Source organism: Amphibalanus amphitrite, unplaced genomic scaffold (assembly GCF_019059575.1).
Source record: "Amphibalanus amphitrite isolate SeventyFive unplaced genomic scaffold, NRLGWU_Aamphi_draft 001195F_arrow, whole genome shotgun sequence".
Taxonomy (NCBI): domain Eukaryota; kingdom Metazoa; phylum Arthropoda; class Thecostraca; order Balanomorpha; family Balanidae; genus Amphibalanus; species Amphibalanus amphitrite.
In genome coordinates, this window is record NW_024882689.1 from 48,678 (window position 1) to 118,850 (window position 70,173).

At 48.9% G+C, this 70,173-nt stretch overlaps 5 protein-coding genes and 1 long non-coding RNA gene across 10 annotated transcripts in view; 1 reads left to right on the forward strand and 5 right to left on the reverse strand.

The window, feature by feature from the left end:
- Positions 1–4,952: 4,952 nt before the first annotated feature.
- Positions 4,953–7,679, reverse strand: LOC122371023. Of its 3 annotated transcripts, none has more exons than XR_006254655.1 (3): positions 6,991–7,679; positions 6,229–6,461; positions 4,953–5,368 (listed from the first exon to the last, which is right to left on the reverse strand). It is a non-coding gene; the product is annotated as an uncharacterized LOC122371023 (long non-coding RNA). The 3 variants fall into 3 exon arrangements; XR_006254656.1 differs by having other exon boundaries at positions 6,973–7,679; XR_006254657.1 differs by having other exon boundaries at positions 7,593–7,633.
- A 540-nt stretch (positions 7,680–8,219) lies between these two features.
- On the forward strand, positions 8,220–44,601 carry LOC122371014 (flap endonuclease 1-like). The gene is made up of 9 exons (XM_043347052.1): positions 8,220–8,413; positions 8,761–8,853; positions 32,092–32,194; positions 39,718–39,884; positions 40,353–40,462; positions 40,974–41,177; positions 41,564–41,782; positions 43,065–43,247; positions 43,989–44,601. The coding sequence occupies exons 2-9, from the start codon at positions 8,772–8,774 to the stop codon at positions 44,058–44,060; spliced, it is 1,140 nt and encodes a 379-aa protein (XP_043202987.1). The 5' UTR covers positions 8,220–8,413; positions 8,761–8,771; the 3' UTR covers positions 44,061–44,601.
- LOC122371015 lies at positions 11,082–12,827 on the reverse strand. Of its 2 annotated transcripts, none has more exons than XM_043347054.1 (2): positions 12,726–12,827; positions 11,082–12,269 (listed from the first exon to the last, which is right to left on the reverse strand). In XM_043347054.1, the coding sequence occupies exon 2, from the start codon at positions 12,257–12,259 to the stop codon at positions 11,687–11,689; it is 573 nt and encodes a 190-aa protein (XP_043202989.1). In that variant the 5' UTR covers positions 12,260–12,269; positions 12,726–12,827; the 3' UTR covers positions 11,082–11,686. The 2 variants fall into 2 exon arrangements, with proteins under 2 accessions (XP_043202989.1, XP_043202988.1); XM_043347053.1 differs by having other exon boundaries at positions 11,082–12,272.
- Positions 44,602–44,814: 213 nt separating the features above from the next.
- Positions 44,815–51,558, reverse strand: LOC122371022. Its single transcript, XM_043347063.1, has 5 exons — positions 51,094–51,558; positions 49,408–49,548; positions 48,196–48,977; positions 45,159–45,393; positions 44,815–44,832 (listed from the first exon to the last, which is right to left on the reverse strand). The coding sequence occupies exons 1-5, from the start codon at positions 51,229–51,231 to the stop codon at positions 44,815–44,817; spliced, it is 1,314 nt and encodes a 437-aa protein (XP_043202998.1). The 5' UTR covers positions 51,232–51,558.
- A 3,764-nt stretch (positions 51,559–55,322) lies between these two features.
- On the reverse strand, positions 55,323–60,124 carry LOC122371016 (skin secretory protein xP2-like). The gene is made up of 3 exons (XM_043347055.1): positions 59,378–60,124; positions 57,756–58,112; positions 55,323–56,636 (listed from the first exon to the last, which is right to left on the reverse strand). Exons 1-3 carry the CDS (start codon positions 59,381–59,383, stop codon positions 55,917–55,919), a joined length of 1,083 nt encoding a protein of 360 aa, XP_043202990.1. The 5' UTR covers positions 59,384–60,124; the 3' UTR covers positions 55,323–55,916.
- A 7,989-nt stretch (positions 60,125–68,113) lies between these two features.
- Positions 68,114–70,173, reverse strand: part of LOC122371017 (pre-mRNA-splicing ATP-dependent RNA helicase prp28-like) — an 8,772-nt gene continuing 6,712 nt past the window's right edge. For both annotated transcript variants that reach the window (XM_043347056.1, XM_043347057.1), the window contains exons 4-5: positions 70,094–70,173; positions 68,114–69,380 (exon numbers count right to left, since the gene is read on the reverse strand). The exon at positions 70,094–70,173 is cut by the window's right edge and continues 98 nt beyond it. In XM_043347056.1, coding sequence (XP_043202991.1) covers positions 69,303–69,380; positions 70,094–70,173 — 158 coding nt within the window. In that variant the 3' untranslated portion in view covers positions 68,114–69,302. The remainder of the gene's footprint in view (positions 69,381–70,093) is intronic.

Below are 70,173 nucleotides of genomic sequence, written 5' to 3' on the forward strand. Positions count from 1 at the left end.
CGCAAGTGCCGTACCGACTCGGGCGTCCCAGGTGGGCGTAACGGTTACCACACCAGTTCGCGACCCCCAGGCTCTGTCAGCCGTCGTACGGCTCTCGGACGGACACTCTAATAGATCAGCCACAGATCAATAGGTTGTCACAGACCGTCCGTCCAGCCAAGCGCTACCCACAGCGCAGTACGACAATTGGTGACCCCGACGTGATCTCCGTTGTTCGACCTTAGCCTCTCGTCATGCCTGCGGACAGCGCACAGTCCGGCGCCGCAGCTCAAGACCCAGCCAGCGTTCCAGCTTCAGCCTCCGAGTCAACTCATCGGCCCATGGCTAGCTTCCGGCTACCACCATACTCTCCGGAAGAGCCCGACCTGTGGCTACTGCAGGTGCAGTGCGCTTTCGACGTCAGCGGGGTCGACTCCGACGAGCTGAGGTTTAAGCTCCTCGTCGCAAACCTCCCCGCCAACATCGCCGTCCAGGTCAAGGACGTCATCCGGTCATCCCGGTCTTTTGACGTGCTGTGTGCGGCGCTCCAAGCCCGCCTGGCACAGTCACGCGCCGACCGACTACAAGCCCTGCTCGGCCGCCAGCAGCTCGGCGATCAGAAGCCGACGGCGCTGTTGCGCTCAATGCGCAACGAGCTAGCCGCAGCCGGGGACGCCCCGGTTGATACGGAGCTCTTCCGTACCCTATTTCAACAACGGCTACCGCAGCCCGTCCGTGCTGCCCTCGCCCTCCTGCCAGCCGACAGCACGCTTGACGCACTGGCAGAAGCGGCCGACCGGTACCTGGAAGCTAGCGGACCGGACCCACGGCTATCAGCGATCGCGGCACAGCCGTACACACAGCCGGCACCGCCCATCGCTGCTGCAGTGACAGCCCCAGCGCCAGCTGCAGCCCCTGCGCTGTACACCGTCATCGCCTCCCTGGTCGCTAAGATGGAGCGCCTGGAGGCCAGCAACCGACGACTCGAGGACGCCGTGCGACGCGACCGCAGCCGTTCCCGGCCGCGCCAGGCGTCTCGCCAGTCACGCCGCCCGTCACCGGCTCGTCCTTCAACGCAGCCGCACGACGACACGCTGTGTTGGTACCACCAGCGATTCGGCGCCCAAGCGCGCCGATGCAAGTTGCCGTGCTCCTGGATCGCCTCGGAAAACTGAGGTGCCCCGTGCTGATGGCGCAAAGCACGGGCGCCCCTCCTGCCGCGCCACTCCTCTTCGTGAGGGACACGGAGACGAACCGGCAATTTCTAGTCGACACCGGGGCGCAGGTCAGCGTGCTGCCTCGCCGCTGCCTGCCCAACGGGTCTACGCTGACCCCTGCTCCTGTCGGCCAGCAGCTCGTCGCGGCAAACGGCTCACCGATCGCGGTGCACGGCACCTGCCTGCTGGACGTCACCTTGAGTCAGCAGCACCGCCTGAAACATCGATTCTTCGTCACTGACGTCACCACACCCATCTTGGGCACCGACTTCCTGGCCGCACATCACCTCGTCGTGGACGTTGCCAACCAGCGTCTCCTGCGGGACGGCACCGTCTGCGCCAGCGCCGAGCGGTCAAGGCTGTGCTCCATCGGAGTGCGTCTCGTCCGGGAGCAGGCTGCTGCTCGCTTCGCAGCTGTCCTCGCCCGGTACCCGGATGTGACCTCACCAAAACCTGGACCAACACCGGTGAAGCACAACGTGACGCACCACATCGTCACCAAGGGTCCACCGGTGTACCAGCGGCCACGACGCCTCCCGCTGGAGCGCCTTCAAATCGCACGTGCCGAGTTCAACAAGATGCTCCAGCAAGGCACCATTCGACCGTCCAGCAGCAACAACAGCAGCAGCAGCAGCAGCAGCAGCAGCAGCAGCAGCAGCAACAACAGCAGCAGCAGCAGCAGCAGAGGCAACAGCAGCAATACCGGCAACACCACACTGCGGCTTCCTGGTGAGTTCTTCACCAGCAGCCAAGCCTCAGCAGCATCACCGGCCGGTTTCGTACAGGACCTGAAGCGCGCCATGTCTCAGGTGCGGCCGACACTCCCACGTCCGGTCCAGCGCGCCACGTACGTCCCGACGGCACTCCAGACGGCGACACACGTCTTCGTGCGCAGGGACTGTCACCGCTACCCGCTGGACGCTCCATACGACGGACCGTTCCCGGTTACCGAAAGGACCACCAAAACCATCACCATCGACCGTCGACAGAAAAAGGAGGTCATCAGCATCGACCGGTGTAAGGCCGCCTTCCTGGAGACGCCAGACGAATCCGGTCATCGACAGTCTGACCTGCCGACTGTGCAGCCGCACGGTACTCAGTCCAGCGGCCCGCCGGCCGCGCCACCGCTCAGCAATGAGCCCAGCGGCCCGGAGCTTCTGATCTACGGTGACGCACCAAATCGCCCTGCAGCCGTCGCTCGGGCTGACGCTGCACCATTGCAGCCTCGGCCGATACTACGGACGACCCGCTCCGGCCGCGTCATACGACCTCCGGTAAGATATCGCCATGTCACTTTTGTCCGCGACATGTCTGGCGAGGGGGTACTGTAGGGATTATCTATGCGATTTGTCATCTATGCGATTTGTCATTTCATGTTGTCATTTTCATTTATATTGTCACCGCTTTATTAATCAATCTGTTACCTGTTGCCAATTGCGCGTCAAGTTTGTTTGTTATTTGTAAACCGGCCTGCCGCTGGCCTCAACCTTCCATATAACCGCTGTGCCATACGCTATAGAACGTGTCGTGCAAAGGTCACGGCGGCACCCCTGAGGCGGCCGCTGCCCGTACGTTTAGGAGCCCATTGTCGTGACGTCATGACTGTGAGCAAAGGTCGCGGTAGGGGCTCTCCCGGCAGCCGGACGGTGACTCATACGTTAAGCTTGTCTCTCGCCGCGCCTGCGGGCATATTGGTAGTACTAGGGACGGCCAGCATGTGACCGCGGTTTTCGGCGACATTGTCAATTCGTTTCTCGACTCTGCTGTTCGCTACAAGACAAATACACATAGAAAACGGCTCGGGCATTTGGAGAAGAGCGGCTACTCTGAGGCGAGGGAAGAACACGGAGATTCACACAAACGACCTGACTAGGTTGCACCGGCCACAGTCGACCGAGGTGGGCTTCCGCGCCCTTAAAGACGCCTCTGACTGGCCATTGCGCTGACACCCTGGTCGGACCACGGTCATTGATCGGACCCTGCCACTGGTTCGTGCTCAGGCTGCCTTAGCGGGTAGACCTGCTCGACCAGACGCCCCACTGGTGGGCGAGTGCTCGGTTCCGACTTTCACCGCCGGTCCAACAGCGTTCTGCTGGTTCCCGCCGATCCGGTTACGACACCGCAAGTGCCGTACCGACTCGGGCGTCCCAGGTGGGCGTAACGGTTACCACACCAGTTCGCGACCCCCAGGCTCTGTCAGCCGTCGTACGGCTCTCGGACGGACACTCTAATAGATCAGCCACAGATCAATAGGTTGTCACAGACCGTCCGTCCAGCCAAGCGCTACCCACAGCGCAGTACGACAGTGTACACTGCCATGTGCACCTTAAGGGGAAAAAGTGACTGGTGGTACATGACAAAGGGTTGTGCAACTGTGAAGTTCATGCCCTTGGTCTTGCTGGATTCAAATGCATATAGCTATAGCAGGATCAGTGAGGGTTGTAGACATGCTTCATACACTGTGAATTGAAGATATTGGCACAAAGTTCATCCATAATTACTATGCTTAACACTCATGTAAGAAGCAACATAAATGCCCAGATGATACAGCTCTCTGGTCAACATCACACAAATTTATTGACATACGTTGCTGGTACATATTTACATTCATAGCAAATACTTTCGATTTGATTCAATAACTAGGTGCTAGTAAGCTTGCATTTTGGTGGGTACAACAATGAACATATATTTAATCATAAAACTTTCTCGTGGCATTCATCACATACCTTTTTACCGAACAAGTACCTACCTATCTACATGCAATTATTCTAAATTTTGTCCGCAATCCACCTGGTATCTCAACTGACACATTGAAATTGAAATCAGTTGGGCAAACTACGGGGAGGTAATCAAGAACTTGATTAATCAAGTTCATGATTATTTTATGCCCATATTTGGTCATGTTTGCAGCCCGTCACGAAAACGGCCGAATCTCGATTCAGGGTCTACGGAGATGCACGAAAATTTTAAGACCGATAGAGAAGAAGTCACTCTACAAGTGTAATCTTTGAATGATTCAAGTTGAAAATCGTGAGGCGGTAGATTGCAACCAAAACGTAATCAACAACTTGATTACGAGGCGTCGTCCCGGGAGTCCGATGATCAACTTCTTGATTACGCAGCCAGCTGGCTAATCATGATCTTGATTTCGCATTCAGCTGGCTAATCACGATTTTGATCGCGCTGATCGTGCTACTGGCGAGCGTTGAACAATGCAGCTAATTAAAAGATACAATGATAATGGTGTATATAAGAGACAAAATCAATCAGTTTTGGTGGGATGGAATTTATGTTGCAGTTAATGTTTCTCATGAATGACTTGACCGAGCCTGTTCAAATTTTGTGTGTGGCTGGAACTTGGAAGCGGATTAGCTATAAGCTTTGGACGAATCGGGGATAAGATATATTTGCACACGCGCACCTTATTTCTGTATCTCCAGAACGGCGTCACCGATTGTTTTTCAATTTTGGTGGGTGGCTAGAGACTCAATAGCTGTAAGCTTTAGACGAGTTAGGGATGTGGCACACACATGTGAACTTGTGCACGAGCACACGTCTTCTCGCGCTTGCTCGCTCACATTGCCGAACACGGAGCTGAAAAAAGACCACCCCGAGCAAGAACACCGCTGTCCGCGATAAGCGGCCTGACCATAAGTCAGCTCAAATGATAAGCTGCATACGACCGTCGACCACATATATTGGACGAATAGCGTCACAACCCAGAGCCCGTGTAACCAAGCACAGATCAAAGATATATTTCAAGAAATGTGTATTTATAGTCCTGCCGGTGGAAGGCTCATAGAATTGGCAAACGCTTCCGACACCCCGCAGCGGCATGCTCTACGGGGATCTCACTCTACTTGCTTCACGGTCGCAATGGCCGCCGCTGATGGCGGCACATCGGCCTTCACCCCACCAAACACTTTGGTTCTCAGAAACCAATTCAGATTGACCATATTTTTAGGAGTTTTGATGTTAAAAATCCAAAATGCGGCCTGCCACAGCAGGAATGCTTGGTCTGGTGGCGCCGATACCACCTCCTGGGCCTCGACGAATACCGCGTCTTCCCCGCCCAGCTCTCCATTCACGATTATGGGATGGAAAGTTTTGCGGGCCTCCGTTGGCTTCCGTCGTCTCTTGGAGAATGCGCTGCAGGTTCTCCAGCTCATCCCCTGCAAAATGTTCATAACCAAATTATAGGTACACTTAACATTGCGTGGGAGAAAATGGAGGAGAAAGAATAGGAGAGAAGGAGGGAAAGAGTAAAGGAGAGAGAGAGAGAGAGAGAGAGAGAGAGAGAGAGAGAGAGAGAGAGAGAGAGAGAGAGAGAGAGAGAGAGAGAGAGAGAGAGAGAGAGAGAGAGGGAGGGAGGGAGGGAGGGAGGGAGGGAGGGAGGGGAGGGGAGGGGAGGGGAGGGGAGGGGAGGGGAGGGGAGGGGAGAGAGGAGAGGAGAGGAGAGGAGACGAGGAGACGAGAGGAGAGGGAGTGAGGAAGGAAGCAAGGAAAGATGGAAGGAAGAAATGATGGAGGAGAGGTAGGCGGATGTAACAAGGCGAACAAGACAAGACATGGAGGACCTGATGAGTTGGCGCAGGGCACTGATAGGTACTACATTTCGGCACATGATGTGAAAATAATGTACAATGCCTCAGACTCAGCAGTCTGGAAAATGTAGGTACAAATTACACATGCATTAGTGAAGAAGTTTCTGCATTTAGATTAGAATGAATTGTTTTGAAAACATTAGACAATGCCTGTATCTTGAAAAAGGATTAGATTGGGCTGTGTCAGGACAAAACTGGGGATGAGTCATGTGAGCTCGCAAAGTTCCAAAGTTGTGCCAGGCAACTTCATGAGATCACACTGAAGGAGCTCCAGCGAATTATTTTCAGCATGCCCAGCTTGAGTGTGCAAAATGTACACTGGACTGGACCACTGTAGTGTCTGAACGTGATGCATTAAACTGAACGTGACACACCAGCGACAAAACAAAACACTACAACCATCTATTGCAAAAACAATTCATACATACCTGCAGCTGTATGAATTCAGCAGCATCCTGGCCTGCTGTCTTGCATGAGCGATGCACATAATACAAATGTAGCTGTACTTAGTCCGCTTAATTCCAAAGAAGTTCATCATATCATTTTTTGATTGAGCGTTCCTCAACGTAGGACCATAGGTACCATTATCACGAGCTTCCTGAGCAATACTGAGGTGACGGTGATGCCCACTGCTACAGCGAGGAGGTGGTACTTTGATGAGCTGTGGAAAAACACACATTTACAGTCACCACTTCTATTATTGTTCTATGAATCCATGACAAAGCCACTTAGAATGCAAGTATGAATAACCTAGCATAAGCCCAAATTTAACTTTTCATTAAAAACTAAAAGATATATCCTATCGGTCCCTGCTTGCACAGACAATTGACTGAATAAATGATATGGCCACACTGCAAACTTTTGCACAACCTGCCAGGCCATAACATTTCTAGCTACTGTGGGCAGTTAAATGTGTCTCTCTAATCAACAATTGCCCCAAACAACAAAATAGGCCTATTATTTACTTTAAGATAAACTATAACCCTGTAAATAGCATTACATTTCGTAAATAATTAAAATATTATACCGCGGAAAGCATGCGCCATGATAGCCTACAAAATCATCATAAATTCTATCGCGATATTTCAACATTTATACCGACGCACATGAACGTTGAGGCTATTCAAATTTACAAACATGATCTAAATTATTTAAAAAATGCTAATTTTTACCTATAAGAACCAAATTACCAATAATTCGGCGTTAATTTCCGGCCTCACCAACACACCGACAACACACAAATGGCGGCGTGCTAACAGGCGACGGTGCCTTTTGGAAGAAATGTTTATTACGACCAATTTAAGACGTGTGTAAAATGAATGTTCAATTATTTATTTTTAAATTAGAAACGTAAAAATGTGGATAAAAGAATAATATCCGCCTAAAAAGGGCTTTAAGAAATATCACTTTTCTGAAAAAGTTAGGCTAGCAGTTTATCTTTCGCCATATGAGCTAAAGTACATATCCCACTGCTACCGGTCCATATCATTTCGGGAGAATAGAATATTGCGTTTCACCTGGTAAAAAATCGTGTCGATATGGACATTATAACAATCGAAACGAAACACTTGAATAGTTCGGTGCACGAAAAGTAATCAAAATCTTGATTACAACTCCTTATATGGTCATGCCACGCCCCATTTTCATGACGTCATAATCATGAACTTGATTAATCAAGTTCGTGATTACCTCCCCGTAGTTTGCCCAACTGAAATACCCTAACAAAACCTAGAACTGTACAAGAGAGAAATGCAGTACTACAAGAACTATGAAGTTCTGAAGTTATTCTCACATGCTGGAATGTTGAAACTCTACTTTTGTCGTCCATTTCCACGTTTGATTGAGCCATCATATAGAACTGTTTTCGCTCTTCAGTCATAAGCTTTTGCACAAATCTTGAATTTTTACACATCATCTCGAACCATGCTCCAGTCTTTCCAACAAAGTACTATGGAACATCAAAGCAATTTTGATTTGTTACAACAGCTTCAGATCATGATTGATGATAGGCTTGAAGTTTGTTACACCATTTGCCAGACAAACCTCTACAAAATGTGTATCAATTCCCAAACTAAGCAATTGATTAAATCAGTCTTTGCAGTTTCCACACAACGTTTCTTAATATTATTCGATTTTTATATCAAGAAACCCAAATAATCCACAAATTGTTATTGAAACACTCCCACTTCAAGAGTTCACAGCAATAACAATACAAGTTCAGAAGCAAATAAACATTGCGCCAGATTTCGTATGAAACGCGCCATCATCCTGAAGTTTCTACCACAGGCGGTAGTTCAACCGCAGCCGTAGTGCGAAAATCCCTGCCCACCTTACCCCACGGCGGAGCTCGGTTGCAATTTGTAAATACGCGGGAAATCTCTACAATAGCTTTGCTACCAAATCCTAGAAGAGCTACCATATTACCAGCAAAGCGCGCCAAAACTTACGCGTGGCGCGCATTTGTTGTCAGCGTTGTCACTCGTCGATGTGTTTGTTGTTTGTGTTGGCTGTGGTGTTATTACCTTTTTTGCTGTGCGATTAGTATCGTGTGATAACTTCAGTTTGGCGAGGAAGACTGAACTGCAATCTTTCAAGATCACTTATATCGACAAGGTAAGAGATGAGTCAGAGTCATGAATTTCCTGATAAAGGTCAAGGTCCAGGTTGGATTCCAATTAAAATTCGAATTAGGTCGATTTTGATATGACGATTGGCATTGTTTTATCCTGTTGTGCGATTTTATCTATGATATATGCGATTTTACCTGTGTTTTGAAATAGCTCCCGTCACCCTTAATTAAAAGAAAATTACCAACATCAAATGACTGAGCAATGGCATGGAAAAACGCCCTTTGCAGCCTCACGTTTCGGTTTGTCCAAATCTGCTACTAATTGCAAAGCCTCTTCTCAACCTCTGTACTTATTAAGCTTACATCTTGACATTGTGACTATCTCGGACAGGTGTTGGCAACATGGGAATCCTTGGACTTTCAAAGTTGATTGCGGACATTGCTCCATCTGCCATCAAGGAAAATGAAATGAAGAACTTCTTTGGTGAGTGAGAAGAGGATGACTATCTGTCACAGTCTTCTTAACATGCTGCCAGGCTTTTGACCTTGCAACGGATTGGCGATGTTGACGTGCAAAATGTGGAGCTTGTACGGCCCTCCAGGTATTAAGCGGCTGGTTGCCAAGATCACAATAATTGATCTACATTTATGAACACGTCTAATGGCTGTTGAAAACCGCTGCCAAGATGTGTGCACGAACCCTCTTCTCATTTGTATTGAGTCATTTTACAGGAGTGTCTCTGTCATTTGAACTTTGAAGTTATTACACCAAGAGCACATAGGCTATAAACCAACCACTCTTTTGCTGGAGGGCTGTACAAAGTCAAGAGTAATGTTATTTGTGTTACATATTTCATAAGGTAGGCACTGTATAATTACAACTCTAAATGGCAACCATCATTTCATGTTTATGCTTGCAGGATTGGCTTGGCATTCATCTCATCTAGTCCAATGGATATTTTCTACATGTCATGTCATGCAAACACTTTGTATGGCAAGGAAAGTCGCATTTATCCATGAAAAGCATACTCCTTTGAATTGTTGGCATGCAGTAGAGCTTAAAACTAATGATGGCACATACCCCTGCCGTAAGTGCCATGGCTCGTGCTTTTCCAAAGTTTCAGCACTTCTGCGCCCACCCAAGCCCTCATGGAGTGAAGCATGACTGACTGCCCGACTCTCTCATAGGTGGCGTTGGAGAGGATCGCTCACGCTGTAGGTGGCGCCACTATACCGTTGCTTCCATCGTGATAGTCTGGATCAGGCGATGGGTGGAGAGGGAGACTTCCATTTTGCGTCTAGCTAGACGCGTCTAAGTCTTAGGTGCGTCTAGCTGGACGGCGGCTGCGTCTATCTGGCGACAGCTAACTTTAGACGCGTCTAGCTTGGAAGTCTCCGTCCAACAGTTAGACGCCAAGTTAGACGCCACTAGGACGTCTGCTCAATTAGACACCAGTGACTTGGACGCCAGTGGAAGTCTCCAGACTCCACCCGATGTGTATTTTAAGTGCATCCTTCACTTGAATATTTGTGTATTTTCAACACAAAAACAATCAGCATTTTTAACCGCTTTGGATATGAATTAACATTGGCATGCGATGCTGCTTAGCTAGATTGGATGCTGAGGATAACAGCGATATTCACTGAATCGGTAACATTTCAACGATACTGCGAGCGGGAAGTGGTGAAGGGGAAGTGGTTTTGGGATCAGCCATTATTTCTTGTCATCTACTTTCTATCTCTGTTTTCCTGTATGCGATGGTGTCGACACAAGGTTAACTTGAATACCGCCGATGCTCTGCTCCATTAAATGTTAATCACATATTTAAATGTCTCGTTTGTAAAATTTACTGTGATTTAGTACTCAAATACGCATTCCTTTTGCCAGGCTGCGGCAATACTCTTTAGATCGAGGGAAAATGAAGATTGTATTTGTCTGATTTTGTTTTTTACTTTAAGCTTTTCATCAAAGGTTAAAGCCGATCTTTTTGGCACCGTGACTGAACCAACGGTTGACAGAATGGTAACAATGGTGCCCCCACGAAGGCCTAAAGTCGGGGTAGTCAGTAGTTTCATCAATTATCCTTCACTTGTCAGATAAGCCCCAACGAATTTAGTTGCTCCAACCCAATTCGAGGCGGCACCGCGCTGACCAAAGGAACCTGTTTGTATTCTTCACCGAGAACGGAATCCCAGCACGGGAGTTTTTAATCGACGTAGGGTCACCCAAGATGCCATGAAATCGAATCCATGGGAGCCCAATAACCAGGATCGTCGACTAGTTTCTGGTATCGGGCTGCCGTGATCACACATTGTTGATAAGGACTAACCCTCTCAGGTCCGTTAAGCGACCCCTTTCATTTTTTAACTACAATATTTCATTCCTTGGAATGTTTACTAGTAGACAACTTTTTTTTTGTACGCTCTTATATCCATACCTATGTCCACTGGAATATTTGCCTAAAATGTTCAAGAATAATGCTTTATTAAGATAGCGACGCTTATGCGCATTGCCAAGATTCATCTAGGTTTTACTGTGCTTCACATATTTTGCATTACATTGCTGATCTATACTAATGTGTAAGTCCTTGAAAAGTGATGAATTTAGTTATTGAGCTCTCAGACATGTTTTGCTAGGGGTTCGTCTTCGTGCTAGCAGTTATGTTCTGTTGCTGGATATTTTTTTTTTTTATAACACCAAAAAGATGCATATCAAGGTATGTACATTCATTTATTTACAATGATTGCACTGGTTATTTACAAAAAGAAAAACACGTATCACAGCATTCGCATGCATGACTACCCCACACTACACATTATTTGTATCACTGAGCGACTCGACGTGGCAGTATAAACATTTGCAGCTAACGCTAGCGCGATGGCCGACACTTACACACACATCATCATCATTGTCATCAATCACTCGTCAAGCTGGAGTGTTTAAAGAGCGTGGTGTGCTGTTTGTCTCGCGTCCGGCGCGGTCCCTGTCGAAAAAAAAAACGCTTCCGCGTAACTTTCTGTCTGAGCTATCTGATGTGAGACCAGAGAACGGGGCCGAAACCGACCGCTGGATCCGGGGGCTCAGGAATTCGTGGATGTACTCAAATGTCTACGAACAATGACCAATGAGCTATAAGAGATTTTTTATGGTGGGAAATTGACTATAATGGGTCATGCGAGAGGTTTTCTGTCGCGAGCGCTGTCTCTGCGATGCAGCGAACGGTACTGAGATTCGTTGTGTTGCGGCGACCGGGGTGCCTGACCGCACCCGCTCCTGACTGGCGCCCCTCACTGGTGGGTGCTCACGGGCGCACCGCTCACGCCTCACGAATCACCCTGTACGCCCCCATCTTGCCCTCGGGCGCGGCACGCAGCGCGCGGCAGTGTGAGAGTACCGCGGCGTACGCGTACCACACGAACACAATCACGATAATTCCGACCGGCACCAGCGGCACCAGCACTGCCCAGCTGAACTCGACCGTGTCGGCCGGGTGGACGGCCGGCGCCACCACGCGCACCAGGTGGATCACACCGCCCAGCCAGGAGAGCGACAGACACACCAGGAAGATGCCGTACCAGGTCAGCCAGGCGGCTTCCAGCTCCCATCGGCGCCGGCGCACGCCCACCATCAGCAGGCAGCAGGCGAGCGCGTTCAGCGCGCACACGAAGCACGCGCAGAGCACGGCCGTGCGCACGCCGACCGTCAGCTCCGGGTCCAGGTGGTAGTGGCCGCCATGCGTGACTCCCAGGTAGACGAAGCCGGCCAGGATTGCGGCGATGTTGACGGCGAAGTAGACGGCGCCGATGATGAAGGAGAAGGTGCTGGCCGGCACGCACAGACACCAGTGGTGTGTCGGCGGCTCCAGCACGGTCACAGTCTGGCCGGTCATGGTGACGAGTCTGCTGGAGGGAGGACGACAGTCAGCGACGGCCCGGGCGCAGCGGTGGACACGTGTTCAGATAATGAGACATGATACGTGCTACCAAATAGCCGGACATGACACCGTGCTGCTGCATGGATGGACATGTAATGGGCTAACGCTTCCAGCCGGCTTCCGAAGCGCTACAGCTACAAACACGTTTTCTTTTAATCACACCATCTGCAAGCACAGCCGTAAGTTGAGTGGATGAAATGTAAATTTAAATTCGTTAAATGAAAAGTAAATGATATACGCTAAAGTGAGTTATACAATTCAGCTAACTTGCTCTCACGCTGGCAGCTTTGTCGTCTTCAAGGTAGTGTGTGATCTAATATCGTGCTACTGTAATAAAATGTAAACGGCTGCCGCACATATCGCACAATTAACCACAATCTAATCCACCCCAAATCGCCAGCTAGCCATCCCTGTTGCTCACCTTCACTCAGTTTCCGATCTGCGCAGCTCTCCGGTCCTCCTTTGTTGCTCTGTCGGCGCGGAGCGGACGTGCGATCGTCGCGAGCGGCGGGGGTCGATTCTGGCGGCCGGATGCGGCCGACGCGTTATATAGAGGGGCGCGCCGCCGCCGCCGCCGCCGCCGTGGCTGACGAAACAGGCAGCGCCTGAGTCACTGCGGCGCCGCGCAAACCGCGGGCAGCGCGAACTCTGAACAGCTGCTGAGGCTCGAGCTGCGTGAAGCTGTTTCAGGCTTTCACGTACAGATGAAGATGCAAATGCGTATGAGTTTGCGTGTGGAGATCTCGAGCTGTCGGGGATGGTCGTCTTGAAGGGAACACAGAATGTATTGCGAGCAAAAGCGGCGGTAACCTTGTATGAACACTGGTGGATCCAAACTAGACCTTTCGGGTCATTGTCCCGCCTTAGCTCCCCCGCAGCTGCCGAACATGAGTGATATCCGAGTGGCCTTTGGAAATTGGAGAAACTTCTTGGGGAGTATGTCAGAGGCTTAGCGTGCAATACCATCTTTTTGGATCCGTCAGCAGTTGAAGTTGGATTTCTGCTACTGTTTTTGCGGGGACTTCAATGAGCTTGTTGATTTGGCCTGCGCCAATCACAACACCACTGCACAAAAAATTAAAACCATATCGATTCCCCGCATCGACAAATCATTGGAAACAATGTTGCAATGTATCATTGGCGCTCTGATTGGTTGATTGTGGTCGCAGAGCTCCAAATCACCCGGAATGATTGATATGTAATTGAATACTGAACAAAGTCGTAAATTATGTGCTGACTATCGACTGTCTGTTCTGTTCGATCCCACCGATACCAACCGTCCCTCCAAGTAGGAACCAAGGTCTCAATTACCACTGCCAATTGCCTGTATGTAATCGCTGTGCGCTAGTCGTTATATTGGGGCTGAATGGCTTTGTGCCCCATGCCCATAGCAGTTCAGTTGTTATTGGATTGTCTTACTGAATTCTGCTTTATTTTGCAGGACTACATTTTTATTGTTGATACCTTTTAACATCTGCATTTTAACTATGATCCTTCGAAAGTATCGAAAGATTGCTGAATTGCTGAATTGTTGTAATATCGGACTTCTTTTCGCTAACCAAAAAGGCTGCAACAGCCTTTAGCAAGTAAAAAGCTGCCGTTACAGGCATTAAAAAATTGTTTAGCACTATCCATTTAATTTGGCTATTTTAACAGCTTTTTCACCTTTCGTTAACCTTAGAAATCGCTTCCAAATCTGCTCACGTATTGTTCTATTTCCATCCATTTCCGATCGTTGTGATGGACTCCAGGCTCTATTCGGAGGCGTTGCTCGGTCTATTCCTGGACGCTGGAACTCTGACCGCGTAAACTGCGAGATATTCCAACGGACGCGGGGGCATCACGAGCCTTTGTGGGGGCGTTCCCAGAGAGCCTGCTTAGAGGAAACGTGACTTGACTGACCTGGCTGTGATGGGAGAGCCGCTGGCGCTAACTCACCTAGTCTTATGGTGTTTGGGTTACTGACTTCTTATGCTGTTCTTGCAATTCCAGCTAGGATGTCGGATGACATGTCTTTGCTTCACCTTTGACGTAGATCTCTGGCAACTACAAGAATGCAAGACACCCAGGTGACAGGAGTCAGGAATGCCACATTTCCACGATTAGTTTAATAGTTAATGCGCCATTCCAGTGTTGAATATTTGGTTTTGCTTCCATCCTTATATCCGAGCGATGCGACTGTTGCCACCACGGTGACTGTTGCCACGTTGTCGAAGCGTTGTTCGATTTTGCAGCGATGTATTTCGTGGAGAATGCGTTGGCGCTTTGTGGCCGAATCGAACAAATTTCACACGCAGCCATGTATCACTAGATACAGGCTCTGTAATCAGTAATCACATACCATTTTGTCGATTGCTAGCGGACATTTTCGGTACGATGATTGAAATAAATTGATCTGTGGCTATAGATAATTCTGACGGTAGAATGGTGAGGCCGGTGGTCTCCCGCGGCAGGACCCTTTGTTAAATTCGCTGGGAAGTGAACCTTTTATGGCCACTGCAATTTACAGTATGATTCAATGGAAGAGTCGCACATCACACATGCGGACTAAACCTAAGAACTTTGTAAATTTAATTCAGTTCTTTTTTGGTTTTGCCCACTTCCTTCTACCGTCCTCTGCTACCGTGCACTGTCTTTCCTCATGTCTTGTATCGCTCCTCTTCATTGCATCATTCGCACGTGGAAGCGGCCGGCACAAAAAGTGCTCTCCCCGTGCACCCATTACCACGTGTGCGTTCGGCGCTTCTGTCGTCCGTCTCTGTCGACGGGTGGTGCGTTCGTGCGCGCCTCCATCGCGGTCAGTTGCATCAGCCCGGTGCCCGCCCGGACCGCGGCGGTGACCAGTCGACGGACAACGGGCAATGACCCAGGCAGTCTGTTACTCTCTCTCTCAGTCTCTCTCTCTCTCTCTCTCTCTCTCTCTCTCTCTCTCTCTCTCTCTCTCTCTCTCTCTCTCTCTCTCTCTCTCTCTCTCTCTCTCTCTCTCTCTCTCTCTCTCTCTCTCTCTCTCTCTCTCTCTCTCTCTCTCCCTCCCTCCCTCCCTCCCTCCCTCCCTCTCTCTCTCTCTCTCTCTCTCTCTCTCTCTCTCTCTCTCTCTCTCTCTCCCTCCCTCCCTCCCTCCCTCCCTCTCTCTCTCTCTCTCTCTCCTTTCTTTCTCTCTCTCTCTCTCTCTCTCTCTCTCTCTCTCTCTCTCTCTCTCTCTCTCTCTCTCTCTCATTCTCTTATTTATATTCCTCTATCCTCTGCCCTCTCTTTGCTATGTCTATTTTATGTCTCCTGTTTACCTCTCTTTTTGTCGCATTCTCTTCTCTTCACCTGTTGATCACCGGGCGCTGCAGCGTTTTTATTCAATACCACTGCGCTAGGAGATAATAATGTTTCTTTGAAAATAAAATGTAAAAGAAACACTTTCTATGACAGGCATATTATTGAAATTTGAACGCGATGTTTCTAGATGTTTCTTCTAGGCTCTTGCGTTCATTGTATTTAATTATTTTATATCGCCGCCTCATTCATTTTTACTACCCAGCTTTATCTTCTAGAGATTCATCCAGTTAGGATCTTCAAGTAGCGTGTATTGTTATTTGATTGATGATGCGCTGGCTCGCCGAGTCCGTTGTCCTCTGGTGGACTGCAGACACTGTGTTACTCTGAGGGTCGATTCCCCGGCTGGGGTTGGAGCGTCGGGCTCAGCTCGGCTTGCCAGCTCGTCGGCGACCTTGGGGACCATTGTTGAGCTGCAGCGCCCCTCCCCCTGCTCACAGTTCCCCCCCCCCCCCCACCACCACCACCACAGCTGGCTGCTGCACCGCCTCACGGACACCCAAGCGGCAGAGCCCCCTCCCCTTGTCGGTGTCGATATCTCTGGCTCGGGCTCATGAGTCCGATACTGAGCGCTCGCCCCCCACGGCTAGTCCGTTATCTCCGGACCCCGCCGGGTGATGGGTTGGTGCCCCCGGCGCCGCTGACACCCAGTGTATTGACTCTGGAGGCTTTGTTGTCGCCTGTAGATCGAGCCTTGCTGACGCGGGCTGTCGGCTACCGTTGGCTATTGTTTGTGATGCGGGCTCATGGCTGCCTAGCGAGTCTGGCTAGGCCTCCGGGAGAAAGGAAAGCGGACTGCTTCTAGAAAATATCATTGTTTTCACTTACCATCATTGGCGTTGTATGAAAAGAATTACCTGCAAATGGTTTTTTATTTTCTCAAACTCTGAATTTCTTTTGTCGGCTCCAGCGTCTTGCCACTGATGATGTCATACCAATTGGTTTTCAATGTCCTCTGGCAATGTGGTGCTTCTGCACTTACATAGTTTGCATTTTGAATGTAGAAAGTGAGCACTGAACAACGTTAATTTATGTCAGAGCTGTATGCTTATGTTATAATTTATAAGGAGCTCTGATTGTATGAAATGCTTCGCTCATGACAGCTTTATCGGCAATTCATCACTGCTGATATCCCTGTTGTCAGCACGTGAAATAAATTGCCCACGATACGATAATTCTTATGGTCAGCGGTGATCAATGGCTTCTTAATTTTTGTTTACTGTGCAGCCTCGTCCATATCGAGAGCCGTTTTTGCCGTTGGTGTATTGTCAATTTTCATTGTTGAAGACGATAATTCTTTGAGAATTATCGTGCTTTTTACGGGCCCTGTGAATGCGTCAGTATCTACTCTACCTTGGCTACATATTTAGGCAAAGTTGAAAGCGACGGATACCGTCAGCATTGTTTTGAAGAAGAACTAAGACTGCGGCCGATGCAGGTTTAGTCTGGAGCTCGAATCTTACCTACACCGCGCTGAGCGGGTTTTAAGATGACTTATCAGTCCAGTTTGTCTTCCACGGCTCGTTTATTCGACTTATCTTAGCATCGGTGACCGAAGCAGTTGCAAAAACTTTGTTTCTGTCCGAGACAGCGCTATTGTACATCAATCATCTGTGACAAATACCGTTTGCAACATTATTTCTGCAGTGGCGTGCTCAGGGTTTTTATCTGGGCTTACTACAAAATGCTTTACGTACTGAAAGTTAATGTTATTGCTTAATTGCGCATTTGTGGCGTATGCTCACTACTTTGTCGTTATGTTTCTTATTATCGCATAATATTTATGCTGTCGACGCGCCTTTATACCCCAGCAAACAACTTTGCTAGTATTTATGAAATTCGAAAATATTTCACTTCTTATACCTGGGTACGCCTCTGGCCGCTGGAATTAACTCTCGGGACAACATGCATTGACAGACTGTACAGGGTATCACTGTCAGCTAGTTAAGCCGGACACTGCTCTGTCCCTATCACTCGCCACCTATCACCGACCCACGAGCCGCCTGGTGGGCCGTGAGGGTGGCCACCACGGCGCGCGGTGGTGCGAAACGTCTTCCTGTGGGAGGGTCAAAGACCGCACGCACCGTCTCCAGCCCGCACGCAAGGTGTTTTTCGTCACGGTGTGACAGTGCGGGCGCAGTGGAGTGTAGAAACCTTGGCTCGTGTGTTCGTTCGTTCGTTCGTTCTTTCGTTCGTTCGTTCGTTCGTTCGGTCGTTCGTTCGTTCGTTCGTCCGTCCGTCCGTCCGTTCGTTCGTTCGTTCGTCCGTCCGTTCGTTCGTTCGTTCGTTCGTTCGTTCGTTCGTTCGTTCGTTCGTTCGTTCGTTCGTTCGTTCGTTCGTTCCTTCTTTTGTACATTCTTAATGGTTCTTTCTTTTGTCCGCTCGTTCGCTTGGTCGTTTGTTCGGTCGCTTGTCCGTTGGCTCGCACGTTGAGTCGGTCGCTCGCTCACTTGTTCAGTCGGTTAGGTAGGCGGGTTGTTGGGCTGCGGTGGCAGGCGCCAGGTGTGTTTTCCTCCGTTCCGGCCGACGACGTCTGTTTGACGTGTTTTCTCACCTGTGCCGGTTAGCGACCCCCTTCTCCTCCCCCCGACCGACTCAGACCTCCCTCCGACAACCTCGACCCTCGCTGCCAGACGTCAAACCACGACAGACCCCGACCGCTGTCTGCTTCCAGCTGATCAACGTTGAACCGCAAACCGTGCTCAATTAACCCTCGAACCCTAACCACTTAGCCTGGCAGCCAGCGCCGACGACTGGCCGACGAACTCTGAAGGAACTGTTGCACTGGCGGCACCATGCCAACAAATCTGCGGACGGAAGGCGGCAGAAAACTGTGACGTTTCTTGTCAAACATCACGTCGGGATTTACCCTTCTTTGCTGCCATTTTTCGCGAGGACTGAGAGCATTGAGAAGCCTCAGTGCAAGGGATGTATCCGTTCTTGCGGTGTCATGTCTGGTCTGTTGCATCAGCGAAGGAGCGAAAAGTGGACCAGCGCGGCGGGCGGGGTAATGCCGCAAAGTATGACTGATGCAAGAGCCGGTCGGCTTTCCTGGCGCTCTAACTGGAAACGCCGTGCGTTTTGAGTGTTTACGGGAAACTGCGGCGAGCGTTAGGCTCGAATCAGATCCGGTATCCCTACTGTTGCCATGTTACCTATATGGGGACGGTGGTACGAGTATCTGGGTGACAGATAGAGGACAATGGCGTAATTTTTCTTCTTGAGGTGAAATATTCTGAGCACAAGGCGCAACTTGCGTAAAACTTAGTGTCAAATGTTTATGATTTTATGTTTTCCTAATATGCTTACTTTCATTCTGCAGTTTTCATTCGTGGTAATGGAAATCGATTTGATGATGTTGACCGAAATGCCCGCAGTTACTTCCTCTCGTGAATTTCTCCCTGGGCTGCCCGTGCCAGTGGGCCTACGTCACGTGACCTCATGGCAACGTGACTCGCAGGCAACCGTTGACGACCTCGGCCCAGATCCACGCCACTCTTTTTCATCAATTCACTCTTGCTATGACTACTCTGCTGAATAGCCCAGTTGCAAACTCCATTGGTGCTGAGACATCCAGCTTAACAGAAAGTTATTTATTAAGTTAAGTTATTTTTTCATGTTTATTAATTGAGAAAAAAGTCTTCATCATATTTTTCATTGATAATGCGCCTGCACATCTAGATAAGTTCCATCCGATCCTAATCGGCTAATTGTGAGTTTTTGTTGAAACTTTCTCACTTTAGGCCTGGTCGGAATCGGCTGACGAAACTTTGTCAGCCGAGAATAACGTCACACCGCGCTGCTGATGGGCTTGTTCATAATCGGCTGACAGGAAACGTCAGCCAAAGATGGCGCTCGACAGATAGGGTTGAGACTTGAGGAGAGGTAGCATTTTCGCGCTTTTTTCAACGACCATCTTCCGTTACATTATATTTCTGAGGTTTATTTGCCGAGGCTATAGGAAAAATTACAGGATTGATAATTGAGGTGGTGCTGGCATTTCGATTTGTAGGTGCTGTTTTCAGGCTGACTCGCACATTGCGCCATGAAAAAGAAATAATTGCTATCTTTCGCGAAAAATATTAAATAAATACAAAATACGTCAAAAACATCGTATATAAAAACTAACCACCTGCACTATCAAGCTGCGCTTTGACTTACATGCGCCACTTTCGAGCCACTTTGAATTTCGGCTGACGTGCTGCTGCCCTCTCCCAGCAGCCGAAAAGCCGGCTGTCAGCAGAGGTATGACGTCACAGCGCGGGAAGGTGTGATACGTCATCAATATCTCAACCAATCAGGGGCTTGGATCTCAGCTGACAACAGCACAGCAGCCGATTCCGACCAGGCCTTTTACTCCTGTGGGATTTTTCTGGGTTAGCCTGCTTCACTAGGCTAACTGTTTAAATGGCTTAATTGAAGATAATTGCCTGCCGATAAAGACCTTAGCTTATTTTGCTTAAACTCATTAAAAATAACGTTTCTTAAGGGAAGGGTTATGCCTAAATACCCCTCATATTGAAAAATGATCCCCCGTATCAGATCTACATATTGACCCAGCGTTTATGTTCCGTTTACTGTGACGCTGACAAAATCGTCTGTCATCACATTTTTGTACCGCTATCCGCCTGATGCAACCCTTCCGCGACCTCGAGGTCATTACCACCCTTTGTTGACCTGTGCCGGATAAACAGGGTCTTTCAACCGTTCAATGTCCAAGGGTTGATTGATGGATCCCAGGCTTGCGTGTAAAGAATTGAAATCTTTCGCACGTATTAAAAATGTATTATTTTCGTCGAATTGTTAGTCGTTCTTAGCGAATCATCCGTGTGGCCTAAAAAAATTAGTATCTGCACTGGGAGTAGGGGCTGAAATTAACCTTTGAACTCGTGTGGGGCTTCCATTATTTTCTTTCCATCACTGAATCCCAATGTGTTACCTTCCAACTTTTCAGCAGGTACAGTACTTTTAATGGTAATTTATTTATCGGTTTGCAATATTAATTTGTTTTATTCCATCCTCTTGAGGATTGAAATTATTTCTTGAGTGCACCGGTAAATGAAGTGTAGGTATGTTTTTTTTTTGGTCAAGGAACGATAAATTCTTATGTTTTCAAAAACATGTTTTTCAAGTGCCTATCAGGACCGTGAGTGATTCTGCAGGCATCATTGCACAGCGCCGCCCCCACCGTCTGCGATTTTGCACCGACACTGCCCAGTTCAAACGGGGTCAGTGACATCAGCCCGCCCCCATCGGCTCGCGCGGCCGGCCGGCCGGCAGCGAGCAGCGCGCGCTTTTTTTTTTGGCTCACGCCGCGATCGTGCACGAGTGACCCATCACTCTTGTGGCTGACGCAACACCGCGAATGAAACCCCGCCTTCGGCGCCGCCGCCCGTCGTCGCCATTTCGCGCTGAAGCGGTGCGGCGTTTGCCGTTAGCGCGTTTGCGCTTGCTGACCCACCCTAGCTGATTGGACCCTGCGTGGCGGTCCATGGTCCGTCGTTCGTCGTGGCTGACGCAACGGAACGTCGCTCCAGGACGGAGTTGCGTGAGATTGTTATGCGGTCGCGGGTGGCAGAAGGGTTTTGCCGCGCGGGGCAGGGGTGTGCCTGGGACACTGTGACCCCACCCCTCTCAGCACACAGCACACAGGGTCCTGTGCCCTATGTCCACGGACCCTGTGTTCCAGATAGTGGATTGTTTCTGTAGTCACTGGTCGTGGACTTGGTAACTCGTTCTGTGAAGTTTTGGACTGTCAAAAGTCACAATGGTCGATATACTGGTTTTGGGATTACAGAGGCGAGTGACCGCAGCTAGGAGAGGCTTGGCATTTACCGCTCCGGGGAAAACCTACATGAACTCAATCCGTAGGAGCAGCAGAAATGCTGCAACTCCCAGATATAGTGACAGGCCTCATGAACCTCGCCCATTTTCGTTCTCGCATGAATAAACATAACACTTTCATGAACACTTTCATATACGTTTTTTGTTAATTTCCGTTCTTTTATCCTCTGGTTTTCCTACGTCCGGCGTTTTCCTGCCTGACCACGTGGCTCTCGCAAAGTGTCCAGCTTCCAGTGCCCCGGGGGAATTGGGAGCCAGGACGGCTCAGCCGCCCACGCGACGTCGACCGTACATTCTTCCCGGCTGAATCACGTCGGCCTCCTGAGTAGTGTGTCCGATACCGGATGTGCGCCCGGAATGAATGGCTCCCTGGACGGATCGCAGCGCTCCGTCACTCCCGTCGTGTGCGTTAGGTTGTTAGAGTAGGGGTCGGTGTGGTTGGCTTGGAGTACTCTCCCCTTGGCTACTGCGAGGTTCCCTCGAGTGTCGTGGACCGTCGTCCAGGCGTCTGTTGGATTAGGTGAGCGTGGCAAACCATGTCCGCAGCAGGTCCGCTGCGGAGGCGCGGCTCGCACACCCATGTCTCCTCGCCCCCGCATTGGTCCGCTGCGACCGCGGCGCTGTCTCCGGGTGACGTCATCCTCCGCTGGTGACGTCACCCGGAGATGGCGCCGGTCCTATGGACTCGGGGCCACGCCTGACCGTGCCGTGACTGGACGTGAGTTTCGCCGAACGGCCCCGTGGACTTCTGGAGCGCTCGTGAGTGGTCGTAACTCGTAACGGACCTCAGCGTGGGTCCAGGCGCCTCCATGGCGAGTCAAATCTGACGTGACATGTCTGCTACTGTGCAGTGGCAGCCGCGTCTCGGCAGTCTGATTAAACTTCGCGGAATAAAGTGCAACATAGGACATTCTTTGGGCGATGGTGGTCGTGATATCCCGCGGGAAATTGCATAAGCTGTTTCGTTTATGATTTCCTCATTGCCTGGGCATTGCAACAGTTATTAGTAGTCTGGGCGTGGTTACGCCATTTGTTGCCTTTCAGTGACGGAACAAAGGATGGGCGTATTGTTGCGCCCGTGCTGACTGATAGCATTGTTGCATCATTTGGGTGGAGCGTTTGCTCTGTGGCACGTTCGGGTATGATTGAGTCGCTGTCAGACCGGTGATGTGAAGGTATATTGACCGTCCCCTGATGGATACGGGCGTAGCGGTGACGGTTTAACGGGTCCGATGGCCGCTCGGTTGGTGCCAGTGACGGTGTTCACTGAAAGAAAAAAATACCACCCTAGTTAGTTTTTGGGTGGTGGTCATATTTTGAACAGCCTTTTACTTATGGTAAACCAGTTTACGATCCAAATACTAGGCCCAATATCAAAGGAATACTATGCAACTAACAATGCTCATCAAAATACCATGGTCTTAGTACGGTAATATTTTTTCATCATACTACCTTGAAACTAAAGCATAACTAATAAGAAACCAAAGCTCTACTAACGCTAGTATTATCCTGGTACCGCCTACTAAGAAAAATACCACCCTAGTTAGTTTTCGAGTGGTGGTCATATTTTGAACAGCCTCTTACCTATGGTAAACTAACTTACGACCCAAATACTAGGCCTAATATGAATGTAAAACCATGTGAATACCAATGCCAGTAAAAATTACCATGGTATTAACACGGTAACTATATGTCGTCATACCATGCCCAAAAACCCACGTGATACTAGCACGAAACTAGGACTTTACTATCGTTAGCTACTCCCTGGTAATGCTTACTAATGACTTATCATGGTAAAACCATCCTTTTGTCATCTGGATACCAGCTTTGCTTTGCTGGCCAACCATCGTAAAACAATAGTTTACTATGTGACATTTATTGTGATATTACCAGTCGGTTAACAGGATCTTACTAGTCATCAACCAGCATGCTTCATATGCTGTGCTTTAGCCTATCCATGCCAAATTTGTTTATCATTACGACAGCCACTTACTGATGCACAACAGCATGCATGACAGTATCTACCTAGCAGTCGACAAAGCAGCTCTTCACTTTTCCAAAGCATCTACCTAGTAACCTACATGAAATATTTCACACATAAAAAGCATTTGGCCACAAACAAAGTTACGTCTGCACATAACCAAACAACGCGCATGAACAACAATTATTACAGTTCACTTTATCATCACAATGCAATCGGTCTCTTTTCACACAATCGTTGAATGTCGCCCTTCCAGCGATTTATCACGCAACACCTTCTCCAAGGGCATTGGTAGCCATATACCGAAGGTTCGAACTTCGAAAGCCAGCTCTGGAAAAGAGCAGGCATTGATATAAGATAAACCAATGGAAAGATTGATTGTGTGTGCTGCAGTGACACTCTATCTCCTACCCCTCCCACCTTGACTCGCAGTGTCCCGTGACCTAGCTCCCAGTTTGATGAAACAAGGATTTAAGATAAGTTGTTTTAAAAAAATGGCAGCATCTAATAGAACAGGGGATTTGTAGGGTGAGGAATTTAGCAAATTTGGGACATTAGGCCAGAGGCTGGTTCAGGTAAAATGCCCTATAATGAATTAATTGCCATGAGGTGCAGTGTTGAGTGTTGGCAATAATTCAAAAATTCTACTCTTAACCAGCGCCCCACTGGGGTATGTTCTGTAACGCACTCCACTGGGGGAGGCGGGGGCTATTTATAGAACCCCCCCCGCTCCAACTCCGAAACTACTGGGCCGATTGTCAAAACTGAAACGGCGTCTGATAGCCCTGGAAAAACTGTCGAGCAAAACCTAATTTTATTGACCTCGAGATCACCGTTGACGTCACAGGTCAGATCAAAATAAAAATTAGCAACGTTTTGGCTTGTTAACCCTCCCCCGTATAGGGGGGGGGGGGGTCGAACGGACTCCCCCTCGGTTTTTCGCGAATACCTCGCGTAAAAAGCGGCCGACCGCAACGAAGCTTTCAGTACCCTCGAGTTATAATCAATTTTACACCTACCCTAAAAAATGTAATGGCCCTGACTAATGACCTTTGACCTGTGACCTACTTTTCGAGACCATGTTTGGCCGGAATCGCGATTCGGCGTATGTCGGCTCGCATTTGCCGCGCGTTTGCAGTCCTTTCGTGGTTTCAAGCGTTCAAACATGGGATATGATGCTGCTCCCATGCATTAGGGTGGATGTCAAGGTCACCAGAAGGTCAGGTCAGTTCATTGACCTTTGATGACCTCGGTTTACTTTTTCGAGTTTTATCAGCATCATTCTAGGCTAGTTTTTTTAGCTGATTTCGAATTTAACAACCATATATGAACATTTACGAAGTAGTTTTGGTGCCTTCGTAACATGTTACGAAGCTGTCAGAGGCGGTTGCCACCTAGTGCACCTACTACGAATACCCGGCAAAACCCTTACTGGTTGACCTGACCTGACCTGACCCGACCTGGCCTAAATGCATGAAGACATCATCTATGATCATAGCTAACATGATATTCGTGATCAGTTCCCTAAAAAACCCAATAGCAGCCACGTTTTACGACGTTCTAACAGGTCCCAGTTTTCCCCACTTTTGGGTCATTGACCTGACCTGGAAGGTCAACCGATGACCTAGGACCGACGACCTAGGATAAAATTGGGTACCATCGGCTTTCTCTCGTCACGGGCAGCACGCTCGTTTTTTCCGCGAAGCTCTAGCTCAATCAGGGGCGAAACGGCAAGGAGGGGGTTCAACGGACCCCCCCTTAAACGTTCGTGGCTGGAAAAACACCAATACGGGCGAGGGTTAACCCCCACCCTACTGTGGGGAGGGCTATTCATAGCCCCTCTCGTGTTTACGCAATATCTTTAAAACCGCTGGACGTATCAAAACAAAGCTTTTAGGACCTTCGGCTGCATCAATTTATTTGACACCTTGTGCACTAATAAAATTTTCGTAGCTACTATAGATCGGCCGGAAATAACGCCAGAGTGACATCATGTTCGGCCGATTTTGATGCAAAGCATTGAACAACGGTAATCGCTCTCAAGATCTGAGTTTTAACCCGGCAAGCGGTGGGCCTCCCGGCTACCTTCCGCGCGGTGGGAGGGGGGGGGATTTTTGACCCCCCCCCCCCCGAATCTCCGAAGCTACTATGACGGATCGTTAAAATTTAAATGGCGTTCGATAGCCTTGTTAAATTTGTCGAGGGAACTTCAATTTCATTGACCTCGGGGTCACCGATGACATCACAGGCCAAGTCAAAGATAAAATGTTTCACCGTTCACGGGTCTTTTAAGGAATGCGCTGCAACATCGAGCAAAGGGCATTTTGTCAAAAATCAGCGATAGGGCGTGAGTTGCCTATTATACGAGCATATGTTGCTATTGGAGGTCACTGATAATACCAGGTCCGATCACCAAGGGTCAGCACATGAACCTATCTTTACTAAGTAGGGTTGTGCAATGCATGTTTTATGGCCAATTTTTCATATTCGCCTCAATGGTGTTGGTTATAAGACCATCAGGGACGGTTTTTTTGGTCACTTTCTGGTGGAGGTCAGGTCAATGTCAGGTCAAAAAGGTCAAATTTCAGGTCAAAGTTGATAGTTTCGCATAAAATTGGTATTGATTCGATGCCACTCGTCACGGCGAGTCTAATGGTGGTCTTTGTTTTGCGCTTTGTGGTCTAGAATTGCCAAAATCGAGTTTGAAAATTTGACGTCATTAATTTTGAACAGTTTTTTTTTTGTTATAACTTGGCAAAAAGGAGTTATCGATCTAATACTTGGAATGTGAATAGAAGTCCATAGTGGCTATTACATATATTCCGTTTGTTTCGAAAATCGAAAAACTTTTGGGATTTTTTGGCTATTATATCTATTTCTTTTTATTTTTGGGGTCAACTTCAAAAACAAAATCGAGAGAACAGTATAGTAGCCCTGGTAATTCTACACATTTCATGTCTTGAACATTTTTATGCATAATCAAATTTATAGACCTGACAGCTCTTCCCGCGAAGCTTTTTTTTTTGGTCGACAATGGCAGAAATGACGTCACTCCGACGTAGCGGCCAACTTATCATAGCCTTTGGAAAAAAATTTGGTCACAATGTGCAAAAGGGTACTGAAAGTTTGGTGAAGATCGGCGCAGCGGTTCTGGAGATATATCGAAAAAAAAAACTAAAGATGGATGCAAAAAATGCCCCCCCCAAAAAAAAATGACCTGACCTGTGACGTCATCGATGACCTCGAGGTCAATGACATTAGGCTTCGCTCAACAATATTTCCAGGGCTACCAGGGGCCGTTTGAATTTTGACAATCGGCCCAGTAGTTTCGGAGTTAGGAGCCCCCCCCCCCCCCCCCCACTGTAACGTGCTGTAACGTGCTGTGGGGCGCGTTAGAGCACATACCCCAGTGAGGCGTGGGTTAACAAATAAAAAAACACGTTGATTTCCGACGCTGGGAAATGCCCGCAATGATACCCACCCCACCACCCTCCCCCTACCCGGTCCAACAGGGTCTCAAGGAAATTCAACAACATGAACCGAAACAAAGGCTGCGATCTTTGCTGGAAATGGCACTCGTGAGATAAGTATTATTATGCTGAAGATACAACGACTTACTTGTTATTTCCGAGTATCCTCCACCGTCAGCTACGCTAACCACCCACACAATCACCGTTCAAATATTTAAAACCACGGAGCACCTTCACAACGCCGGCGCGCGGCCGGAACTGACATGGCGGCGCCGCTGCAGCAGAGTCAGACGCACGTGGATTGTTAGTAAGGGTGTAGTGTTTGTCATGGTGTTGCCATGGTATACCTTACCATAGCAGCAGAAGCACACCCAGGGAACTGTTGCAAGAAATTTCTGGCCTTTCGTCCATAAAACTATTAATTGCTCAGGGTCTCAGCTAGTCCTTGGATGACGCTCCTTCCAACATATCAAAAATTGGCAAACACCTCTATGGAAAGGAGGAGACTTGATCGCCGAATTCACCTGCTGGATCCGCCCGTGGAAAGGTTGATTTTACTATGGTAGGGAATATTAGCTTACGAGGGTATCTACTAGCCTCAGGTGGTTACCACCTTGTAAACTGGGGTACAAAACCACCCCTGATAAACGTAACCATGGTAATATCAACATGTCAAGGCAGGATAGTATTCAGCACCATAGTAGGCTGGTAGTAATATGATGGTAGGCTGATGGTAAAATTTGCCAAAGCTAGTAACTTAGTAAATTGATGGTAAAAACTTTTTTCAGTGTTTGGTGACGGGCCCCGACCGTCTGCGACCGGAGATGGAGTTGGCGGCGTCCCTGGTGTCAGAGAGTGTTTGGCCCGGATGTTTGGGACTCTCACTCACAGTGGTGGGTCTGTGACAGTACAAATTTGTAAATCGTTAGATAATGTTTCAGCAAACAGACTGATGTGATTTCTAAAAATATACGGTTGTGCTGTGGAAATCCCAAGGTTGACGAGTGCTTGAAAGTAGATAAAAGGCTTTAATATTAGCAGAGAATCGGCATTGTACGCCTGATATTCAATAAGATTTCCAATGCAAATACGAATACATATCATCCGATATACCTATATCAAAACGTTTTAACCAATGCTTTCCACTCTCCTCGCAATTATCCTACCAAGTAGCGCTCAAGACACTTTTTTAAGCCTGACGGCCAGCTGTTTACAGTTCCAGTCATCACAAATTAAATGAGTTTCTGGTTGGAGGGAGAGGCTGATTGCTGCTCTCGCCCGGATTGCAAGCAGAATCAGGATGAAAGAAAGAGAGAGAAAAAACGTGACGAGGAAGCGCGAAACATTGTGGGAGCTATCAGGCATACCTTACTTCAATAGTGCATCGCGGGATGGAAATGCATTGGTCAATGGTCATATTGGAACGGTGACTTTGTCCCGTTGTAACACCACCTTTGTTTACAGGGAAGAAATCCCCTCCACCCTGAGACCATGCCCTGCTACCCACCCCTCCCTCACCCCTCCCCAATCCCCCCTAGCCACCTGTCGCCGCCCCGGGGCCAGCTCATGGGTGTCGTGTTAATGGGGTGGAGCCGTGACTGGCGGCAGGCGGCGCTCGGCGCACTGTTTGTTGTCGTCGACTATCAGAGCTGAAATAGGGCGCCGTATCAGTTCAGTCGCCGGCTGCGAACGGCTGGCACGGCTGGGAACGGCTGGGACCGGACAGCTGGGACAGCTGCGAACGGCTGGCACGGCTGGGACTATGGCCAATGGCACCAGCAGCTCCGCTTGACTACTGACTGATTCCGGGGGCGGCTTCAGAGCGACCAATTAGTTTTAGTGGACTGTGGTTAGCGGCTGACGGTAGGATTCCGGGTGGCTGCTAAGTGTAGAATGATGCTTCCCTTCGTAGGTTTGTAGGTTGGTGATGATGTAGAATCCACAAGAGCGTGGGTTTGGTGGGTTTCATTGAGATTTTAGGTGCTTTCTTATCGTCATCGATAACTTATGCCTTGTCGCCTGTTGCATTTGCTTGCAGTTGTAATGCTGATGCTATGCGGTTGCTCGGTTAACCTTCCAGGCGGTGGGGGGGCATTTTTTTGCCCCCCCCCTTTAGTTTTTTCGATATATCTCGAGAACCGCTGCGCCGATCGTCACCAAACTTTCAGTACCCTCCCGGGAGCAGCTAGCACACATGGTGACCAAAATTTTTTTCCAAAGGCTATGATAGGTTGGCCGCTAATGACGTCAGAGTGACGTCATTTTTGCCATTTTCGACCCAAAAAAAGGTTTCGCGGGAAGAGCTGTCAGGCCTACAGCTTTAGAGATACAGAAAAATGTTTCATACATAAAAGGTGTGGAATTTAAAGGGCTACAAAACTGCTATTTCGGTTTTTCGAATTGTTTGGATTTTGACCCCAAAAAATCAAAAAATAGATTTTTTGAATATAATAGCCAAAAAAACCAAAAAGTTTTTTGAATTTCGAAAAAAACCGGAATATATGTGATAGCCCCTACCGCCTTCTACCTACATACCAAATTTGAGATCGATACCTCTTTTTTTGGCCAAGTTATAGCGAAAAAACTGTTCAAAATTGATGACGTCAAATTTTCAAACTCAATTTTTAGCAATTCTTGACCTTGTAGCGCAAACCTAAGGCCACCATTAGACTCCCCGTGACGAGCTGCATCGAATCGATACCCATTTTATGCAAAAATATCGACTTTAAAATTTGACCTTTTTTGACCTGACCTTGACCTGACCTCCACCAGAAAGTGACCTAAACCGTACCTGATGGTCTTATAACCAACACCATTGAGTTGGAAATGAAAAACTGACCATAAAACATGCATCGCATAACCTTAGTAAAGTTGGGCTCATGTGGTGACCCTTGGTGATCTTTGGTGACCTGACCTGTGACCTGACCTGGTATGACCAGTGACCTCTAATAGCAACATATGTACTAGACAACTGATGCCTTATCGCTGATTTTCGACAAAATGCGTTTTACTCGGTGTTATAGCGCTTTCCCTAGAAGCCCCGTGAACGGTGAAACATTTTATCTTTGACCTGACCTGTGACGTCATCGGTGACCCCCAGGTCAATGAAATTTGGTTTCCTTCGACAAATTTGACAGGGCTATCGAACGCCGTTTGAATTTTCCGGATCCGTCCAGTAGTTTCGGAGATACGGGGGGGGGGGGCAAAAAAGTGCCCCCCCCCCACCGCGCGGAAGGTGGCTGGTAGGCCCACCGCCTGCCGGGTTAATCCGTCACTCCAAATGTCAAAGTTAAATTGGTACGTCGATGCTGCGCATTTGAGGATGTACCTATTTGAGGAATGTGCCAACATCATCGGCGGTGCATTTCGGGAATGTAGGCACGGTCAACACGCGGATTAATTGCGTCATACATATTTTGGGAGATGATCAATGATCATGCTGTCTTGCAAGTATTTTTTTTCACATCCGTGACATAAGACAACGCTTTCCTTCCCGGTATAGCCTTCCTGCTCTGTATTCGGTGTGGCCATAAAGACACATTTCCATCAGTTCGGTGCCATGTCCAATGTCTACCTTCCTCTCCACCCGTCTGCTTCGATCATTTCCTCTCACTCCCAGCTCTCCGGCATCCTGCTCTCTCTGTCTCTCCCCACTATGTCTGCCCCCCCCCCCCCGAGTGCATGTCAGGTTCGCCCGCCCTCCCGCTCCCCTCCCCTTCCCCATCAGTTGCATGCTGCAGCGGCTGAAGGCCAGCGTTGTTTTGCCGGGATGTTGTGACGCCGCTGGCTGCGCTATGCTGGCGCAGCGGTAACTGCGCCGTCACCGACACCCCTGCACGCGCGGGGTGACACCCGTATACCCTTAAGACACACCTACAGGCCTACACCCGCGGGACACGGGTACACCCGCGGGACACCCTTTCACCCGCGGGACACCCTTACAACCGCGGGGTGACACCCTTACACCCGCGGGATGACTTCCGTACACCCCCGGGGGATGCCTTATACATGCTTGGTGTCGCCCCCAAGACTCGTGGGGTGACACCACAATGCCCGTAGCCCGTGGGCTTACATCCGCTCTGCCGATTTCGACCGCAGGAGTTGACGTAAGGTCGACGGAAACGAACACCGGACGTTTGATAGCCTTTACGAGCTGAAGCGGTCGCTCAAACCCCCAACAACTCACGAAGCGAGCGTCGCCTGCAAACAAAGCGATTGTCACACAGCAGTCGGGCTAAACCGATTCGAGGTGAGCCGCACTGGCTGTTGTGGTCTGTGCTGCGCTCGACTAAACATGAGTGTCGACTGCACACATCGCTGCCCGAACCCGATATCGAAAACAGTGGAGGGCGCGTTAGACAGTGACCACTTCGAGCCGCGTGTTCGTCGCTTATCGCTTAGAGCACGCGCTGCAGCCCTCACGCGTCAGGCGGGGGGGGGGGGCAGCGACCGGGCAGGGGGGGGGAGGGCGCAGTCGCTGTTTGCATGTTGACGAGCGAGGTCGTCGGCTCGGCGGCGGGCCGATGAACACAAACAGCCCACAGCGTGCAGACGGCGGCTCCGCGCTCTCTCCCCGGGCAGAGTGCCGGAGGAGGCTGTGGCAGAACTCTGGAGAGGTCGCGGGGGACCGGACCTATTGATCGCAGCCGCCGGCCGAGAGGCGCCACCGCGCCGCCGGTTTAGACCCCCCCCCCCCCCACGTGAACCCGGCTTGTGCGCCGTAACCTTGTGACATAATTCAACGTCATTTTACGGAATCAAAGTCGGATCAGAGTGACGTTTCTAACCGTATGATGGAGCGTGAAACCGAGATCTACTACTATAACATTTTATGCCTGCTGGACGACGGCAAGATATGGAGATAGACGATCGTCCTACCGATGATAGTCCCCCTCAGAGCGATAAACTATTGACGTTCATAGAAATGATTTTTGAATTTCTAGAGAGCATCAAAATATTGACGTTTAAAAAAAAAAAATTGTTTTGATTTTCCACCACGATGGTGTGTTTGGCTAGATAGTTTCCCTTGGCAATAACCACCTCATTTCTCATTCATTTAGACAGGCTCTCATGTAGGCACTAACGTGAACCGCACACACCACTGACCGTCCCCCGTCTCCCTACCGACATCAGTATCTGACGCTGCTGTCCCCCTCGCTGACCCACAGGTCGGAAGGTGGCCGTCGATGCCAGCATGTGCATGTACCAGTTTCTGGTGGCTGTCCGGCAGGAGGGAGCCAACCTGACCTCAGCAGATGGAGAAACGACCAGGTAAACTACGGATCCTCCCCAGTCCAAGGGTGGGTGACCAGATCTTGTCCGATGCCATGGCTATACTTGACTTTCCGTGCATTGAGTCTTTTCAACTGCACTTCAACTGCACGTTGCAATTAGTTTTGATTTTGCTCGTGTGTATTTGCTCGTAGTACCTACACGTCGTTACCACACCAGGAAACAAAGTCACCTCACAAAAACACATTTCTCTGGCGTAAAGCAACCCAAGCCGTCGGCGCTCCTTGAAACTGCAACAAGTCTCCCTCCTCCCCATCCCAGCTCTTTATCACGCTCCACTCCTTTTGGAAGAGGGAGAGGCCCAGCCGTCTCTCACGACCAACAAAGTTGCCGGTTATGACTCGGGGCTCCCCGGTGTCACGTCTGTCGGCTGTTGCTGATGCAACTGTCGTTATTTACCGCCTTTAACTATGGGCCTTAGTACTACTCTGTCATAGCCGACGTTTTAGGAGCTAGAGAGACGACAAGAGCCAAACCGGGTGGAGCCAAACTGGCCTCCGCGCCGGCGAAGGAGGGCTGGGGAGGAAGCGACAGAGCCTCGCGGGGCCTCATATGGGGGAGTGGGCGATGAGCCACACCATATCGGGTTGATGAATGGTGGTTCTGCCGTCGAGGCATTCTGTCGGCGGCGGCTGCACCTGTACCGGTCGGACGCTGCAGACGTGCTGGGCGGGGCCGGCCGGCTGTGGGGGGCCACAAGTGTGTGGTCGGTGCTAACCAGGACGGCGCCGCACCGGCCGCCTGAACAGGGGCTGTGTAAGGTGCTCCAGCAGTCGCGCTCATCCCGGCGATCTTAGCGAACCCAGCCGACTTGTTTTAACGTTGTGGGCGCTAAATGACTTTGCAGTCGGCGCGCCCTAAAGCCCCGATGAAAAAGCCAATCCGGCCGTTTAAGCCGCCTTGTCCGTGCAAATTGCACTAGCTCGCTCCACTTTAGGATTGGCCGCTCACACTCTCCGAACTCAGAAAAAAAACACCCGGAGGATGCTGTATAAATTACTGTTGTACATACGGCACTTGGTATTTTAGGTAGAAGACAGGTGCGTTTGCCCGCTAAGCCATGACATCGCCAGACACCACAACACTTATAGCATGGGTTGACTTGCTGATTCGTGCTGACAGGCCGAACTCTGGATAACAGGTGAGTACATTGCATGTTATAACTAGTTTGAATTGTTCATTATTGCAATTCAAGCTATTGCACATTGTATTATTAGTATTGTATTATATCAAACTTTTGCAACTCGCGTATTGCACATTGAACTAAATGCACATGCATGATTACTCACATTTTCATGCACATTTGTACCGGGCAGTGTTGGAAATAAGGCCGTTTTATTATTGCTGGCGGGTCCAACAGATTTACACTTTCTCCCAAATTTATGGCACCTAAAACTTACTTAATTTGTAGGCTATGTGTTAAAAAACCGTTTTATAGTATTTTAAGTCTCAAATGTTAACAGTTATCACATTTTAACAGTCAAAACATGCCGTTTTGTGACTGGTTATTCTAAAAACGTGGCCGTTTGTCTGGTCACATTGTAAGCTCCGAGACTGAAAATGTTAATTGCAACACTGGTACCGGTGCTGCCTGAATTTCACGCACGGCCACACAACCAGATTCAAAACTCGGCCGTGATGCGAAATGTGATCTCAATCGTGCAAACCGTGCTTTGACTAGCTGGGATGTGTGTTGCTGGTACGAAGTTGTGGTGTTAGTTACCACTGATATAGGAATCAAGCGAGAGATATGTGGTTTGTTAGTCACCTTCCATAGTATAAACGTTTTTTTTTTGCAAGATTTTTATTTTTCAAAGACATTGATAAACAACATTAAAAAATTGTCTTTGTCAAAAAGACTGACAAAGACAAATTTTTACTATTGATACGAATACGATTGAAAACTATGCCTAGTTTTCAACACCATACCGCTATCATTCAGTCATTTTATTTAACAATTGCAAACATTTGTTTGTATGTATGCAAATGTTCTATGCTATTTGGAAAGTTAAACACGGTGTATGCGTGAGATATTAATGCCAGATCGGTAACTATTTTGATCATTGTGAGTTACCATTTCCAGAAATTGGCGGATTCAGGAAAAAAACGATATCGGACACTGCGTTGGGATACAGCTGCATAGAAGCTTTCTTTTGCGTTGCTATTCAATTAGAAACAGACTTCTATAAGTAAAGCCCAGGCTCCACTACGCGATTTTTTTCCGTGCGATTTTGTGATATTGCAATATTGCATCGCAAAAATAAGAATTTTGAACTTTTTTTGCGATGTTGCGTGAGCGATATTACGCAAGAAATATCACGCAATGTCGCTCATGCAATATCGTTCACGCAATATCGCTAAAAAGTTCAGAATTTTGAACTTTTTTTGCGATGCGATATCGCAATATCGCAAAATCGCACGGAACGATCGCGTAGTGTAGCCTGGGCGGAAATTCATTTCTGACGCACGGGTAACGGTGATTTGAAATAAAAATTGACAATGCTGTTGGAGATTTCTACCCATGGATTCGCCAGTGTGACCAGTAATTTGCCACATGCCTACCCAGCCAGCAATTTTGCTCCGGGCCCGAGCAGGCTCAAGTGCGGATTGCCCGATATTTTTAGTCGGGCTAAAGTCGGCTAGGGCTTGGGCTAAAGTCGGCGTATGACACAGAAACGCCGACTAAAGCCCATGCTCTGCCGGAGGTATGCCCGCTCTGCCAGCTCCGGGCAGCCGTAGTTTAGCCCTAGTTGAGCGACGATTGGCGTTAGCCCGATTTAAGCCCGAGCAGTGAATCCATTTATATAATGGAAATTACTCTGGGCCCGAGCGGGCTGAAATCCGGCAAGCCCACTCTGTGTGCCCTGTCTATCCCGACTTAAGCCATAGAAGTGAATGGGGTTTATACACTGCAAACTGCTGTGGCTTTGCTCGGGTTCGGCTCGAGTGACGGCTCCTGTTTTCTCAAGTCTCGACTTGACTTCATCTTGCTTTTGCTTCACACTGGATCAAGTAGCAAGGAGCAGCCAATGCACTTTCAGCAGGTTGTGTGGGTTTAATGCATATTTAAAATGGCTACGGTCACTCATATGCTCTGTTAACCGGTCATCGAGCATTGCGAAAGGAAAGTAGTGGTTGACTTTGTTTGAATGTTTATTTCAAACGACTACAGACACGTCAAATGAAACACAAATACATGAAACAGTGGACTGCAAACTGCAGCAATAATATGGCATGAGCCATGAAAAAGCGCCATCAAAACTATAAATCAATCACAAGACCCGCTAGCCTTCCTCCCCGTTCGGCGTTCATAATACTTGGTTGAACACTTAACCGAAAGCATTAAGTAAGGACAGCAAGTAATCGCTCATAAGACATAAAGCAATTAGCAAACAATCGTTTATAAAGAACTTCACTCTGGTGAATGGAAGCTTTGGAGGCGTCTGGCTCCTCCACACACACACATCTACAGTAGGTGGTCGGCCAGCTTTTGGCGCAGTTTCCGTATATGTAACTAGGTATACCTACTTAATTATAAGCAGGCAGTTTCCGCTAAACCACTTGGCGAGGGCGACAGCGGCGTCCACCCGGTCCTGGTTTGTATAACTATTCCATTTTTTGGAACAATTTGCTCTAATGGTACTTACCTGAAAAAGAGATCAATTGGTTTAATTTACATTGCATGTTTGCTTGAAAAATAACTTATTGTTGCATTAATACTGTAACAGCACTTCTCATTGATCCGTATAAAATGTTCATTCGAATTTTTCAACGCGGACAGAGAATGAGCGTGCTCGGTGATAAGTAGATAAATATTTGTGTTTTGTATTTCATTTTCCTGGTTCAGAAGTGCTGGTATTTCACAAAGATATACATAAAGGCACGGAATGCGGCTTTTCTGAGCGAGGGTATAAGTCGCCAGGCTGAACAGCTATTCAGCTTCATGTTTGATGGCGTGAAACTCAGTCAAAATAATGACGTTTGTTTACATACGATCAAGCGCACCATTCAATACAATTACCTACCGTAAAACTCCATGCCAGTCCACTTGATAAGAGCAGTGAGCACTATCCCTTCTTCGCGCTGTCACACGCGCCCAAACATCAACCACCAAATGCCCCAACACCGGTGTGTCGTATCGTCGCACAGCGCGCAGACTGTCACAAACGCTGCACATGATTGGCGCAGAACTGCGCATGCGCGAACAGCCGAACAAGTATGGCTAAACTCCGGCTTTACTCCAGTTAGCCGAAGGACACAGCCAGCTTGATCAGCCCGCGCTCCGCCCAAGTTAAGCCTGTTTTGGATGCGTGGGCAGATGTCGGGCTGAGCTACTGCTATCCGCACGTGGGCATAGCTACGGCATGCCCAAGCTCAGCCCTAGTAAAAATACATTGGTTTTGATCAAAGTGGGCAAACCCAAGCTAAGCCCAAGCTGCCCGACGTTTGCCACAGTTCAGCCCAAGTGAATTGCTGGCTGGGTACATCCAGTACTCGCAAAGGTATGAGTATTCATCGGTGTGTAGCCTGTTCATTAGACCAAGGCCCTCTGCCAACAAAACTCCATCCAGCCCGTCCCTGTGAAAATAGCTGATCCTCGGACTGATCCAGTTGTTGATGTTGACGACGATGGTGTTGTAGATGTCCTTGTAGACGCGTTCCTCCTCGAAGTCGTTGATGCTGAGCCACTGGTAGGGATAGGGCAGCGGCAGGCTCATGAGGAACTCGAACTGCTGGTCGGTGGTGATGAAGGCGGGCACGGCCTCCGGGTCGTCCCGGCGGCACATCTCGATCAGCACCTGACCGCCGGGGGTGAACTGCTCGTGAGGCCGGTACGTGACGCCGCCGCCGTCCGGCATCACCACATAGCCGGGAGGGTGGGGTCGCTGCCGGACCGCTCCGGCCTCCTCCGTTAGCGGGCTGTCGGCCGAGTGCAGCGGCAGCAGCCGGCACTGGGTGCTCGCCGCGTCCCGCTGCCACTTGAGACAGTCGGCCGTGGCCACGCAGAGCACAGCGCAGGTCAGTTCGCTGGCTGTCGGTACGGCCAGCAGCGGCACGCTGGCGTGCTGCACGTGACGCGTCACGAAGACGGCGGAGGAGTTCTGCGCCGCCGCGGACGCTGCCAGCAGCAGGGCAGGCACGAGCCACCGAGACGGCGCCGGCGGACCACCGGCGAACGACATCCTGCCGACCGCGAGCTGTGGAGGGTACTAAACCAAACTGGGGGCGCACGATGCCCAGGCACAGGCAGCCACTGCATTGCGTCAAAATGAATTTTTTAACAATTGCGAGGCGTTGACGTCGTTCCTCTGTCAGACTAGATTGAGTTACCTACAGGCGCCGCCGATTCAATTTGAATTTTACTTAATTTTGCGTAAGTACCACTGGGCTTCTTGTTTCAATGTTTCATGTTGCCTTCCTGCTAGCTTTATGGTCACTTTCCTGAATATTCTGCCTTGTGTTATGGTCTGAAAATGCCCTAAATCCAATCCCAGCAAATGGCCCAAAAAGGTTTCGCTGGATACTGCACATGCCACATTCAGTAACCTGCGCTTTGCTCAGCTTTCAGCCAAACGCCATTGACTAGGGGGGGGGGGGGACGTTCAATGCCGCAAACAATGATAAGCATCGAGGTGAGACGTGCGGGCGTCGTCGGAAATGTTTCGTCAATACGGGTCTGATTTTCAATCCTAAAATTTGAGCTTCGATTCACTTGGCAGGTCAAATTCTGGTCAATAAGACAAAAGATTCACCACCTCACAGTACGTTAACAACAAGTGACGGCGAGAATACTAAATGTCTTTCTTGTATTCGATTATGCCTTTCTCCAGACACGACTTTGCCAGGAGTCCTTCAGATGGCGGGCTAATTTCAACAGCAGTACTGACAGCATTGCTAGCCAAATTTTGTGGATACTCTCCTCAGCTTAAGCATCCTTTGGGTCGACGTCCGGTAGTTATATTGCAGCTGAGGGTAAAAGCTCACGATGCTCATCCTTCTAGTGTCGTATGATTTCGGTCTTCAGCAAACTATCGATCTGAGTGTATTTATTGTTCAAACTTCAACCGAACGAAGGCTTAAACCAACCGGCGGGCTCGCAATTCCCTCATGAAATATTTCGCGTAAAAGTAACCATCCTTGATTATCTTGTAAATCGGTGTCACCACTCTGCATAATTTTTATGATGCACTTGTCACATAGGACTCATGGAAAGGGGTCGGGAAGAGCTGCCAGCGGAAGGTTCATGAATGAAATATGCCACTGGACAGTGGACATGCTACGCACGTGGCGGCCTACATTGGTCCCATGCTCATTGTATGAGCTTGTCATGTGCGACGTGCGTCGATTGGGGTACATATTTGTAGTGGCGGGAACGCCGGCTTGTTTCGAGTTGTTGCGTGCGACCCTGATAAACATCAAGAATGTCCCTTTTTCCTCGTCACCCGCATCAGTATCTGCACTATCAGTGAGCTGGGACTCCAGCTTTCTCGCCCACCCTTGTCCCCGCTGACGATAATGCACACGTCGCCATCCATCTTTCCCACCTTGTCCCCCGCTCGTGACGTCGCAGTTGGTGCACCCGCACCCTCCTTCCATCCCACTCCTTGCGCACAGAACATACACAGTCGCATTCGTTTCTCACTTTGCAGTAGTGCCATCTCTACCGAATTGAGCTGCCACCTGGCGGCTACTCGCGGATCGCCTCCACTTTCCCCTCCTTTCGCCTCCCGTCAGCACTAAACTGTCGTCCCCCCCCCTCCACTCCACCGGATGTGCCCCTTTAACCCGTTACGCAGTAGTAAACGGGTACGGCGACATCGCGGAAGTTTCATTGATTACATTTACCACTATCCAATTGTCGCACGGTGTCCATCGTTCAGACCATTTCCTGTCTATCTGCTGGTGTACGATGCTTGACGTAGGTTCGGGACGAAGGTCAATAGTCAATCTCATGCTCTGTGATCATGTCAATGGATTAGAGGCGTAGTTGGAATGATGATATACTAAGCCTCCATCCGTTGAGCATCGCAGTCCGGGCGCCCTAAACCCCAAATCATCATAATAATAATTAATAAGCTTGAAATTTCGTGAATAATAAAACGAAAACAAAAGAGGTACTTGTAGCACAGGGACAATTGCATGATTCTTGGACGCTGATGTCATCCAAACAAAGTTCAATACAAACAAATGAGATCGGGAGAATATTACTCATTGCGATGTAGATCGTGGAATTGTGACGATGATGATGAGTGGATTGCATGCTCGACATTCGGCTCGAACGTGCTGCTCCGCCACATGACCTTCAGTGAGGCCAGGAAGATGCTCAGCAATGAGTTCCACCTGCCCAACGTGCTGCATGAGCCCGGTCCCAGCCATTCCCCACAGGCCGCCGCTTTCCTTTTCGTTGATAAGCGCTTATTATCATTTCTATACCTCGGTATGGGGTCTACTCGTTCCTGCCAATCTAACTCACGCTGGTTGCTGCCTTCCTCCGCCGACAGTCACCTGATGGGAATGTTCTACCGGACGATACGGATGGTGGACAACGGCATCAAGCCCTGCTACGTGTTCGACGGCAAGCCGCCCGAGATGAAGGGAGGCGAGCTGGCCAAACGAGCCGAGAGGAGAGAGGAGGCGCAGAAGGCGCTCTCACAGGCAGAGGAGCAGGGTGAGAAACTGGGGTGGGGTGGTGAGAAACAGGGGGAGGGGGTGAGAAACTGAGCGGGGCACGGTGAGGAGTAGGGTGAAAAACAGGGTGGGGATGGTTACAAGCGGGATGGGGACGGCGAGAAACTGGGCTGGGCGGTGAGAAACAGGACGGACACGGTGATGAGCACTGAACAGGCTGGGTCTCACGGGTCTAGAAACAGGATGATGAACGTAATGAGACACATTGTTTGGGTCTGATAAATCGAGAGAAGATGCTTGTGGGTCAGAACTGGGTTACACACTTCAACAGGCTAGTTGGACTAGGTTGAATGTGGGTGCATTAGCGTAGCTTTTTTGACACAATTAATTCGTAGCCTGACCATTGCTGATAAGCAACGGAGATGGTAATGGTATTTCGCCCTCGTCACCAACATTGGTGAGCGCTTGTAACGCCGATCTCTTCTGACACTGGTCCCGGTCCCGACAGGTAACCAGCAGGACATTGACAAGTTCAGCCGCCGGCTGGTCAAGGTGACCAAAACACACGTGGATGAGTGCAAACAGCTGCTCAAACTGATGGGTATCCCGTTTGTGGAGGTAAGCTCGAGTTTATGGAGAGTTTGTAAGAGAGGTTGTGGTGGTGGTGCTCATGGCGGGGATGGGGGAGAAAGGGGGTGTTGGATGCAGTAGGAAGAAGGAGTTGATGATTTGCTGTTTTTTCTTCATTTTGATAGTCGCCCGTACTTATTATGATGACCCTCATGCAGTCCAGGCGCCCTAAATCCCTAAATCATCATCATCACGTATTTCGACCATTGTGGTCATTATACTTAGCTTTTCAGTGACCGATATCTTTAATCTGGCGGCCTCTAAGTGTACGAACTGTCTGTTTACTCTTTCCATGGGCCTTTTGAAAATAGCATGGTACCAAATTTTTCATAACGATCCTATAACCATAGTGTAATAAATAACATTACAGTTATTCATTACACTATGCTATGACCAAGCCCATTCCAACATGCTCTCCCTGTAGACCCCTCCATCTAACCCCTTCGTGTCCACCGTGCCCTCTCACAGTCTAACCCCTCACGGCTCGCTCTCTCGTCAGGCGCCCTGTGAGGCGGAGGCGCAGTGTGCCGCCCTGGTGAAGGCCGGCAAGGTCTACGGCACGGCCACTGAGGACATGGACGCTCTCACCTTTGGCTCGAACGTGCTGCTCCGTCACATGACCTTCAGCGAGGCTAGGAAGATGCCCATCAAGGAGTTCCACCTGTCCAACGTTCTGGCTGAGACCGGCCTCAGCCAGCAGGAGGTGAGTCAAAGAGTTGAAGAGAGGGAGCTCGTAGAGGCTGGTGAGGCTAAAAATTAGAATGTCTGAAAAGATGAGAAGGCGTACAGTTTGAGGGGGTTCGTCTGGACGTGGTTTTGTTTCAGATCGAAGTCTCCGATCACACCAACTTAGTTTGCCATTGCAAGTTTTAAATCGTGCTTCGTACCCACGAAGCATAAGCGATTCCATTATACCTACGCTTTTTCAAACATTTTTTTCTATTGGAAGCAATGTTTTGGGTTCTACTGCTAGTGCAATTTGTCTTCAACCTTAAATTGCGTGTGTCACGTTTTTTTTTTTTTAAACATTCGAAAGATTGTTCACCGCGCCTGTCACACTGATCTCCTTCTTTGTTCTCTGTCGCCCAGTTTATCGACCTCTGTATCCTGATGGGCTGCGACTACTGCGACTCTATCCGCGGTATCGGCCCCAAGCGTGCCATCGAGCTGATCCAGAAGCACCGCAGCATCGAGACCATCCTGCAGCACCTGGACAAGAACAAGTACACGGTGCCCGAGGAGTGGCAGTTCTCCGAGGCGAGACGGCTCTTCGTCGAGCCGGAGGTCGCCGATCCCGCCGATATAGAGGTGGGTAGCGGGTACTGCGCGAGGTGATGCATAGAGAAGGCTCTGGCCAACGGGCTGGAAATTCATTCACCCGACTTGTTGAAGATGTGGATCTGTAAATTGCGTCCATGATTTATTTCAGCGCGTCCATGTGGCTGATTCTGAACTGGAATTGAACTAAAGTGACTTGAAATTCTGAGAACGATTCTGAACATCTTTGGCCGTATGAGCGATCGCTCACGTTTTGGGGGATGATGCAATAATCCCAGGAAATCCAGCTCATTTTCCGCCTCAGCGAACTTCGTTCACTAATCGAGCCTACTCGATCGAACCCTAGTCCTGTCATCAGCGCGGCTCGTCATCTATATCTCTCTGACGTCACCTCTGACGTCACTGGAGTCATCGTTGCCGGCTGTTGACGGCTCCAGCGCGCCGCTATCGCTGTTTATGTGTCCCGGAGACACACAAATTGACACACAAACTGACACATAGCTACTCCCGTGGACGGTGGCTGTCGCCGGCCGGCGGCGGCTCGGTAATCTAGGGCCGGTGAAGCGTGCAATTTGAGCCCTCGATCAGTTGATGTTCGCTCTGCAGTGCTGAGGAGCGCGGCTGCTGCAGGGAACTGTTTGTGTCGGTGGTGTGTCGGGAATGGACTGGAGCCGAGTTCGGGGGTCCTGGAAGGGGGACATACTGCGCGGTAGCTCATGTTTCATTGGTAAACAGGCGCGTGACCGATGATTGGGAGGACTCCCGGGACATTTGTTTGACCTTGGAGATTAGGCACAAGGCGTTGACCTCTCGTGAATGTTTGTGTGAGTTAGAATGTGTTGGCAACATTTTGACGAAGGAACTTTAATTGGGATGGAGATCAACTTTAAAGTTGTCCAAAATTGTTGGACTGCCTCAGAACGTTTATTTTTAGATGCGTACTATCAGTGATGTTAGTAAATAAAACGCTCAATATCGCTATTGTGCCTTATTCTGCCCTTTGCTCCGCTCATACGCCTTTTCGTTTTCTCCCATTCTAACGCAGATCAACTGCCTGTTTCTTGCCTTACCCTCCCTTTTTCCTCTCATCTCCACCTCGTCCTGTTTTATCCGCCTTCGTCCAGCCTTGCCAATTTTTTTCCTGATATTAATGTCCCGTTGTCCCTACTTTGACCAGCTTTTGCCACTGTTTCTGAGTCTGACCCTACTACCACACCACACGGCTCTATAGTTCCGCGCCGTATCGTTTCCCTTCTTGCCCTTGTCATGCACTGCTCTGACCTGCCCTGACCTTCCCTGCCCTGACCCGCAGCTGAAGTGGGTGGAGCCGGACGAAGACGGCCTGGTGGCCTTCATGTGTGGCGACAAGGGCTTCAATGAGGAGCGGATCCGTAACGGCGCCAAGAAGCTGTCCAAGGCGCGCAATACCACCACCCAGGGACGGCTGGACTCGTTCTTCAAGGTGCTGCCCAACCCCAACGCCGGCAAACGGAAGGTGAGTGAGATACGCGGACTGTGAGGGACACTCCTTGGTCTGTAAGATTCCTTGGTTTGTGAGTGAGACTCTTTGGTCGCGAGTGAGACTCATTTTTCGGGCTGGCCGGCCGGTGACTTCTGCGAAAATCTATTATCACAGTTGGCAATTATTTCTCTGCCATTCATTGGCATTTCTCTTACTCTACCGGCCTGCTGACTTGGTATTTGTATTCCTTCCCTGCCTTTCTACCAAGTTTATCACTGTCAGGCATTTGGGCGCTAATTCTTAGTGAGTTGACGGGTTTCCACTATCTATGCTATGGGGCATCAAAATGGTAATGGGGAAGTTCTGTGTCGCATGCTCCTTATGCGACACAAACCTGTACAAGCTTTGGTTGTCCACTGCGCTTAGTTTTCGTCTAGTTAGTCCGTTTATTTTTTGTTGATGGGGTGTTTTCAGCGAAGTGGAGCCAGAGGTGCTAGATTTTGATGCAGCAGTTGTTCTCATTTTTCTTGCAAACATTGAACGAAACGTATGTATTATGTATTCCTACCAAATAATGCTGAAGGAAGAACATGACCATCTTGGTCAATACATTGACAGAAATGAAATATTCTGATAAATCTTTTTCCGTTGCAGTCTCAATAATGCTTGCTGACTGCCTCCAATTAAACCAATGGGTTTATTGCTTCCCGAACATTCGAATCTGACTTAGATTTAGACAGAGTTGGATATCGCTGAGGCTATCCTTTATTTCAGCTGGAGGAGAAAAAGAACTCTGGCAGTAAGAAGGCGCGAGGTAGCGGAGGAAAGTTCAAGCGCGGTAGATAAAACAGGACGAGAAAACACGTCGCTTCCGTTCACCGCATTTCATCATTCCAAATCATCGGTAACTGAAGGTCATCTGATTGTCCCCTGAGGGCTGAGCTCGCTTGAAGCTCAGGCGGCATAGCACTGCAAACTAAGGTGTGATAGTTTTTGATTTTTGCGCACCGATACCGGTTGATGTTTCATCTCATGCCATATCTCATCTGGGCGGGGAGGGGAGGGGGGCGAGGAGGAGGGCCAGGGATTCTGCAAAACATTTTTTTTTAACGTGACAATAATCTAAACATGCCACTCCTCGCATTCGTTCAACGTCGTTCATTCTCCGTCTTACAGCTACTCTCTTGCAACTCGGTGGTGTGAAATACGATTTTTGTCTTAGCCGTTGGCCACCTTGTTCGCCACGGGGTAGCGTACGTTTTCTAGTATTTATCCGCGTTCCATCATTGCACATGCCCTTTTGTAAACGCCGTTTGGCTACTTCCTCAGAACCTGCCACCTAGTATCTCTTTTTGCAATGTATTGCGGCAATATATGCGACATCAAATCAAGCGTTTTCAACTGGTGATTTTATTTCTTCGGCAACCTGTACGACATGCATAGCTGCCCAATACTACTAATGATAATGCTTTACAATGCTTTACAACTGACATCATCATTCAACATTCTTTCACTATCAACGCCTCAAACCCAGTGGCCACCTTAACACACTCTCACAAAAACAAACAACACTCAACGGTCTAACTTCGCTGCTGACTGCTTACGAGCGCTGGAATCGCTGCCAAAGAAGAGGGGCAGGAGTGAACGGAAGAAATGTACGCTCTGAATGTAACCCGCTGTTGCCCCAGGCCAGCGCAGTCGCCGCGCCCTTTGGGTTGAACCCTGACCCTCACCCTGGATGTTGTCCTGGCCCGTCCTTTTGTTGCCTTGTGTCTGTCGTTGTTGCAGCGCGGATGAAGAAGGGCTTCTCTCGTCGGAGCGAGGTGGCTGTATTCTGTATCCAAAACCCTTTCGCTCGTTGACTAATGCCGAATGGGACTTGTCTGGTCGAGCCTTGTTTCCTGCAATGCCACCAGGCCTGACTCCGTTTTTAGCCTTTATTACCCGACTCTGGTTTTTCCCTTTGCTCATCTGCTTCTTACTTCGATCCTTTCGCCCCAGACGGTCCATTCTTTGCGCCATCACCTTTCCTCGTCTTCTGACAATCCTCAGCATTTCCAGTCGACGTCGATCCACTTCTGGTGCTATTCCCGTGGACTCCTCACCGTGCAGTCTGCCCAGTCTCTTACCGAACAGGCTGGAAAGTGGAGCCACGATCTGACTAACATCCATCGGTCTCCTGGGGCAGCAGGGCCGGAAAGTGGCTGGCCTTCGTTCGTGTGGAGGGTGATAACGGGTTCGGATCGGAGGGCGAACGAATCTGGACGAACCCCGTGAGACTGGGTGCCAGAGTAGGCGTGGACGATTCACTGGAAGGCGCAGTGTTCGGCCGGAAAAGGCACCAGTTTCTGTAGGTTGACGAGTGTCTGATTTTGAGGCTGTGTCATTTCTATCAGTCGTGCTGCCATCAGAATGAAGCAGCATATTGGGCTGTACTAAAGATGATGGCGTTGATACTCTACCGATGGGAGAGAATGGTGATTGTGTCGAAATTCTCACAACTTCAGATGCTGGGTTATAGGCTGACTCTCCGTGCCCAGTTTCAGGTACAACAGTACTCGAAGTGGAATTGATCTTTGTCGAGTGATACCTACTCGAAAAGTTTGCTGCACTCTTTAACGGTGGTGGCATAAGTCGCATGCCTGTTGCTTCATATCTTGGCCAACCAGGCTCCGGGGCATTGGTAAACATTGACACCGGTTTCTCCTCATCTCCTCCATGGTGTACTGACTCCACCACCTCCTCGCCCTGTTCTGCTCCTGTTTTCACGATATTATCCCCTCCCTGCCCCTCATGAGAAGACACCGCCCCACGCTCTTGCTCTCCGACAGAGGGTGACGCTGTCGAACTGAATCGACGCATGTAGTCTGAGAACTCTGGCCTATAGGTGGTGGCACCGACATCTTCTTTGGGTTCATCGGTAGGCCGTGGCTGGGTGGTGTTGGGAAAAGGGGTGACCTGTGAGAAGGTTACGGTGGTGTTAGGTCCGCTCGAAGTGTGTGGTGAGGTGGTGGTGGTGGTGGTGGTGGTGGTGGTGGTGGTGGTGGTGGTGGTGGTGGTGGTGGTGGTGAGGCGAGGTCTAGGCCTGCGGGTCCGGAAAGAGGAAGGTCTGGCCGAAATCCGTCGGTCAACTAAGATTCTTGGTGAGCCGTTGTGACGTGGATGGCTCGTACTGCTGTTGCTATGCAGCGTTCTGTTCTTATTTTGAATTGACAGCGAATTGCTTCGACCATTATTTTTGGCTGTTGCCACAGTCTGATTCAAGGTCGTGTCTATTGTTTCGTTTAGGATGTTTCCCATGGAATTGCCCAGTGCGCCAAATGCTAATTCCTTTCCCTTTCTTTTCCCTTTCCTGACACTTTGGTGTCGTGTGGTCTCATGCTTAGGTAGTGCAATAAAGGTGTTTTGTCTGGAGCTGTTGGCTTCAGAAAATTCAGATTTGAATGGTCCATCTTTAATCGCTTGTTTGTTTACACCCTCTGAATCACGAATTACATTTTCCTGATCTCTCCTTGTGTTTCGCATTTGTTCCGGCTCGCCTGTTGATGTGCCGTTTTGTTTTGAAATCCTAACAAACTGAAAGTGCCTGTTCACTGAGCTAGGGTGTTTTGCGCTCCTATCTACGGTGACGCCTTTTGGGGCATCTGACGCGTCCTTCTCTTCATCGTGTAGTTTGGTCGCGAAGATTGCCGGTCTTGGAGTAGTTACCCCAAACCGCCTCCTGGCCAATATCTCCGATAATGTTGAGGCAGCGGTAACGTAAGCCGGCGTGACCAATGTCGTACTTGACGTATCGTGACTGTGGTCCTCACCTTCTGGAGCTGTGGTTCTGCTGGGATCAATCGACGCAGCATTGGACTCTTCATCTGCTCTCGATCCGCTCTCCTGTTTGTCATTTTCACTCACGACGTCGCGAGTAGGATTTCTATACTCTGTGCTTGGCTGTTCCTTCGGTACCTCGACGTTGTTGAAGACCTCCTCAGGTGATTGACGATCTATGGCTCTTTTGTCCCCATACTGTCCATGCACCTCACTCGGTGTCCCACGAAATATGGCAGACGGCAGGGTAGGCAAGTAACGGAACGACGGCTTCGATGTGGCGTGGCCGAGCCCGGGACGTTCTTGGCCTCCACTGAAGGCAGTACCGAAGGGCGAGATGTTCTTCTTGACCATCTTATCTGGCTCCCATCGGGATTGCTCATCCTGACCCCAGTCGTTGTCCGATTCATCAATGCTTGCGCTGCTGTATCCAGGGGAGCGTCGACCATCTTTTGGCAATCGATGCCTGACCCCCGTTCGGAAGATTCTGGGTGTCTTTGTAACTGGAGGAAGCGTTGGATAGAATCCGGCAGGTCTTTTTCTGGTTGTATCCAATTTTGGTGGCTGAGCCGGGAAAATGAGCACTGTTTTATTAGCATCCTTCGGTGACATTTTCCCAGAGTCATTCAACTTCGGGTCATCATAGCCGCTTGCTTGCGCGGTCACTGAGCTTTCCTCGCTCTGGTGGTAGTCCATGTGGCTGTTCACATCCTCAGTGTGTTCATCCTGTTTGGAATGGGACATCCTTCTACCCCATTCGGGTGCCAACGGGTAAACTCCCGAAGTTGGCTCCACTTCGGAAACCGCTATTTTGTCGTGGTATTCTGGGTTCCCACCATGCTTTTCCCGGCTGGAAAGGGTGACTGAAGTAGGCTCGAACGGAGCAGCGGAAGTTAAGGCGAGTGGTGGCAGATAGAGATCAGGCTGATGCGCCGTATCGTAAGGATCGTGCTGTTGTGGTTGGTGGTAGTACTCTGGGGTACTTGGTCTTGTTGGTTTTATACCTTTTTGCGGGACGGTGAGCGCTGGTCGGTATCCCGGTGATGGTGCCAACTCACCCTCGTCGAAGGACTTTGTGGGGACTGGACGTTGACCCGACTGATAATGTAGCTCGCCAAGAGTAGGCGATTCCAAGAATCCCGCCCTTGTCCCCGAAGTGAACCGGGAGGTGGCCAGGGGTGGTTTTTCCACCTGTGGAAAACGCTCTTCGACTGCGGGTTTCGGCTGGCCTCTGATGTTGATGTAAGGGCCTCGGCTATTGATACCGACCTCAACGAGCCTGTGTCCTGTGCCCTCGCTAGGATTTGACCTAAAACGCTCACCGTACCGATACTGCTGAGGCGGAGGGGACGGCCGATCCTCTTCAAGGTGGAATTGTTGGGGCCGTTGCGAGAAGGGAGATGTTATGGGTGATACTGACGGATACTGTCTCAGCGGTTTTTCAGTTATGGTAAGAAAAGTGCTCGCTGGTTGAGTCGTTCGGTGTGGTTCTTCTTTCGGTGAATAGAGATTGAAGTGGGATTTCTGTAGAGGAAATTTTGGCACAAAATAGGGTGCCTCCATTGGTGCTGGATGCTGGAATCCTGCAGGTCGATAAGACGACCTATATCTGAGATGGGGCTCTGCTTGTGCCTGCGGCGAAAACCGCTGGTTCTCAGGCGGTCTTCTCGGCGGGAAGGGCTGTGCTTGTTTTGGGAAGTTTTGATACCTTGCTGAGTTGCCTGGGGAGGCGGGAGCATATGCTGGTCTTGTCAGAGGATATCCTGAGGCATCCGGTCTGCTGGTCTCGCCAGAGGCATCAGGTCTGGCAACTCTTCGATCTTCATGCTTGGGCTGCCTGACGTCAGGTCCACCCCCACGTGTCCCGGTGGCGTCCACCGCTCCGTCCACATATCTCACGTCGGCCACGTACCCGGACTGGTCGTTCACCGAGTATTCCACCACCTGAAACAGAGCGCGGGACTGCTTAACTTATTGCCAACTGAGGCAAAGGCAAATCGTGGAACACGAGAAGCTGTTTTATGCGATGCTTTTACATACATTTTTGCTCTTACATTTGCTCTTAATGTAAAAATGCTCTTACATTTTTTTACACTTTCATCGTATTTCAATCATCCGTGGGGCTTCATATCTCCATTTACAGTGATGATTTTGATTTTGTTGCAGTTTGCTGACACAATTCCCTATGCTTATTCCCACTGCTCATTGACGTGCTTTACCTTATTTGAATGCCAATATCCTATTTCAGTCCAGTCTCGAACGATGATTGTCGACGCACTCAGGCTACGTCACATCGACAGTTGACCAACTTCCCGGTCATCCAGAGACTGGCTTACATTTTGCCATCACTAACCTGCGTTTTACCATAACTAACCTGCGTTTTACCGTTGGGCAGGGTTACCCGGTACGACCCGCGGATGACGTCTCCTTCCCTGTGTTCGCTCTGGCCGTAGCCGTTCCCAGCGCCATCTATTGAGCCCCATGAGAAGGCGTAGTTCGGTAGTCGACCGTCCACCTGAAAAGGGATATAGGGCTGCTGGGTAGAGTTCCATAAGATTCGCACGCATTTCTTGCTCATGTTTGCAGTTTTTCTCAAATTATATATGTCGTTGGCATCGGCTGAAATCCGGCATTTTATGAGATGCCTAACCTTGAACCTGCTTGCACCTACCTAGCATAGCAAATCATTAGACATAACCTTACATGTTATGTGAAAAGTAAATTGGTTAGATAAGGTTAGGTTACATTAGGTTAGGTCGGGTTAGGTGTTGTTGTTTAGGTTTGGTGCTGAGTCAGCGCCAAACGATGCAACCCAAACATGGGATGAAATCCGGCATTTCATGAAAAGCCTAGGCATTCCACGTAAAGCCTGGACATTTCAGGAAATGCCGGATTTCACCTGATGCCTGCGATATATATTTTGTCAAGTAAACTGGGAGGTGTTGGGGTAAATCTAGTGAGGAGTAGTAGCGCTAAGCGCCTCCATCCAATAACTCTAGAACCAATAGCCGCTACGGGACAGGCGAGGGGACAAACAGAAGCTCATCACGATACCCTCCTTCCAGATTAGTACCTCCAAGATTACATTTAGGGTCACGGGTAGGGTTAACGTCAGGCTGGGGAGGGGAGCAAGCTGCGCGTTGAAGTCGCTTTATTGAATCGTTCAGTGTTGCGCTGACCTAGCATTGCACTGTTTCAACCCGTAACAGCGAAGCTGATTTTTTATCTAAGTAGGTACTTTTACAACATGTTTTTGATTTTCGCTTTGGAATGGATTCAAGCTTTTTTAATCATCTGACAATATCGGGGGGGGGGGACTGCAGTGGCGGATCCAGGGGGGGGGGGGCTGCGGGGGCTGGCAGCCCCCACCCAAGGAAAACTGGCGCCACTGCGCCGAAGGCGCAGTGGCGCCAATTTTCAATTCGCAACTCATCGGAGTGCCGCATACTAGGACTAGGATGCAAAAATCAGTCGAATAACGTCGTTTCAGTACGCTCCGCACCGATATTTCCAATCGTGTGGTGTCACTGTACATACTGATCCTGGGCGCCTCTTGTCAGGGCCACTGGGCGCCAATATTTCAGCGCCAATACGATGCGACTATGGCGCCCATCCGGGGCGTGGCGCCCAATTATGACCTGCAGCCCCTCCCCAGTGAAAATCCTGGATCCGCCACTGGGGGGGGGGGGGGGGGAGTATCTCTAAGGTCGTTAGCCATGAAATCAATCCACAGTCTGCGAGCGACAAATAAACCTTACAAACTTGGACATTGTACAAAAGATCGCCAACAAGAACAACATAAAAATAATCTTCAGGGAAGTCAAAAAGAAAAAAAGAAAGAAAATATGCCAAAGTTTTCAAATGGTCAACGAAACCAAGCACCTTAGAAATAGTATGTTTTAAACCATTAGAAACCCCTGGTGAAGTGGTTTTATTGACCAGACATAATCAGAAGAGTCGACAAATTCCACTTGCATCATTCGCAATCACTATTCAAAACTTTGGCACCTAAATTATTTGCCACCTAGACATATGTAATATGGTCACCTCAACATCTTACCTGAAGCCGAGCTGAACCTTCTCGCGTCTGCACCAAGTTTAGGATCCCGCAGATCAGCACACGCAGTAGCCACCGGCGCCACATCGCTACAGCCACAGATTCTGAGGTTTCCCGGCCACCGCCGGCACTGCGGTTCATTCAGGTGTCAGAGGAACACGTTCGCGTGACTGGTCCCCTGTCCCGCCGTCACGCCGTCCTATAGGGAGGGCAGAAACGTCCGCTGATGACACGTCACTTCTTCCGCACGTCACGTCCTGCTCACAGCACCTCCTTAGCACAGCACAGAGCGTCTTGGCACAGCCTGGAGCGTCTTCGTCCTCAGGCGGGTGGATCACTGACTTGTAGACCTGCCGTCAACGGGATGACTGCGACAATCTGACGTTAACTTCGGGACGGTGTATCTCAGCACAACACCTCGCCCCGTGGCGCTTCTTGCACCGTTTGCGGCCGGTTGGTTCCTGAGAAGCTCCCTGCTCGACGTCCAGTGTCGCACAGAGCCTCCGGCCGGCGTCTGCCTGCCGCCTTGACCCGCGTCGTTTTCACGCCGGACAGAGTTCGCACGGGAGAAATTTGTGCACCGCGGCCCATACCGGGGAACTCAGGATACCTCGTGGCAACTCACAGCCAATGCTGGGACCACGCTGTGCCCTCAGGCTCTGAGTAGGTAAGGTATGATTGTGGGTATTTGGGTAAACCACCCTGACCTTGGCGTAGTGTGAGTAACGTAAAACCGTAATGAGTACGGAATGACCACTGGCGGGTTTATGTATGCGCCGCCGGATATTACACAATTGACCGAAATTGTGATTCATGTGAACTGATTGTCCTTGCAGTTGTCCTTAGTGGGTGCTGCTCAATTAAAGGTTATTTCCAGGCGAGCGTTGCTCAATCCTCCGATTTGCGTCGAATGACATGAACTACAAGCTGTTTCGTAAATGGTCCGGAACAGGCGTTTCCTGGTAGTTTCTTCCCTCTTGACCTTACAGACTGTAATAGCGTATGCAAACTTTTCCTGATTGATTGGAGATTTCAATGGCCGAATAATCTGTACTTTTGTTGACACGGTTATTTGTCGAACGATGCAAGTAACAAGCCTGATGATAACTAACAAGTGAGTGTCGCGTGATGGAGCCGCCCTACCCTTAACTACATGGAGAAACCTTCAGTTAGCTATATCAAGAAAGTATCTGAATTGTGACGAGTGGGAAATAATCAATTTTTGTGACTGGCCTACACTGGCCCTCAATGGAAAAGAACAGCTCAGATCTCTCATCTCAGATCTCATATCTCTATATACTTATCTAATATAAATATGGTCATGAATAACTTATGCTTAGGATGCTTTTCGTAGCTACAACTGAGTAATGTATTCAGGATTTCCTTAAGCGCTTATGATCTGCAAGCCATCGTTTTTTTTTTTTTATACAAATATCTCATATCGTTTTCAGCAGGGCTGCGGAGTCGATGGATTTTCGGCGACTCCGACTCCGACTCCGACTCCGGCTTTCAAAAACCAGCTCCGACTCCAACTCCGACTCCGGGCAGAATTGTCGACTCCGACCGACTCCAACTCCCGACTCCGACTCCGCAGACCTAGCAGGGCTGCGGAGTCGACAGATTTTCGGTGACTCCGACTCCGACTCCGGCTCGGGTTTCTAAAATCGACTCCGACTCCGACTCCGACTCCGGTCAAAACTGTCGACTCCGACCGACTCCGACTCCGACTCCGACTCCGACTCCGACTCCGCAGCCCTGGTTTTCAGTGTACCGTGCGCTGCGTCCCAGTAGGCACATTAGGCATTGCCCTCCCACGAACGCTGGGTATTTTATCTCCCGTAGCGTGACCAATAGCCGGAGATAGTCTGTAGTGAAGCATAGCATCACCGTGCAATAGTGAGGTCGCTTCTCCATCATTTTACCGTCTGGGAACTGCAGTTGAGAGTTAATAGCAGCACTTGTCTGCCTGTTTTAGTCGCCGGGAAAAGCACAGAGTTCACCGAGATTCCCCGAGCTTGACTGTATAGGTACGTTCCATGGAAGATTTTGGTCCTTTTCATGTTTAACCCGCGCCCTGCTGGGGGGGGGTGTTTGAACACCCCCCTTGTGGTTTTTCGCGAATATCTCAAAAACGGCGGCGCGGAGCGCCGCCGTTTTTGGTACACCTTATCATACATCAATTCTACACATGTTGTGAAAATTTCAGACCAAGGTCATTCAAGGTCAGGTCACCAGGTCACTTGAAGTGATCTCACCTCATAAAAAGTTTCAATGTCTGTCATAGCTACACCGAGTGACCGATCGCTTTGAAACTTTCAGCGATTGCTAAGAGCAATAGCATGTACAAAATGTATATCTCAGAATTTTGATATCGATGACCTAAGGTCAGGTCAATTTTGCGACCTCCCCATTATAAGTCAATGGGAGAAAATTGAAATGCGCCTCTTTTGGACGAAAGACATTATAAACACTCCCAAACACCGAATTACAAGTGGTTTAGACACACTGAACATGAAAATGGTGTCCGTGACCCTTGTTTGTGCCCTGAGGTCATCTTAGGTCACGAATGGTATCTAACAGTTTTTCGCAAATAACTTTTGATAGAGGCATGCTAGAGCGATGAAAACGCTTTATATGTGTTCAGCTCGACGATACGGATCGACTGATATGCAACATGACCCTTTCCGGTCAGGTCATGACCTTGACCTGAGGTCAAATTTTCAAGTTGACCTTTCAAGGTCAAGTTATAGTTCCTTCGATGCGTCTTGACGAGAGGAACACGATGCCGGTAAAAGTAAGCTCGTAGAAGGCTTGGGTCAAAAGTTATTGCAGAAAAACTGTTTCCGAAAAAATCGGCTATTTTTGCAGTTTTTGGCCCCTGCAGGCAAAACCGTTGACGTTAGGTCAAATCTGAGAGAATTACTCAGAAAGGGCGTTAATAGGGCTATCGAATGCACTTTTTCGCGGCGCTGTAGCTCTATTGGTTCCCGAGTTATGCGTTGGCTTCTTGGAAATTTTCGACATTCGACCTGGAAATCGGCGAAATTTTGCCTTCAATGACCTCTGGTGACCTGACCTTTGACCTGACCAAAAAATTGACCGAATTGATTTCGTCATTATTTTTTACGCTCTTTCGAACGCCGCCTTCCGCGTATCGCTACGTGGCCCAGGAGCCGAGTTACAAGGGGGGGGGGGGTTCAAACACCCCCCCCAGCAGGGCGTGGAAATCCAGGACCCCCAGCCGGGCGCGGGTTAAGCTGAGTTGCTGAATTGACTTCGATGACGGAGCATTTAGATTTACCATAACCGACGCACTTATCTGAAGGCGTGCTTTGATACAGAGTCCTAGCATCTCTAGCTGCACATTGGACCACGATCTACGCTTGTCGAACGGTCGCTATAACAGGTCATCAGCCATGCCATTCTTTATAACGGAACGAGCGCCTGGTACGATGACCTGTGATTTGCATCACATAGTCATGGTCATTAAAGTCTCCAGGTCACCGGTCCTCCGCTGGCAAATACATGACTTGCGTCATGTATTCTCTAACGCACAGTTTCCATAGACCTATGGCGATTATACACTGAGATGCTCGTTTCGCTGGCTTCTGTGGCCTGCACGTATGCCCACCGCCCACCTAGCTCGTCCACTGACTTGGTTCCAATGAATAGTCATAATGTGGGAACTGAGCCACTTCTGCCGACCGGCCGCTCGGCCACGCCGTACTGAAGGCGTGGTCAGTGACTCTAAACGACAGAGTTTCGCCAGCGAGATGAGAGCTCCACTCGTGGGTAACTGGTCGGTGAAGGCGATTTGTTCGTGGGTAATTATTGGCCGCTGGCCAATTAAGCGTTTATTTTGTGTCTGAGTGTGAATGACTAGATTGACAAAGTGAGAAACATTTCTTCTAGTATAATATCGTTAGTGAAGGGAATAGGTCTGCATTCTGAAAATTATGATCCTAATCATTCTGGAGATAATTGTGTGCTGTTTCAATGTAAAATTGAACACGATTACAATTAGGTACGCAACACGGCATTTGGACATTGATAACAGACGAAATGCACCATGGTTGAGCTTGTGAGCCTTACGTCAACGCGCTGAAGTTTTGCCAGTTCCGAGTAACTAGCCCTTTTCACTGGCCTTCCCGCAGTGCAGATGTATTACATTTCGTTTCGAAATCTTAGAGCCTCAAAATAAAGCATCTTGCTACGATTTGGCAAAATTGCGCCCAGTTTCTGACCGTGTATTTTGACTAGACAACATATACATACAGGCACACATCTTTTGTCACCGATTACGCTCAGTGACGACACATACATACATTGGACGGATTTGGCTCAGGCTTGTAGATTTAATTGATGCTCCCGGTCAGCACACTGCGGGAATAGCACAATCATGGCGCTACAGTCGACACTTTCACACTTTTAAATATAATAAATACGTTAGAAGTTTCCTCAGTTATTACATGAGAGAGTCCACGTCTTCGCACTTCTTACGCTTGAAGAGCTATGGGCTGCCTTGCAAGACTTCAATGACCAAACAATGCAGATACTTACGGCCTGCTCTGAGCTAGCCATGCCTTTCACAGATCATGTCACCAAATCAGGCGAGTATTTTATGTGAGCGTTGAGCATTAAGTCTGGGATTTGAGGGGCAGCGGTCACTTTTCTTGTGGGAGGCGACTTGGGCAGTAGAATAACAGCTTTACGGTGCTGCTTGGTCTGAGGAGGCCGTTTAGCTATCCTGAACGGTTTCAAACCAGCAGCTTCTCTGGCTGTCTCATAGGGGAAGAGGGTGAGAGACCACCTTCAGGTGTTTCTCTCTAGTAGGAGACGGGAGCGCCGTACTCCTGACTCAGACCGCCCGTCGTCTTGTACGCGGGGTACCCCTGGTTGCTGGGAGTCTTGTACTCGGGGTAGGCAGCTCGCGCAGGAGCCGCCGGCGGCGCGCCGTACTCGTCAGAGGGCAGCGCCGGCGCGGCGGTAGATGGCGCTGCGGTCGGCTGCTGCGAGTATCCGCCGCTAGGGGCGCTGTAGCCGCGCGGGGCGGCCGGCTGGGGGCGCGGCGAGTAGGTCTGCGGCCGCTGGTAGCCGTTCTGCTGCGGGTAGCTGGCCGGCGCAGCTGAGGTCGGCTGCGGCGAGTAGCTGCGCTGCGGGGCGGCCGTAGGCGCAGCGGTGGTGCGTGGCGCATAGCTGGGCTGCGGCTTCGCGGTGGCGGGCGCCGGCGCGCGCGGAGCGTAGGTGCGCTGGGGCTTGGCGGTGGTGCTGGGGGCGTACTGGGGCGCCGGCGCCGCGGCGGCCGGCTGAGAGCGCTGGTATCCTCCCTCGGGAGCCGCCGGGTACTGGGCCTCGCCCTCGTAGGTGACGGTGGCCACGAAGCCGCCGTCTCCGTTGACAGTGTAGGTGACGGTCTGTACGCGGCCGTCCGGCAGCGCCACTGAGTAGGATCCCTCTGTGTTGTCTCCGTCCCGACTCTCACGGTGGTTGTACTGGTTCTCGTCCTCGTTCACCGACCAGTCGAACGAGTACTTGACCGGGCCGCTCTGCCGGAAAGAGGCACGAAATGAGACGTGGGGGTGGTGGAGGGTGGGGATGAGACGTGGCAGTGACAAGTTACGTGAGGCGGGAAGACTGGGAGATTGAAGATGCGACGGTAGTGAGAACAGATTCAATCTCGAACAGATGTACGAGATTGAAAAGGAGGGATTCTTTAGTCACCAAGGCCAGCCTTGGAAAACTTTGTCATTGTTTCCTTTTTATTGTGTGCTGATCACTGGGCTTACCAAACAAATAAAATACGCCACCTTCAAAGAACACAATGCTGTGTTAGGTCACTGACCTAATGTGACCTTGACCCGGCCCATACCTACTCAAAAACACCACCAATGTATTCGCCGTGAAGTAAGCTTTAATATGACACCCATATTGCCTATAATTCTCGACGTTCTCGGCAGATGTCATTTTCATGTCAGGTCATGACCACATTGTTGACCTCAGTTTGAGGTCAACGGGTCCGATATACCAACCAAATCACATACCACTATTAAGAGCATGGATAAGACATCTCTGATAGAAAAAATCAGAATTTTTAAAATAGGACAAATTTGAAAGGTCACGGGGTCAAGAAAAGGTCACGAGGTCAAAGGGTCAAAAATGACCCTGGGGTTTCGTTCACATTTTTGCTAGACGCACCAGCATTTGCGCTTCTTATTTCATATATAACTTTTTTTGATCCGGTGAACCGTTGCAGAGATAAAAATACTTTATATTTCAATGTTCCGGAAAATCTAAAAATTTGCATGACCCATATCTCATGACCCCTGTGACCTAGAGACTAAAAATTTACTGGGACGAAGTAGTGCCCATAGGTCAACTTACATGCCAAATTTGAGCAAAATCGGAGAGGTCATGGTGAACAATTGGAAAAAAATTAGGTGATTTGTCGTGGAATTGCCCGTCATCTTTCGTATATGAGCTAGTTATATATGTTTTGAAGCAATATCAAGAATATGTGAATTGTGAATGCAGCAACTGTTATTTTCTGTTGTCAATATTTATAACAATTTCATTATGTTTGGCTTCCTAAAAGTAATTGTAGTCGTCGTTTGTGAGGTATTTTTCCTGAATGACGACAGCGTTGTAACATAAAAAAGTAACCTTACCTCCTCAGCGCTGTACCCGCCGGCTGGGGCAGGAGCCGGAGCCGGGCTGTAGCGGTTTTCAGCGGCCGGGGCAGAGGAGGCAGGGGCCGGGGCGGGACTATAGCGGTTGGCGGGGGCGGGGGTGGGTGCGTAGCGGTTAGCGGGGGCAGGAGCAGGGGCGGCGGTGGGCGCATAGCGGTTAGCTTGGGCGGGGGCGGCGGTTGGTGCGTAGCGGCTGGCGGGGGCGGGGGCGGCCCGCGCGCCGTAGCGGTTGGACGGAGCCGGGGCGGCGGTGGGGGCGTAGCGGTTGGCCGGCGCAGGTGATGAGGCGTAGTACTGGGCGGATGCCACCGCCGCCACAGCCAAAACGATGAAGACCTGTGGGAAAAAGTGTCACAATTAATGTTAGCCATTGTCATCCACGACGCAATAAGACGGGTTAATGTTTATTGGTACATTTGGGTGTTGCCGTTCGGTCATGGTCGTTAACGCTTACGTATGTGTTTAGCCGTGGTAACCCTTGTAGGTATTTTCTCGTTTGTTGCAATACTCCTGCAGTTCACCCGTGTGAAAATGAGCTCATTTCTTCAGGCGCACCTCTCTACATGGCGCAATGTGAAGGGTGAACGCCTACCACGTTTCTACATTTTGCGTTACTCATCACATTGAATGTCTTGTTGGCATTTTAAATTCCGTTTTATTTCTTTTTGACATTTTATTTTGGCTTGTTTGGTCTTTATTGCTTACTAAAACATCGTCGGAAAGGTAACGGCAAACTGAATGAAGCCACTCAATATTTTTGTGCGACGCGAGTTTAGACTAGCGCCTTTTTCGACCCAGCATATGATATGATACAAAATAGCCATTAGTCAGGTGTGTATTGCAATGCAATACCATCGGAAAAGAAAGAACAGTGAACAGGGAACCACAAAACTCCTTAAAAGGAGTAATGCAAGTATTAGTTATGTATCAAGTATTCAGGCAAGGGTTGCCTTGGCCAGAAAGATATATTGCGGAGAGAAAAAATTGTACAATGTTTACCACAAACTGAATCATGTCTCTTTTATCAATTTTGAATAAGTACTAAGTAGGTTTTTCATCATTTTCTTTTATTTGCTTAGAATAAAAAAAACTATCGGAAGAAGCCCAATTATTAGGGATTGTTTCCGCTGTGCAATCTGAACCGATGGCTAACATACGCAAGAGCTAGGTGTTTTAATTGTTTAAAAGTGTTTTGATTGTTGTTTTTAACAAAGTAAAAAGTTTATAGATATTGTGCGACCAATGCAAATGAAGCAACGTCTGCATTTATTTACGTCACCCATCGAGCAACATTGGGAATAGCAGACACATTTCCTTTACAATGGTGATGAGCTGCATTGTCGTTTGTCTGCTAATTGAACAATTACCTAATTAATTTGCTGCTAGATTGATGGATCATCATAATTGTAAATATTACCGAATTCTGATTGATTGATTGATTTATTTATTTATTTATTTCTTTATTTATTTATTTTTTTATTCGATGATTGATTGGATACTTGGTGAACTGATGATTATAATAATGGATAATTGGTCTGTTTGATGACACGGGGTATTCAAACGCCACTAGAATCAAATCACCTTCCTCCACTGTGCCCTACCTTCATATTGGCGGCTCCTGTGCGCCGCTGCTGAGTATGTGCTGCTGTACCACCACACTCACAGTCCACTGATGCCCTCCAGTCGGCACCCACCAGTTATATACCGCCATTCCCATGGAACCCCGACCGACCGGGGGCGACGATTTTCCCCCAAACTTCGCAACGTTGCTCAGACGGCCGCCATTAGTGGGGCCAAGTGAGCGTAGCGTGCGGCCTTGCCTTGCGTAAACTGGGGCGTATCCCTGTGAACGGCTCACAGTGGACGGTGCGACGGCGGGCCGGGTACCGTGGTTTTCATGGGAGTCGCCCTGGGACAGTCACCTGGACGAACGGACGAGGGTTTGCGGCGCACCTGGAGTGGGCACTCGAGGCGCCCGCGGCGGTGCCAAACACGTGCGGCTACCGTGCACGCGATGGAGTGTATTGCTCCAGGGGACGATGGTGCCGGAAGGATGATGGTTGCAACTTGCAAGGTGTTTAGATGAGAGCGTGTTCCTGGTGGGAGCGGGAGCTGTGTGCCAGGTCTGAGGTGGAACGATCAGGGAGCTTCGGGCAGCCGAAAATAAAAGTATATGCTTAAAGGAAGGGTGCCACCTTCCGAAATTTTTGTTCTATGAATCTATTTTACTTATTTGAATTTTTAGACGTGGTTAGCGCGTCCACAATATACAAAAAACCGAAACATTGCATTTAATACATTGGCCAAAAAAAAGATCGTTGTTTATATCACCACTACAACTCAAGGTCGTTTGATGTGGCAGCTAGGACGGCTGGCATATCCTGTTGTCATGGCAACATATCATTCTGCCATTTGCATTGATGGCGCAACTGAGACAAAAAGATGAACAAATAAAAAGAAAGAAGATAACATGATTTGAACTAAAGGTTTCATCAAAAGAACATCAGAAAGAACATCAGAAAAGAACATCAAATAAGTCGAGTAAAGGTTTTTCCTTTACAATGCTTAAGAGATCTATGGAACCCTTCACCCTTCATGCAACTTACTAGAAAAACTTCCCAATTAAAATTTTAAAACTTAAGTGTATACCATAAAGAAAAAATATACCCTTTCAAAATGATAAAACATGCTTCAAAAGTATAACTTTTATACATACCTTTGCTGATTTCATGTTTTATAAAATACCCTTAACACGACGAGGAAATAGTGCTGAAGATTTTTGCCTGCCCAAATGCTGGCAGCAAAACTGGCAAATGATAACTTCACGTGCGGATTCAATGCTGACCGTCTCGAGCATAGGTAAGTGAAGCCGGTTTTTAGGTTCATGTGAGGCTAATCTTGTAAAAACTGCGTTGTGTCCAAAAGGTGGCACCCTTCCTTTAATAATATCAACCCCTGGCTATTATGCATTATTCGCAAAGGAATTGCTACCGGGCCGTGCTTGAATACCTTCTCATGAAAACCTCAAGCTGTTTCGGAAATAACTCCGCACGATGAAGCAAGGGCTGCCTTGGTTGTCGGACCTTCAGCGATAGCTGATGCATGATAGTGTGTTGAAGTATATCTTCTCTATTTATTTCACTTGAGTGCCCTTGAAATAGCGAGGTCGCCAGCTCAGGCAACTGACAGCGGCTATTTAGCTGGCAATTTCAGTGACTATTTTAGCATCAGTTGCGCTATTGAGGAAGCTTAAATTCATTGCTATGGGCACAAGTACGAATTCTGCTTCAAAGGGAATGTTGCATAGCCGCTAGATAAACGGCTAATGTAACTATCAAATATTTTATATGATCAAATAGTGGCAAGTGGAAGTGGTTTCGGAGACAAGTGGGCTCTTTCAATCAGCATTGCGAAGCCATATGTGTGAATGAGTGTCGCGGATGCCAAGGAAATGTGGCCACTTAAATACCAGCCGTTCGCATGAGAGGACCCTGAAGGCCCGAAGTCTGAATGACAATTACGTTTCCATTGATGTGTACGAATGTTCAGTGTACAGTTATACATACGGTGTCGAAGTATCATTCTTTATTTAGGTATCATGGTTGATCATGGTTGGGTGATTTGTACTGTGTTATTTACGTTGTAAAACTGAGTATATTTCTGGATCTCCTGATGCGACAGTACCAAGATTGTTTTTCACTTTTCAGTGAGAAAAAGAGCTTTTTTGGGAGTCATAGTGGCCTTTCATATTTTATTTTATCTTCTTGGGGACTGTGTGACACCCCCCAAACTCAAATTGCCTGTTTTTACAGCATGATTCAGCTTCAGGAACGAGACGAGATGAATGGATTTACAAATTATCCAATTGAGATCAGTTTCCTTTTGAACGTTATTGATATAATCGCTCTTCACCATATGTTCAAACTACATGGTGATTTTTTTTATACAGGGCAAAAAGTAAATAGCAATGGCGGTACCAGAAAACACATCAACTGACAGCAAATGTATATATTTGTAATAAGCACATTCTGACATTTCATTTGCACACAAAAACTTTGAGTTTGAGCTCCATTTAGGCGTACAGAACGTGCTCGAAGTGAGCACAGATTTAATGCACGCAAGCCTGGAGTAATTGGCGATTTTGGGGAGAAATTTTTGTTGTGCGCCATTTTCACGGAACTTCACAACAGAATGAGTCCCAAGAAGTCTCTAAAACAGTGGTCGGCAGGTCATTCGGGGTCGTGCCCCCTTTTTGGGCGCCAGGCAGCGCCATTACCCCCACCTACCAGACCCCATTGCTGACACAACCAAGTTTACTGAAATTCCATACCGTCCTGGAACTCTTTGGGTATTTGTGCATTTCCAATGCATCAAGTTTAAAACATGACACTTCCTCCACAAAACATTTAATGCCTTTATCCCAGTAGCGGCGGAACACCTTCAATTAAGGGGGAGGGCCGGGAGGGGAGGGGGGGGGGGGCACTGCTGACTTTTGGTCCCATTCTTTCCATGCAACGCCCATAGGGCTAATGTTAAAATGCAAAAATCAAAGGGTGCACGGTGCCCCGGTGCCCTCTCCGTTCCGCCGCCTATGCTATATCCCATTTAACCCTTGTACGTATAGGGGCGGCGGGTGGTTTTTCGTTAAAAGCTCAGGTAAAAGGCATTGGATCACGACCAAATTGTACCCTCGAGCCCATCATATTCTTTTACCAGCCCGGAAAATATCATGACCTGAGACCAGTTTTACCAACAGAAAAATAACCGCCTGCCGGAATTTTTGCCTCAAGACCGCTTCACATACGGAGCGTAAACGCGATGGGCTCGTAAGCGGATAGGGCTGTACCGTTTACGCTCCATATGTGAAACGATCTTTAGGCAAAAATTCCGGCAGGCGGCTATTTTTCTATTGGTAAAACTGGCCTCTGGACCCATAATGACCGTTGGCTTATGAGTTTTTTTCTGGAGATCATCTTGAGCCATAAACTCTCACTTCAAGGAGTTGTAGCGGGTCCCGATTTTCTCGACACTTGTCATTGCCCTCTTGAATGAGACGGAATGACCAAGGACCTTAAAATGGGCAGCAGCGGCTTCCTATTGTCATGGGTAGCACGCTCGTCTTTTTTATGCACAGCTCTATATCAGAGTCCGAGAGGCCGCGGGGGTCCGACCGACTCCTCCCCCTTACGTTAGCGGCTGTTGAAACGCCAACAGACGGGCGACGGTCAAAAGTTGCAGCTGCTTTTGTACGACTGTACGGAGGGGTGAGATGGTGAGGCGAGCAGGTACGTGAAAATTGGTATCTAATCAATGTGTGCTGACTGCTGTGCCTTTGGCCTGGGCTAATCTTTGAACCCTGGGATGCAACAGTCACGGTGCTCCATCACTGGAGCTACAAACTCTAAAAAGATAGGCTTTCTCAGAATCCCTCATTACCCCCACCGAAAGGGCTCCATTACCCCCAAAGGGGGCATGCCCCACCATTTGCCGACCCCTGCTCTAAAAGGTCCTGAAAACAAAATGACAAACAATTTCCTTTCACGTGGATATACTATTTTCGCGTTTGTTATATGTTTTGGTTTCTCTAGGCTTAAAAATTTTTGCCCTGTAAAAAAATCACCCTGTATAATATACAATACATGCATTCAGTGTACCTACAGTGCCTACTTACACTTAGGGTTAGGCAGTCAGTACTACAAATCAACCGTCGTTTGGCTAATGGTGATGTCACAACGGCATTTCAAATTATTTGCTTCCAAAGGTTGCTAGGAACAGCCTTGCAGTGCTTCATGAACCCATACCATATGGAGGGAACCAACCCTTGCCTTGGCGTGAAGTGAACGAAGCATGGTTTTACAATTCACTCAATTTAAATACCGCAAACTATACCCATGAGGAACGCTCCCAACCACTTCCCGATACTGCCCAGTGCCCACTGCCGTCTGCACCTTGCACGTAACGTTGTCTTGGCTGCACCGTGGTGGCGTCGAATATTCATGCACCGAAATCAGATCCCGTGCAGGGCCTCAGGTGTGAAGAGTGAATTATTTTCTCGGTCTGCTGCCCCGCCCGAAGTCAGACGGAAGTCCTTGCTGACTAGCATCGTCAAGGTGCTTCGCTCCGCTTCTGGGTTAAGGAAAAGGTGGCCTTGTGTTGTCAATGTGGACAAGATACTTATATTGCGGCTCTCTCTCTGTTCTTAGAAATAACACCTCCTGTTGGTCTGTTCTTCCATAAGGCTCCATACAAGGTATACCTAATCATAATTGCGCCGCAAAACATTCATGTTGTTATTTGCGACAGCGTTCGGTTCCTATTTCGCTATGCTGTTGTTCAATGTTAAGAAAATAAACATTATTTGAACGAAATTGTCAGCAATTTTGAAGAATGTTTAATTAGCAGCAAATTACATCCGACATGATTGCCGGTCCAAATCCATGGAAAGTGAGTAAGCACTGCTGTCAAGTAGCAGACAGCCGGCAGCCAGCGCGGCGGTCGGTACGGGGGATGGACACAGTCCGAGGCCCGGTAGTAGGTGGTCGGTGGCCACACTGGAGGAGCAGCCAACTGCGTTCCGCTCCGCTGAGCTCGCGGTATCACACAGCGGCGATAGTCCAGGTGTCAGGCCAGACATAAATCGACTGGTGTCGAGTACCAGACTCACTGCAGGTGTCAGGACTGGGGCAGTCCGGGTGTCAAGACTGGGACGGTACGAGTACCACCAGGACCGGGATAGTCTGGGTGTCAGGATCGGGACAGTACGGGTGTCAAATCTGGGATAGTGCTGGTGGCATGTGAGGTGTACCAGTGCGTGTTTCATAGCGCTCCGCTAACAGACATTGGCACTTTGGTTTCCATGGAAACGTAAACAAAAATAATAGTTTGTGCAATGTGCATATTTCCATGAACCGTGGCGTCAATCCTTAGCAGCGGTCGATGTAGCGGCGTGCCGTGAACTGCGGCCCAGGCTTCCTTACACAGCTTGGGCGTCACCTGACGCGTCGTCCCCTGTCAGGTCAGTGGCAGCCCGGCTGTTCCTAACGTACCTTCTCCCAGCTAAATGTGCCGCTAATCCGATATGTAAATAAACACTGCCGGGTGTCGGTCAGTCAGCTGTGGTGTGCAGGCTCGTTCGTTACTGCGCTCGGCGCCCATCCTGACAGAGAACGATGGCCACGGTGTCTGTTGCCATCCGCTGAGATAGGGGCTCGATGCGATCGGCAAAAGGAGCAGGTAGTCAACAATGGAGGCGAGGATAATGTGCCTTGACGTTTAATGAGGCTCAAAAACTTATGCATAGACATGCGGTGCCATATTATGTCTGAATATTTATTTGATGTGCTTTAGAATAACAACTATACATGTCGTTTCCATGCACTCTTGGTACTACAGCAAGCAAGCGGAAGTGCTTACAAACGATTTTTTTTGCGCGGTATACCTTGAGTTGACCATGCATTTACCGCTTGAGCGCCCTTCTCTTTTAGTGACCATCCACAAATCATCCACTGTCGACATACATACTTCTGCGGTGCAATCTGTTTAAACGGTGCGAATACACAGTCCCATAAGCTCGTGAGAACCCACGTTTCCGCTCTGTGCCGCAAGCGACCAGCCGGCCGAACCGTTGGGCAATACTCAAGAAATCAAACCAGAAAATAGCCTTGGAGGGAGGGGTTGGACGCACATTTGTATCTGTCATTCTGCTAGGCTGACCCAATTGCCTGTGACCACGCGGGTTGACTTCTTAATGGCACCCTAGTGGTTAATTAGACAGTGGCGTTAAATGGTGCGAATATAGCTGGTTTTGACTGTGGGTGTTACGGGTCATGAGCAGGGTAAAGGCACTGCACAGTTGGGTGCAGGGCGTGTGAGTGTGTGCGTGCGCCGTTCAGCTTCTCAGTGCGTGATTTCCATGCTCTCGATTCTTGTGAATGTGCTTGGTTTGTTGTGGGTTTTGTGATTTCATCTACGCATGAAATGTTTGGCATTCTGCCAAAATGGTGTCGCATAAAGCCTCAGTAGCTTGCGTAGATATTTTCATATTTATAATTACCTTGCATTGCTATAACAACTGTATGAACGTTGGGCCGGTTACTTTCATCCACTTCAATTTAGATATCAAACAACAATATTAACCCTCGCCCGTATAGGGGGGGGGGGGGGGTCGAACGGACCCCCCCCATGGTTTTTCGCGAATAACTCGCGTAAAAAGCGGCCGATCGCGACGAAACTTTCAGTACCCTCGCGTTAATCAATTTTACATCTACTCTGAAAATTCCATGACCCTGACCCCAATGACCTTTGACCTGTGACCTACTTTTCGAGACCATGTTTGGCCGGAATCGCGATTCGGCGTATGTCGGCTCGCATTAGCCGCGCGTTTGCAGTCTTTTCGTGGTTTCAAGCGTTCAAACATGTGATATGATGTTGCCCCCATGCGTTAGAGTGGGTGTCAAGGTCACCTGAAGGTCAAGTCAGGTCATTGACCTTTGATGACCTCGGTACACTTTTTCGAGTTTTACATGTTTCTAGGTCAGTTTTTGCAGCTGAATTCGAATTTAGCAACCATTTGAACATTTACGAAGTAGTTTTGGTGCCTTCGTAACATGTTACGAAGCTATCAGAGGCGGTTGACACCTACTAGGAATACCCGGCAGGACCCCTACTGGTTGACCTGACCTGACCTGACCCGACCCGGACTAAATGCATGAAGACATCATCTGTGATCAAAACTAACATGATATTCGTGATCAGCACCCCGAAAAACCCCGTAGCAGCCACACTTTACGACGTTCTAACAGGTCCCGATTTTCCCGACTTTTGGGTCATTGACCTGACCTGCAAGGTCAACCAATGACCTAGGACCTTAAAATTAGGTATCATCGGCTTCCTCTCGTCACGGGCAACACGCTCGTTTTTTCCGCGAAGCTCTAGCTCGATCAGGGGCGAAACGGCAAGGGGGGGTCCAACGGACCCCCCCCCCCCCTTATACGTTCTCGGCTGGAAAAACACCAATACGGGCGAGGGTTAAAGCGTCTATTGTTCAGCTTGTGACCCGATATCTACCCGATTTCATGGGAATGTCTGAGACACACATTTCCAAGCCCGGGTCCGTTCCGATGTCACTGATGATGTCATCGGACCTTGAGCCAGGCCACCGCCGGCGACGGCCATTAGCCGCCTGTGTTCACATGACTAACGGACAGGTGGTTAGAACGATGTTCCAGGTACCAGTTTGGTCATTAGCTCTGTAGAGCTACCTATTTGCGGGCATATGCTAGGACTCAAATCTGCATTTTCATTGAATCAGCTCTTGATGTGGCAGGAACATCCAATTGGTCATTTATTTTAGATGTTTCCGCAATGAAGCATTTGTGAAGGAACCGTGCGCTTGCTATCATATCCCAGTTTTGAATTGTTTTTATTGGGTGGTGAGCATATCTAAACTTAGATGGTTAAAAATCTAAGGCTGGGAGCTGTCAGCAATGTTTCTGTTATTGCAACCTGAATTCAGGTGCATAGATGTGCGATTTCTATCATCTGCGTTATCTTTTGCTCTTTGCCCTATATAGTGTCATATTTCAAATCGTTGATGTCCAATTCCAAACATTTAATTGAGGTTTACAAAATAATGTCTTTTATTAAAATGTTTTGTTTTCATCCTACAATATTGTGATGTTTGATTCATCTTGTTGCCTTTTAGTGTGATGTGAACTGCAATGTCACAAAAGACCTCAGCAGGCGTGAGACGCATGTTTATAGAAATTCTTTAGCTCCTATCTTTTATGTCTTATAAATGCCATTGTGTTAACATATTCAGACCGATGGTCATTGCACATTGATGGGGCAAATGCGATGCATTGTATTCGTCTGTCTCAAGGTTCACCGCGGATTCCATCACGTCACCACGTGGTCCTAGAATGCGACGAATGCGTGTAACGAAATTCGTTCCTACCCCGTCCTCCACTTCCCTCTGTACCTACTTACTGCCCAGCCCCCTCGCCCACTTACAATATCCTTATATGGTCCTCACTCCTCACCTGCGACGCCTGTCCTCGCCCGCTTCTGATTGGTGCTATGATATGACGTACATCTATATGTATGACGTGTGTGTATGACGTTTGAATATAGCGGCCGACGCCGAACGCCGAGCAGGAGCTGTGAAAGATTCATTCGAAAGCCAACCGCCGTAGTGGCCTGACGTATCGTTATTCAAAGTCTCGGCCGACTGTTTATTACTTTTGGATTCTGTCGTCAAATTTGCAATACATACTTGAAGAAAAGAAAAACCGTGTTGGTTATACGGCTGGAACAAGAGGTCCCCAAAACAGACTATCACAGAAGAAGAAATTGTTTATTTACTTTTTACATTTGTTACAATGCGGCGCAGTTGACCCCAATCTCCTATACAACATACATAGATCGAAGAGCGACCCTGCGAGATCGACGAGCGTCACAATCTGACAAGTGTTCCTGGGTATACAATATGCATGCAAGCCTCCAAGAAGCCAAATACAGTGGTATGGATAGGAATGTATTAAGCTCACTTTGTGCATAATCACAAGCTTCTGAGAGACACTACATGTGCTCCCTCTCTCTCTCTCTCTCTCTCCTCTCTCTCTCTCTCTCTCTCTCTCTCTCTCTCTCTCTCTCTCTCTCTCTCTCTCTCTCTCTCTCTCTCTCTCTCTCTCTCTCTCTCTCTCTCTCTCTCTCTCTCTCTCTCTCTCTCTCTCTCTCTCTCTAAAACAATAGCATTTCTTTCTCTTCTTGCTGCTTTTTTTACCAAAGCCAACAGCTGATGCCATTAGAATGGCTGACCTTGCCTGTAGCAATCGTTTAACATTTTTACACAAACAAGCACATTTATGGCGCGTACGAACATGGCACGTTGACACATTCCATACCCTAGGCCGTACCCGCGCATTGTTTGATGAGCTGGATTAATGTCGTTGATTTGCGTCATTGCATTGTTAATCTCCAGACTTTCTTCATTCGGCATTGGTTGATGCTAATTCAACACGTCGCTGTTTACTTGATTCACCTGTGGCTTTTGTTTTGCAATAATTCGAACGATTATGCCCGTGATGCTACTCTGCAGACATGTGCCGCTGGCTGGCCCGTCACCCGGAGCCTTGAGTTTGGCGGGGAGCAGAGACTCGCTCCTATCCCCTCCCAGTTACAGCCAATCCCATAACTGATGACACTCTGTCGAGCACGACGGCACTCTCTCGCGCCGTGCAGCAGCCCTATAAGTTATATTCTCACTCCGCGCTGCCCCCACTGTCCAGACGAGAGCTCACAGGAGGCATACTGATGAGACCGCTCAGCGACGACCTGCGCCCACTCATTCGGTTCGAGAGACTCCTCGGATCCAGAGACGGGTTCCTCCCGCTCCCCCACTCCACGGCGTGGGTGCGGACCCGAGCGTCCCTAACCCGCCGGCAGTGGCCCAGCGGCGCAGCGCCGGCTGCTAGTGCAGGTACAAGTTCGAGTTTTTGCCGATAGATGGCAGCAAAGCAGGGTCGCTCACTGGGAGTCCTCCGGCTGAAGATAGGTGATCCTACTCCGGTAGATTCCTCTGCTGTCGATGACGAATTGTACAATCTGAAAGGCGAGAAAAGTGCTCACTAGTTTGAAAGTATTTTATGCCGAGTTTCTGTTGTGACCTACCTATTTTTTTGATACAGATAGACAGATAGGTACCCATTTTTATTCAAATGTTTTGATTTAAAGGATCCCATGCAGATGCGTGTTATACAGTCTACTGAAACATTTCGAGAGCTGTGGAAACGCTGTGCTTATCAGGCAGCGAAATTGATGAGAAGATGAAAGTGAAATGAAAATGAAAGACTTCTTAGAAAGCTGAAACTCTGCTTGAGGCTCATGACGAATAAAATTGATATAAGAATAACCAGTAACCTCATAATATAAATCTGAAATAGGAGCCAAAAAGATATATTTAAGATTATCGAATATTTCGCTCCTGGAGCTTCGTCAGCGATAATTACAGAAAAACATCAAAAACATGTTTTTCTGTAATTATCGCTGACGAAGCTTACCCTTACAGAGCCGCCCTTACAGAAAAACATCAAAAACATGTTTTTCTGTAATTATCGCTGACGAAGCTCCAGGAGCGAAATATTCGATAATCTTAAATATAACTTTTTGGCTCCTATTTCAGATTTATATTATGAGGTTACTGGTTATTCTTATATCAATTTTGAAAATGAAAACTAATTTAATAACACCACAATATATTTACCTCGCACCTCACCGCGTCACGGCCATCCGTTCTCACCACCAGTCTCTCCTCTCACCTGTATCCGACCGTCGGGGAGCAGGACCCTGTAGACGCCGCCCTTGTTGGTCTCCGACAGACCGAAGTCGTTGCCCGAAT

Coding starts and splice junctions, on each gene's coding strand:
- LOC122371015 (XM_043347054.1), bottom strand. CDS start 12,259: ATGACCGGCCAGACTGTGACCGTGCTGGAGCCGCCGACACACCACTGG.
- LOC122371016 (XM_043347055.1), bottom strand. Junction 56,637..57,755: donor GCGGGTACAGCGCTGAGGAG/GTAAGGTTACTT, acceptor TCTTTCCGGCAG/AGCGGCCCGGTCAAGTACTC.
- LOC122371022 (XM_043347063.1), bottom strand. CDS start 51,231: ATGAACCGCAGTGCCGGCGGTGGCCGGGAAACCTCAGAATCTGTGGCT. Junction 49,549..51,093: donor AAGGTTCAGCTCGGCTTCAG/GTAAGATGTTGA, acceptor ATCCCTTTTCAG/GTGGACGGTCGACTACCGAA. Junction 45,394..48,195: donor CCACCCCTGGCCACCTCCCG/GTTCACTTCGGG, acceptor CTGCTGCCCCAG/GAGACCGATGGATGTTAGTC.
- LOC122371014 (XM_043347052.1), top strand. CDS start 8,772: ATGGGAATCCTTGGACTTTCAAAGTTGATTGCGGACATTGCTCCATCT. Junction 32,195..39,717: donor GCAGATGGAGAAACGACCAG/GTAAACTACGGA, acceptor CTCCGCCGACAG/TCACCTGATGGGAATGTTCT. Junction 41,178..41,563: donor CCGGCCTCAGCCAGCAGGAG/GTGAGTCAAAGA, acceptor TCTGTCGCCCAG/TTTATCGACCTCTGTATCCT.